Source organism: Heteronotia binoei, chromosome 9 (genome assembly GCF_032191835.1).
Source record: "Heteronotia binoei isolate CCM8104 ecotype False Entrance Well chromosome 9, APGP_CSIRO_Hbin_v1, whole genome shotgun sequence".
In the NCBI taxonomy this organism is placed as follows: domain Eukaryota; kingdom Metazoa; phylum Chordata; class Lepidosauria; order Squamata; family Gekkonidae; genus Heteronotia; species Heteronotia binoei.
Genome location: NC_083231.1, coordinates 122,934,768 through 123,005,430, shown reverse-complemented (window position 1 = coordinate 123,005,430; position 70,663 = coordinate 122,934,768). Strand labels below are relative to the sequence as shown.

Genomic DNA, 70,663 nt, shown 5'->3' with positions numbered 1-70,663 from the left:
AAGTTTGGGAAACCCTGTTCTACTGTATTTGCAGCCCTTCCCAATTTAGTATCATCGGCAAATTTAATAAGCGTTCCTTCTATTCCTTCATCCAAATCGTTTATAAAGATGTTGATCAAAACAGGTCCCAGGACAGATCCTTGAGGCACTCCGTTTGTCACTCCTCTCCAAGGAGATGAGGAACCATTCACAAGCACTCTTTGGGTGCAATCAGATGCACCTAACGGTAACAGGATCCAAAAGGCCACCAGGTGGCAGCAGAGGTTTCTTTGGGAGAAGTAGAGGTGTGGAAGTTAGCATCGTGGGAAGTCTGGGCTGCATCACAAAAGACTGCCAAAAAATTCCATACCCCTCCCCCCAAGAACGGATCTAGTACTTTGATCCAGGTGGGCAGCCGTGTTGGTCTGAAGAAACAGAACAAAGCAGGAGTCAAGTGGCACCTTTAAGACCAACAGAGTTTTATTCAGAATGGAAGCTTTTGTGTCCTAAAAGCACACTTCATCAGATGAGGGGATAAGGTACGCTCTGAATAAAACCTTGTTGGTCTTAAAGGTGCCACTTGACTCCTGCTTGGTTCAACCGCTTCAGACCAACACGGCTGCCCGCTTAGTCCTAAATACAGAGGAAATGGGCAGCGAGTTAGTATGCAAAATCATGGAAATATTTGTTAGCATATTAAAAGAATCACCATTTGGGGTCCGGAGATGGTTAGTTTGTGTTAACTGGGCTGCATCAATAAGGGGGCCGTATAATTAAAACGTTAAACCCAGAGCTAACATGACACTAGACTCTTATTTATGGCGCTTCACACCTAATGACATAGACATCAATCTGCTATTCTGACTTCCACCCACTCAATGCACAGCAGCCAAGAAGGTCAGAGCGCCTGCTCCGGCAGCAACGCCACTGAGGATGTTCTCCGCAGCTGAGAACGAAACGTCTGGAAGGAAAACTTTCTCCAGTAGAACACGGCACTTGAGCCCGAAAGATTCTACAAACCCTAACAACCCAGTTAGCATATACTAACAATCACCAGAACCCAAATGGTGATTCTTTTAATCTGCTAAAAAACCATTTCCATGATTTGGCATACTAATTCACTCCCCACTTTCTCTATATGAGAGCCAGTTTGGTGTAGCGGTTAAGTGTGCAGACTCTTATCTGGGAGAACCGGGTTCGATTCCTCACTCCTCCACTTGCACCTGCTGGGTTGGTCTTGGGTCAGCCGTAGCTCTCGCAGGAGTTGTCCTTGAAGGGCGGCTGCTGTGAGAGCTCCCTCAGCCCCACCCACCTCACAGGGTGTCTGCTGTGGGGGAGGAAGATAAAGGAGACTGTGAGCAGCTCTGAGACTCTGAGATTTGGAGTGGAGGGCAAGATATAAATCTAATATCTTCTTCTTCTTCTTCTTCTTCTATATTTAGGACTGCTTGCCATTCCATCCTGATGAAGCGTGCTTCTAGCACATGAAAGCATAATATTTCGAACAAAACTTTGTGGAGCTAGTACTTCGTTAGAACTGCACAACTGGCGGGGGGGGGGGAGGAATTCAGCGGTAGAGGAATGCGCCACTAAATATCCAGGAATTTTGGCACCAGAAGTTTGCAATCCTACATACCCCTCCACGCAACCTCTGATTGCCATTCTCAAACCGCAGGGGTGACATAACAGAGGCTTACCAATGGGAGAGGAAAAGTCGAGAAAGAAGTACTTTTCTCATGATTTCTTAAGAAGTTCCGTGATTGAAGCTGGGCAAAACCAGACGCTAACAGCCCTGTTGATCTGCTTTGGGCTTGCCAACTCCAGACTGGGAAACTCCAGGAGCTTTGGAAGTCAAGTAGGGTCTAATGGTGTTGAGTCCACCCTCCAAAACAGCCATTTTCCACTGGAGGAACTGAACTCTGTAGCCCGGAGCTGAGTTGTAATTCCAGGAGATCTCCAGGCCCCCCCTGGAGGCTGGCAACCCATGGCAACTCTGGGAGGGGGACTTGGGCAGCTCACATTTTGTTTCTGGGGAACTGAGGCCGTAGGGCTTTCTCAAAGACTCCTGTGTTAACGTGTGCTGGGCACAGAGAAAGCTATTACGTACCAAACCAGATGATAATGAGTCGAAAGAGAGAGTAGAGTCGAAAGAGAGAAAATCTGCTTATTTAATTCTTTTGTAACCCACCTTTCTCCCCAGTGGGGACAAAAAGCAGCTTACGTGATTCTCCTCCTCTCCCTTTTATCCTCACAACGACCCTGTGAGGTAGTTCGGGCTGAGAGGGTGTTGACTGGCCCGAGCTCACTCTTCCATGGCACAAGTAGGAATTCGAACCTGGGTCACACAGATCCTCTTCCCACACTTTAACCACCAACCATGCTGGATCGCCTACATCTTTCTCGTTTATAAAACCTGGCTCACTTTAAAAGCTCAGCCAAAAGCGCACCGTTTTTGTTGGTTATCTTACTCCCTTATCTTGCTTCTTCATTCCTGTCTGCCAGCCAGGAACTCGTGCTCCCCCCCACCCCCCGCTCCTCCCTCCCTCTTCCAGAAACATCCCAAAACGAAAATCTTCCATATCCATCCATTTCTCTGACAGATCGGTGTGTCTTAGAACTTAGATTAGTCTTCCCAGTAGATATTCCATCACTGGAGAATTTAGCTGGAAAAAATCTACTGTGGTATTTTAAAGGCCAACTCTTGTTAATGGAGGCTTATTGTTATAGAGAAGGGGTGGCCAAACTGTGGTTCTTTCACACATATTGTGTGGCTCTTGAAGCCCCCACCGCCCCATCAGCCAGCTTGGAGAAGGCATTTGTCTTTTTAAATCACTTCTCCAAGCCAAACCAGCCAGCAGCTTGCAGAACACTTTTAAAGCTGCTTTCTTTTCACCTCTCCCTTCCCCCCAAATCTATTTTCTCTCTTTCTTTCTTTCTTTCTTTCTTTCTTTCTTTCTTTCTTTCTTTCTTTCTTTCTTTCTTTCTTTCTTTCTTTCTTTCTTTCTTTCTTTCTTTCTTTCTTTCTTTCTTCCTTCCTTCCTTTCTCTCTTTCTTCCTTCCTTCCTGTCTCTCTTCCTTCCTTCCTTCCTTCCTTCCTTCCTTCCTTCCTTCCTTCCTTCCTTCCTTCCTTCCTTCCTTCCTTCCTTCCTTCCTTCCTTCCTTCCTTCCTTCCTCCCTCTCTCCTTCCCTCAAACATCTGAGACATTCCGGCTCTCAAATATCTCGTGGCTCTCAAACATCTGGCGTTTATTCTATGTGGCTCTTGCGTTAAGCAAGTTTGGCCACCCCTGTTATAAATATTTCCCACAGCGGCATAGTGGATACAGCAATGGACCAGCCGGGCACTGAGGGGTTCAGGCTGCCATTTAATGCGGCTCGGAGAGGCGGCCAATAAGAGGATTCCTGTTAGCCTTGCCAGCTTCCCAGGTGGGGCCTGAAGACCTCCCAGAATTATAACTGATCTCCAGACAACAGAGACCAGTTCCTGGGGGGGGGGGGGGATGGCTGCTTTGGAGGGTGGAGTCCGTGTAAGCTCCATTCCCCCCCCCCCCCACAATCCCTGGAATTTCCCAAGCTGGTGTTGACACCCTGCTCAAGTCTGGCAGACCTCCACATGGAACGGATGGGGCACCCACTGGAAAAGAGAATCCCGTTGAAAAAAGCCGAAGGTGGCAGGAAAAGAGAAAGACTCAACATGAGAGGGACTGGGAAGCCCCCCCTTTTGGTCTGAGCAAGGTCATTTGGGGAATTATTAATTCATAGGCTCACCATCAGTGTTCCCTCCGAGTCAGAGTGAGCTAGCTCACAGATTTTTAGCCTCCAGCTCACACATTTTGGTCTCCGCTCAGGAAGGAGGGCTCCAGAGAGCACTAATTTATGCAGCGGCTCAAAATTTTAGTACCATAGATCCCAGTGGGCAGCCATGTTGGTCTGAAGCAATAGAACAAAGCAGGAGTCAAGTGCGCCTTTAAGACCAACAAAAGTCTTCTTCAGAACGTAAGCTTTCGTGTGCTCCAAACACCCCTCACTGGTACCAGTAGCTCACAAAGTAGGATTTTTCCTCACAAGACTCTGCAGCTAAAGAAGGAATATTGGTCACCACATCTCCAAAGTGATTTGACCGCTAGACGCAGAGACACCCAAGTTTCCCAAAGCAAAGCTCCCTTTCTCAGCGACAGGCCCTGAAACTATCTGGTCAGAAGGAAGAGTTATCTGCATTTTTCCCACAGATAACCCAGATTCCGTAGGTGTTGGGAGATCCCACTTTTTAAAAAATAGATCCCCCTGATTAGATCCTCTTTGGGTTGCAATGGGTAGCCCCTGGAGGCGGGATCTGATTATCATGGCATTGGGGGAGATTACACACACCCCGCCCGCCAACAAACGCTCCCTGGGAATGGAGAACAATGCCCTTGAAACAGGCCTTCTATCAGAACCGCCAAGCCTCTTGATTAAACATAGAGGCGCCCAGAGAGTTCTCCCTCCCTCCTTCCCCTTCTCCCCTCAAAAATACCAGACTTGGAAGAGGGCGACACTCTGACAGCACCTTTCAGTATCTTTGGCTGCCTCTACCCTCTGCAGGGCCGGATCTAGGAGGAGGGGGGCAGAGGGGGGGCTTACCCCGGGGGCCGAAGCACGAGGGAGGGGGGGCGGGCACTAAATTGAGTATGGAGTCCATTGTATTCTATGGGACCATAAGACAGAATGGCCCATAAGGGGGTGCCATTTTTTAATTCCCCCCCCCTTCAAAAAACATGTCATAAGAACATAAGAGAAGCCATGTTGGATCAGGCCAGTGGCCCATCCAGTCCAACACTCTGTGTCACATAAAAACATAAGAGAAGCCCTGTTGGATCAGGCCAATAGCCCATCCAGTCCAGCACTCTGTGTCATATAAGAACATAAGAGAAGCCATGTAGGATCAGGCCAGCGGCCCATCCAGTCCAACACTCTGTGTCACATAAGAACAGAAGAGAAGCCCTGTTGGATCAGGCCAATGGCCCATCCAGTCCAACACTCTGTGTCACAGAAGGACATAAGAGAAGCCATGTTGGATCAGGCCAATGGCCCATCCAGTCCAACACTCTGTGTCACAGAAGGACATAAGAGAAGCCCTGTTGGATCAGGCCAGTAGCCCATCCAGTCCAACACTCTGTGTCACATAAGAACATCAGAGAAGCCATGTTGGATCAGGCCAGTGGCCCATCCAGTCCAACACTCTGTGTCACATAAGAACAGAAGAGAAGCCCTGTTGGATCATGCCAATGGCCCCTCCAGTCCAGCACTCTGTGCCACGTAAGAACATAAAGGAAGCCCTGTTGGATCAGGCCAATGGCCCATCCAGTCCAACACTCTGTGTCACATAAGAACAGAAGAGAAGCCCTATTGGATCATGCCAATGGCCCCTCCAGTCCAGCACTCTGTGTCACGTAAGAACATAAAAGAAGCCCTGTTGGATCAGGCCAATGGCCCATCCAGTCCAACACTCTGTGTCACATAAGAACAGAAGAGAAGCCTTGTTGGATCAGGCCAATGGCCCATCCAGTCCAACACTGTGTCACACAGTGGCCAATATATATGTGTGTGTATACATACATACATACATATATCACATAAACACACACACACATATCACATAAACACACACACACATATCACATAAACACACACACACATATATATCACATAAACACACACACACATTAACACACACACACATATATATATACTGTAGCTAATAGCCACTGATGGACCTCTTAAAGCTGGCTATGCTTGTAGCTGCCACCACCTCCTGTGGCAGTGAATTCCACATGTTAATCACCCTTTGGGTGAAGGACTTCCTTTTATCCATTCTAACCTGACTGCTCAGCAATTTCATCGAATGCCCACGAGCTCTTGTATTGTGAGAAAGGGAGAAAAGTACCGTACTTCTTTCTCTACTTTCTCCATCCCATGCATAATCTTGTCAACCTCTATCATGTCACCCTGCAGTCGACCTTCCTCCAAGCTAAGGATCCCCAAGCGTTTTAACCTTTCTTCATAGGGAAAGTGTTCCAGCCCTTTAATCATTCTAGTTGCCCTTTTCTGCACTTTTCCCAATGCTATAATATCCTTTTTGAGGTGCAGTGACCAGAATGTCGATCTGGTCCTGACCCTCTGCCAGGCAGAAACAGTGGCTTCAGGTCAAAGACAAAGGCATATTTAAACCCTCAAACTTCGCAAGGTTTTAAACATGGGATTTTCAAAATAAGCGGTTTAGGAGTTTAAATAAACACAGCACGGATTTTACATTTATTTTCACAACTCAGTGTTGCGAAAATATTGTCCTTCAGCTAGGGTTGCCAATCCCCAGGTGGGGGCAGGGGATCCCCCGGTTTGGAGGCCCTCCCCCCGCTTCGATGTCATCAGGAAGCGGGGGTGGGGGAGGGAAATGTCCGCTGGGCACTCCATTATTCCTTATGGAGACCAATTCCCATAGGATATAACGGAGAATTGATCCGTGGGTAACTGGGGTTCTGGGGGCCCCTTTTTTTGAGACAGAGGCATCAAATTTGCAGCATAGCATCTGTGCCTCTCCTCAAAACACCCTCCAAGTTTCAAAAAGTTTGGACCATGGGGTCCAATTAGGGTTGCCAATCTCCAGGTGGGGGCAGGGGATCTCCCGGTTTGGAGACCCTCCCTCCGCTTTGTAGTCATCAGAAAGCGGGGGGAGGGGAGGGAAATGTCTGCTGGGAACTCTATTATCCGCTATGGAGATTTATTTCCATAAAAATAATGGAGAATTGATCCGCGGGTATCTGGGGATGGGGGGGGGTCTGTTTTTTGAGGTAGAGGCACCAAATTTTCAGTATAGTATCCAGTGCCTCTCCCCAAAATACCTTCCAAGTTTCAAAAAAGATTGGACCGGGAGGTCCAATTCTATGAGCCCCTAAAGAAGGTGCCCCTAGCCTTCATTATTTCCAATGGAGGGAAGGCATTTAAAAGGTGTGCAGTCCCTTTAAATATGATGGCCAGAACTCCCTTTGGAGTTCAATGCTGCTTATCATGACCTTGCTCCTGGCTCCACCCCCAAAGTCCCCAGATATTTTCAAGGAGCTTCAATTGGCCATAAATGCTGCAAAAAAACTACAAAATGCAGCCTTAGCTCCCGTCCATTGAAATACATTGCAGCACAAAGGTGCATGGAAAGCACGGAATAGATTTTCCATTAAGTTCTGTGGCTGTATAGACCTCAAATGGGAAATCCATTCTGGGTTTTCCTTGCAGCTTTGCAAGCCCAGAAGCTGGAAGGAAGGAAGGAAGGAAGGAAGGAAGGAAGGAAGGAAGGAAGGAAGGAAGGAAGGAAGGAAGGAAGGAAGGAAAAATAGACAGGGGAGGGAGGAAGATGTGGAAGAAAGGAAGGCAAACAGATGGGGAGCGAGAGAGAGGTGGAAAGAAAGTAACTTTAAATGCATTCTCTAAGCCACTGGCTGGCTTGGAGAGGTGATTTAAAGAGACTAATGCCCTCTCCATGCCTGCCAATGGGATGGTAGGGTCTGAGAGCCACACAATATGTGTGAAAGAGCCACATGTGGCTCCCGTGCCACAGTTTGGCCACCCCTGTCTTAGACCAAGAGGTGTGATTTTTGTCCCTTCCCTCTGAGAATCGGAGCGGAACCCCTGTCTCTGGACTAGGATCCATTGGCATGCTTTGAATAGGCTGCAAAATGGAGCAGCTTGAAACCGGAGTGCTCCCCCACACCTTGCTCCAACCCACCTTTCTCTATCAAAGTCATCAGACTGGAATGTGTCCTCGGGGCATGCTTTGAATACAATTCCAGTCCAGTGGCACCTTAAAGACCCACCGAATTTTCCACGGAATAAAACTTCCTGAGTCAAAGCTGGTCAAACATAAGGAGGTCTGCCTGCCCTGACGTTTAGAGCAGAGGGTGGGAAAGGGTTACAAGTCGTAGTCAAGATGCGGAAGGACAAAGAAAGATTCATCTTGATTAGAGCGAAGAGTTAGGCACAGAGCTGAGAAGGCGTGCAGCAAATTAGCATCTGAAAAATCAGTATCTCTGAATCCTGCAATGGCGGGCCGTCTACATAATGAAGATCAATAACCATTTACTGATGCCTGCAATCAAGGCTATCAACTATTTTGCATGGTTTTAAAACAAGAAACACCTAGGCTGGTTTTCTTTTTTTTAAAATTGGAATCCATTCAATCACTTCCTAAAGTCACCCCAAGAGGTTTACTTGCTGGATTTGTTCAGAAAGGAATTCCAGAGGCTGCAATCCGCCCTCCCCGGCCCACCCGCCAATTGCGTGGAACACAAAACAAAACCCACCCAAAAAGAATCCCAAAGATCGTTCTAGGCCAGGGGTGGCCAAAGTTGCTTAACGTAAGAGCCATCCAGAATAGACGGCAGATGTTTGAGAGCCAGAAGACATGAACAAATATTAAACATATACATCTTTATCAAAACTCTTAATACTTTCTTTGCACAGGAAGATTAAATGCGGATGTGTGCATCTTACAACATAACCATGTTAAGAGACTTGCTAAAACACAAAAGCTGGGAATAACAGTTCCCATATGACCAGCATGGGGAAAGGTTAGGGAATTATTTTTTGGCACCAGTGCGGGAAGGAAACAGGCATGTTTTATTATTTTTGTTATTGAGCAGAGGTCCATCAGTGGCTATTAGCCACAGCATATTGATGGAACTCTCTGTCTGGGGCAGTGATGCTCTGTATTCTTGATGTTTGGGGGGGGGGGCAACAGTGGGAGGGCTTCCAGTGTCCTGGCCCCACCGCTGGACTTCCTGCTGGCACCTGGGTTTTTTTGGTCACTGTTTTGACACAGAGTGTTGGACTGGATGGAGCATTGGCCTGATCCAACAGGCCTTCTCTTATGTTCTTATGTCTGGGGCAGTGATACTCTGTATTCTTGGTGCTTGAGGGGGGGCAACAGTGGGAGGGCTTCTAGTGTCCTGGCCCTACTGGTGGACCTCCTGATGGCACCTGGTTTTTTGGCCACTGTGTGACACAGAGTGTTGGACTGGATGGGCCACTGGCCTCATCCAATATGGCCCCTCCAGTCCAACACTCTGTGTCACACAGTGGCCAAAAAACCCCAGGTGCCATCAGGAGGTCCATCAGTGGGGCCAGGACACTAGAAGCCCTCCCACTGTTGCCCCCCCCAGCACCAAGAAGACAGAGCATCACTGCCCCAGACGGAAAGTTCTACCAATACGCTGTGGCTAATAGCTCCTGATGGACTTCTGTTCCAGATGTTTATCCAATCCCATCTGGTGTTTTATTCAAAACATGTCTCTCCTTGCTTGTCATTCAGAGACTGCCGTCATAGCTCGCATCAGATTTTTAAACAGGAGTTTTAAAACCATTAAGATCTGGAATTCACTGGCATAGGACGTGGTGGCGACTACAAGCACAGAGGAGATTGGATATATATCTGGAGCAGAGCTCCATCGGTGGTTATTAGTCACAACATATAGCTCAGGCGTGTCAAACATGAGGCCCGAGGGAAAAATCAGGCCCTTGGAGGACTCCTATCAGGTCCCCAAGCAACTGGCTGTCGTCTGCTTCCTTCTCCCTCTCTCTTGCTTCCTTCTGCATCACAGCTTGCTTTTCCAGGCTTGCTCAATCACACAGGAACTACAGAGCAAAGCCTCTGTTTTCTCCATTGGCTGAGGCTCCTCCCTTGGGGAGGAAAGGGAGGGGGGCAGAGCTAGCTTTGCAAGGCTCTCTCAATCACACAAGGGAGCTACTGACCCAAGCATCCCTTCTTTCTATTGGCTGAGGCTCCTACCCCTCCTGGTCCTCTGGGGGAGGAAGGAAAGAGGTAGAGCTTCCTTTGCCTGGTTCCCTGGATTGCACAGGAGAGATACAAAGAAAGCACCTTTGAGACCAACAAAGTGCTAATAGATGAGGCAAATAGATGAGGAAGGGAGAGAGAGGTGGAAAGAAAGCAACTTTAACTTCAAGCCACCAGCATATGCCATCTCCAAGATGGGTGACAGGGCAGAGGGGGCTTTGAGAGGCACACAATATATGTGAAAGAGCCACATGTGGCTCCCAAACTGCAGTTTGGTCACCCCTGGTCTGGGGAAGCCTCTGAATCCCAGAGGAAGGCGGCAATCTCAGGGGAAGGCCTCAGCCTCTCTGCCAGCCATTGGCCAGGCTGGTTGGGGCTGATGGGAGTTGTAGGCAAAAAACATCTGGAGAGCTACCGTTGGCCGCCTCTGGTGTAGACTTGTTATCAGCCCAATTGGGCCTCGCCACCCCAGAGAAAGGGTGGCATGGGCTTCTCCAGGGGTTAACGAGGGCTGCTGGGGGTGTGGCAAAGCCCCTGGAGGCTGGCTGGCTGGCTGCCCGCTCTCCTAATCCAGGGATTGTTATGCAGCTGCACCTACTATTCAATGGACAAAGTAGGTGGGGAGCAAAGTTCCCTCTAAGCTGCAGAGTCTTGGGAGCAAAAAGTTCAACTTTGTGAGCTCCTGGCATTAAAGTCGAGAGCTCCTGCATCAATTAGTGTGCTCTGGGGCCCGTTTTTTCCTGAGCTAAGAGAAAAATGCGTGAGTTGGAGGCTAAACATCTGTGAGCTAGCTCACACAAACTCAGCTTCGAGGGAAGCCCGGTGGGGAGGAAGAGGGGGAACCCTCAGAAAGGTTCAGGAGGTGCCTTCCTGTGAGCTCCTGCTGAATCCGAGGCCTGTGACTGGATTTTTAAACAAAAAGAATAAGTTGGAAGCCCTTGAAAGTAAATTCAGGTCATAACTGGGGATACCAACTCCGGGTTGCGAAATTCCTGGAGATCTGGGGGTTGAGCTTGGGAGTGACAGAGTTTGGGAAGCAGAGGGACCCCAGCAAGGGTGCAGAGACCACCCTCCACATTTATCTATTCACTCCTGTCATTTATGGTCCACCTTTCTCACTGGGACTCATGGCAGATTTCTGCATTTATAGTCTGTCTTTCCAGCAGGGACTCGAGGTGGGTGGCACGGAGCCAGCAAATCCAGTTGTCAGGAATAAGACCCTGACGATGCTCCATTTCACAGTCGCTGTTCTTTGACTAATGTTTGTATTTCTGTTGCCACTTCCAGGTATTATTATCCTTGCCTATGAATAAATTCATAGAATCACAGAGTTGGAAGGGACCTCCAGGGTCATCTAATCCAACCCCCTGCACAATTCACAGGATCCGCATTGCTGTCAGATGGCCATATAGCCTCTGTTTAAAAACCTCCAAGGAAGGAGAGCCCACCACCTCCAAGGAAGGAGAGCCCACCACCTCCCGAGGAGGAAGCCTGTTCCACTGAGGAATCGCTCTAACGGTCAGGAAGCTCTTCCTAATGTTGAGCCGGAAACTCTTTTGATTTAATTTCAACGCATTGGTTCTGGTCCTACCTTCCAAGGCCACAGAAAACAATTCATAGAATCATAGAACTGGAAGGGACTTCTAGGGACATTGAGTCCAACCCCCTGCACAATGCAGGAAACTCACAAACACCTCCCCCTAAACTCACAGGATCTTCATTGCTGTCAGATGGCCATCCAGCCTCTTTAAAAAACCTCCAAGGAAGGAGAGCCCACCACCTCCCGAGGAGGAAGCCTGTTCCACTGAGGAATCGCTCTAACGGTCAGGAAGCTCTTCCTAATGTTGAGCCAGAAACTGTTTTGATTTAATTTCAACCCATTAGTTCTGGTCCTACCTTCCGGGGCCACAGAAAACAATTCATAGAATCATAGAGTTGGAAGGGACTTCTAGGGACATCGAGTCCAACCCCCTGCACAATGCAGGAAACTCACAAACACCTCCCTCTAAATTCACAGGATCTTCATTGCTGTCAGATGGCCATCTAGCCTCTGTTTCAAAACCTCCAAGGAAGGAGAGCCCACCACCTTCCAAGGAGGAAGCCTGTTCCACTGAGGAACCGCTCTAACGGTCAGGAAGTTTTTCCTAATGTTGAGCCGGAAACTCTCTTGATTTAATTTCAACCCATTGTTTCTTGTCCTACCTTCCAGGGCCACAGAAAACAATTCCACCCCATCCTCCATACGACAGCCCTTCAAGTACTTGAAGATGGTGATCCTATCACCTCTCAGCTGCCTCCTCTCCAGGCTAAACATGCCCAGCTCCTTCAACCTTTCCTCATAGGACTTGGTCTCCAGACCCCTCACCATCTTTGTCGCCCTCCTCTGGACCCCTTCCAGCTTTATATCCTTCTTAAAATGTGGTGCCTAAAACTGAACACAAGACTCCAGGTGAGGTCTTCCCAGAACTAAGTAAATGTAGTATATTCTGGATTCCACACAATACTAACCTCATAGCGTAGACTTTTCAATTAACCATCACTAGGTTACTTTTGGAGTATTCTGAATTTTGTGTGGTGTGGGATGCTCCAGGCTAGCAGGTGGAAAGAGATAAAGGGGAGGCAGCTCTAATCTGATCTCCCTGGACAACGCTGATAGGCTCCAACGGAAGAGAAGGCTTGACCTTGACTACTAAGGACTGGGAAAGAACGGTACATTATTTCAAAAGACTTTCAAAAAACTTTTGGCGGGCCTGGGAAAGTGAATAGCCGTTGGCCCCCTCTTCTATGATAGTTGATTACTTTTGATTGTACTCTAGTCTGGACTAAAGATCACGTGACATGTCACATTTTCTTTAAGCGTCACCATCATTGACATTTCTTTTAATCCCACTCAAGAAATCTTGTGATTGAACCTGGGCAAAACATTACACCCACTACAAAAAGGGGGGCCCTCCTTAACCCGTGCATTAAAACAGGGGTGGCCAAACTTGCTTAACATAAGAATAAACACAGAATAAACGTCAGATGTCTGAGAGCCGCAAAATGGAAGGAAGGAAAAAAGATTGAGGGAGGGGTAGAAAGAAAGCAACTTTAACTTCAAATGTATTCTCCAAGCTGGCTGACAGGGCGGTAGAGAGGGAGGGAGGGAGGGAGGGAGGAAGGGGGAGAGAGAGGGGAAATAAAGTAACTTTAACTTTATAAGGGGTGGCCAACGGTAGCTCTCCAGATGTTTCTTGCCTACAACTCCCATCAGCCCCAGCCACCCCTAGATGTATTCTCCAAGTTGCCAGCTGGTTTGGAGAAGTGATTTAAAAAGATAAATGCCTTCTCCAAGCCGGCCAGTGGGGTGGGAGGTGGAGCTTCAAGAGTTTGGCCACCTCTGCATTAGAGTGAGTCAATGCAATCCACAGGGTGGGAGGTGCAACTAACAATGCAGCAAGCTTATGTGTGCAGAACCAACCAGAAATCCAAACTGCAGAACTGAAGACAAGTCTAAATCTTAACATGACTCACAAAAAGATGCAAAGATCCTATAGAGCAAGGGGGGGGGGGCAAACTTGCTTAACATAGAATAAATGTCAGATGTTTGAGAGCTGCAAGACATGAACATCAGATGTCTGAGAGCCAGAAGGAAGAAAAAGCACTGGGAAGGAGAGGTAGAAAGAAAGCAACTTTAACTTTATATGCATTCTCCAAGATGCTGCTTAGCTAGGCCTGGAGAAGTGACTTAAAGAGACAAATGCCTTTTTCAAACCAACTGACAGGGTGGCGGGGGCTTCGAGAGTCACACAATTTGTGTGAAAGAGCCACAGTTTGCCCCCCCCCCAGCCCTAGAGGGATGCCGGTTTCCACAACCTCTTCCCCTTACTCTATATCAGATCACTCCCCCACCCTGTCATCCACTTTGCGAACCATTTAGTACTCCAAAGAAACCCTTTTCTCCAGAGGATGGAGAAGGTAGAGAAAGAAGTCCTTTTCTCCCTTTCTCACAATACAAGAACTCGTGGGCATTCAATGAAATTGCTGAGCAGTCGGATTAGAAGGGATAAAACGAGGTACTTCTTCGCCCAAAGGGTGATGAACATGTGGAATTCACTGCCACAGGAGGTGGTGGCGGCTACAGGGATAGCCAGCTTCAAGAGGGAGTTAGATAAAAATATGGAGCAGAGGTCCATCAGTGGCTATTAGCCACAGTGTGTGTATATATATATATTTATATATATATATATAAATTTTTGGCCACTGTGTGATACAGAGTGTTGGACTGGATGGGCCGTTGGCATGATCCAACATGGCTTCTCTTATGTTCTTAGAGTCTGATCTGCGATGCTTTGGAGGGGCAGTTGTAATTCCGGGAGATCTCCAGGGCCCCCCTGGAGAGCGACCCAGCGGCGGCTGATAATGCCAGTCCTGCGCCGAGCTCTGCACTCATGCGTCTCAGCTGCAAGCAATGCCTTTTTTTGGGGGGGGGGGCTGCCTGACTCCCTCCCGCCTCCCCCCCTCGCTGGATCTCTTGCACCAGCCCTCTTCCCCCCCCCTTGCATCTCCCCCCTCCCTTTGCAAACCTCTCTCTGCATCCCCCCCCCGCCCCGTTTCCTGCCCCCTTTTTGCAACTCGGCCCCCCATTGGCTGGCGCCGCGCCTCTTGACTCTGTTATTTTTCGAATATATAAAAGGGCCGGGCTGGAAGAGGGAAGCGTCGCGCAGGGGCGGAGCCGGGTCGTCTTTCCCACCAGCAGCTGCAACCCGCACCGCGCGCCAGCAGCAGCCTCTTTCCCCAGGAGCAAAAGAAAAAAGGGATTATTCTTTTTTCTTCTTCTTTCGTTGCCTCCTTTGCTCTGCGCTTCCCCGGGCAGGGCTGTAGCCGTTCTCTCCCCCCCCCTTCCCCCCACAAGCTCTTTTTTTTTGCATTCGCCCCCTTCCTGCTCTTTCCCCCCCAAAAAGCTCGCGAGGCAGTGGTTGCATCCGGATCCCTCCACATTGCTTGTGGGACGAGTTGCATGCTTTTTTGTTGAGCTGCTTCCCCGGGCAGGGCTGCAGCCGTTCTCTTCCACCCCCCCCCTTTAAAAAAAAACACCCTTTTTTTTGCATTCGCCCCCTTCCTGCTCTTTTTGTCAAAAGCTCGCGAGGCAGTGGTTGCATCCGGATCCCCCCCCCCCATTGCTTTTGGGGCGAGTTGCATGCTTTTTTGTTTTAGCTGCTTCCCCGGGTAGGGTTGCAGCCGTCCTCTCCCCCCCCCCCCCAAAAAAGCTCTTTTTTGCATTCGCCCCCTCCCTGCTCTCTTTCTCAAAAAAAAAGCTCGCGAGGCAGTGGTTGCATCCGGACCCCCCCCCCCCTCCTTTCCCCATTGCTTTCGGGGCGAGTTGCATGCTCGGTTCCTTTCCGACTGTTCCCTTTTGCTACCGGCGATGGAGCTCGCGGGCCCCCCCGCCGCCTCCCCCCAGCCCTGCGCCGAAGCCCGGCGGCCCCGGAGGGCGCCCCGCCACCTGCCCCGCACCGGCGCCAGGTCGCTTTTCCAGGCGGAGGCCGCCGACGGGCTGATGTCGCCCGTGACCCACTTGGCGCTGAATATGGACCAGCTGGCCGGGCTGGGGAGGTGAGTGGGGGGGGGGGGAGGGCGCCGCAAAGGTTCCCACGTGCAGAAAGGGGTCTTATTTGCAGGGGAGGGGGGGGTCACCTCACCTTCCACCTGTAATTGCGCCCTTTGCAAAGGAAGGGGGGGGGTCACTAAAAGACCGCGAGCGAGCAGGATTCGGCCTCTGAGCTTCCTTCTGTAATCGCGCAATTTGCAAAGGAGGGAGGGGGGGGTCACTAAAAGACTGCGAGCGAGAAGGATTCGGCCTCTGAGCTTCCATCTGTAATTGCGCCCTTTGCAAAGGAGGGAGGGGGGTCACTAAAAGACTGCGAGCGAGCAGGATTCGGCCTCTGAGCTTCCTTCTGTAATTGCGCCCTTTGCAAAGGAGGAGGGGGTCACTAAAAGATTGTGACCGAGCAGGATTCGGCCTCTGAGCTTCCATCTGTAATTCCGTCCTTTGCAAAGGAGGGGGGGTAGGGAGAATTGTGTGGGGGGGGCGTCACTAAAAGATTGGGACCGAGCAGGATTCGGCCTCTGAGCTTCCATCTGTAATTCCGTCCTTTGCAAAGGAGGGGGGGTAGGGAGAATTGTGTGTGTGGGGGGCGTCACTAAAAGATTGGGACCGAGCAGGATTCGGCCTCTGAGCTTCCTTTTACCGATTTGCGCCCTACTTTGCAAAGGGGCATCAGCGGCCCCGTGGCCCACAGTGTTAAAGCGGCAGCACTGCGGTCCGCACTCTCTGCTCAGGGCCTGAGTTCGATTCCGGCGGAAGCTGGGTTCAGGGAGCCGGCTCCAGGTCGACTCAAGCCTTCCGTCCTTCCGAGGTCGGTCAAAGCAGTCCCCAGCTGGCCGGGGGGGGGGGAAGCGTCGAGGACTGGGGAAGGCAGCGGCAAAGCACCCCGTAAAAAGTCTGCCGTGGAAACGTTGCGAAACGACTGGTGCTTGCACAGGCGACCGTCTCTTTTTTTTTGCAAAGGGGGGGGGGGGTTAAGGATAATTGTGGGGGGGGTCACTAAAAGGTTGCACGAAAGCAGGATTGGGTCTCTCTGACCTTCCATCTGCAAATGCGCTTTCTTTGCCCGGGGGGGGGGAGAAATCGTCTAGTCTGCGCCCCCCCCCCGCCCTTCCCGGTTGCGCGTCGTTCTTTTGCACCGAAGCGCTGCGGCCGCCGGCCACATCTGGCGCCATAGGCACCACATCTGGCCGCCGCGTGGAGCCTGCACAAAGATGGGGGGGGGGCTGTCAGGCGAGGGGGCAGGCCATGTGCGGAGGGGGGGCCGTCGGGGATTCCACTGTCTTGGGCGGCCTTGGGGCGCTGAATTTGCATGCTGCGCTGCAGGCCGACTGGGGCATTTGCTTCTCCCTGCTTCTGCGTGAACGTGTGAATGCTTCCCAACACGCGTCTCGTTGGGCCCTGGCCCAAAGCGGGTGGGGAGAAGAGGAATGCACCCTAGAAATGAACTGGAGGCATTGCTATTTTCCCCTCACCCCCTTGAAGCAAACGAGAGGCCTTCCTTTCTCTCGAGTAGGCCTTGGAAGGGTGCTGGGGGGGGGGGGCGGACATATGAACATATGAAGCTGCCTTATACTGAGTCAGACCCTTGGTCCATCAAAGTCAGTATTGTCTCCTCAGACTGGCAGCGGCTCTCCAGGGTCTCCGGCTGAGGTTTTCCACGCCTATTTGCCTGGACCCGCTTTTGGAGATGCCGGGGATTGAACCTGGGACCTTCTGCTTCCCAAGGAGATGCTCTACCACTGAGCCACCGTCCCTCCCCAAATCCTGGTGCCATTTCGACTCCTATCCTAGGGGTCAGGACAAGGGTGTGTGTATACAGGGGTGGGAATGGAGATGCAATTTTCTGGGTGCACCTTAGTGGGGTTTACTTCTGAGTAAGCATCCTCACTTCCCAATGGTGGGGAGATGAACTGGCTCCTTAATTCTGGAATGAGGAGCCAAACGGGAAACAGTTTAAAGGCAGAGAGATCCAGGTGCGCAGCCCTGTTGGTTCGAAGCAGTCGAACAAAGCAGGAGTCCAGTTTCACCTTGAAGACCGTCCGAGTTTTATTCAGAACCTCAGTTTTCGTGTGCTCTCTAAGCACGCTTCATCAGACGAGGGGATGAATACCTGATTCCCCTCGTCTGAGGGAGTGTGCTTAGAGAGCACATGAAAGCTTTACGTTCTAAATGAAACTTGGTTGGTCTTAAAGGTGCCACTGGGCTCCTGTTTAGTTTAAATGCAAAGCAAACCCCACCCCCCTCCCTAAACATTTGTGCATCTTTTTTGCCCTCCTTCGGGGTTCCTGTTTTATGGGTGGGTATTCTTGCATCTCCCCCCCCCCCCTTTTCCTGTTAGAATCTCTTTCTCTTTTTTTGGTTGCACAACCTTGAAACTAAACTAACAATCACCAGGCCCCAAAATTGTGATTCTTTTAATTTGCTAGCAAACGCTTTCCAGAGCCAGTTCGGTGTAGTGGTTAAGTGTGCGGACTCTTATCTGGGAGAACCGGATTTGATTCCCCACTCCTCCACTTGCAGCTGTTGGAATGGCCTTGGGTCAGCCAGAGCTCTTATCTGGGAGAACCGGATTTGATTCCCCACTCCTCCACTTGCAGCTGTTGGAATGGCCTTGGGTCAGCCAGAGCTCTTATCTGGGAGAACCGGATTTGATTCCCCACTCCTCCACTTGCAGCTGTTGGAATGGGTCAGCCAGAGCTCTCTTATCTGGGAGAACCGGGTTGGATTCCCCACTCCTCCACTTGCAGCTGCTGTAATGGTCTTGGGTCAGCCAGAGCTCTTATCTGGGAGAAGCGGATTTGATTCCCCACTCCTCCACTTGCAGCTGTTGGAATGGCCTTGGGTCAGCCAGAGCTCTCTTATCTGGGAGAACCGGGTTGGATTCCCCACTCCTCCACTTGCAGCTGCTGGAATGGTCTTGGGTCAGCCATAGCCCTGGCAGAGGTTGTCCTTGAAAGGGCAGCTGCTGTGAGAGCCCTCTCCAGCCCCACCCACCTCACAGGGTGTCTGTTGTGAGGGGAGAAGATATAGGATATTGTAAGCCACTCTGAGTCTCTGATTCAGGGAGAAGGGCGGGATATAAATCTGCAATTCTTCTTCTTCCTCCTCCTCCTCCATGGTTTTACATACTAAATCACTCCCCACTTTCTCTTGTCTTTAGGCCTGCTTGCCGTCCCATCCTATTGTCTGATGAAGCGTGCTTCCATTCTGAATAAAACTTGGTTGGGCTTAAAGTTGCGACTTGACTCTTACTTTGTTCCATTGCTTCAGACTAACAGCTGCCCACTTGAATCTCGTCTGAGTCCAGTAGCAACTTTAAGACCAAAAAAAGTTTAATTCTGAGTAAGTTTTTTTGTGCAAGCACCCTTCATTGCTCTCAAAGTGGCCACTGTCCCAAATCTTAGTGACTCCAGATGATTTTAAGGTTCTTTTTTTCCTGCTTGGTAATTCTGATTCAGAAATAACTGAAATAGTAGCAAAATTTCTTTATAGAGCTATGGTTACTGGTTCTGCTAAGTAGTGCTATGTATCGGGTTTTAATGTGTCGCTACCTTGTTTTTATCTTGTAATCCTAATTTTATTCTGTACGCACTCTGTACTCTCCTAATCTGTACCCTGCCTGACCCTCAACTTTAGATTTTTATATATGGTAGTAAAGGCACGTCTTGTGTGTGTGTTTGTGAAGCTGCCTCCAGTTTTGGTCTGTTGCTTCAGACCAGGGGTGGCCAAACTTTGGTAACATAAGAGCCACATAGAGTAAACGTCAGATGTTTGAGAGCCTGAAGACATGAATGGTAGATGTTTGAGAGTCACGGGGAAGGAAGGAAGCAAGGCAAATAGATGGGGGAGGGAGAGAAAGGTGAAAAGAAAGCAATTTTAACGTTAAGCGCATCCTCCAAGCCACCTCCTTGCTTGGCTTGGAGAAGTGATTTAAATGAAATTTTAATCTAACTTAATTTTTTTCAATTTGTACCCCGTCCTGTCCCGCAAGCGGACTCTGGGTGGCTTACAACATTAAAAACCTTACAGAAACATTAAGCAAAGAGACAAGCACCTTCCCCAAGCTGGCTGTTGGGGCGGTGGGGGCTTTGAGAGCCACACGGTATGTGTGGAACGGCCACGTGTGACTCTTGAGCTGCAGTCTGGCCACCCCTGCTTCAGACCAAGCTGTGGCTCTTTCACATATATTGTGTTGCTCTCAAGGCCCCCACCGTCCCATCAGCCAGTTTGGAGAAGGCATTTTAAATCACTTCGCAAGCCAGCCAGCAGCTTGGAGAATGCATTTAAAGTTAAAGTTGCTTTCCTTAAGAACATAAGAGAAGCCCTGTTGGATCAGGCTAGTGGCCCATCCAGTCCAACACTCTGTGTCACATAAGAACATCAGAGAAGCCCTGTTGGATCAGGCCTGTGGCCCCTCCAGTCCAACACTCTGTGTCACATAAGAACATAAGAGAAGCCATGTTGGATCAGGCCAATGGCCCCTCCAGTCCAACACTCTGTGTCACATAAGAACATAAGAGAAGCCATGTTGGATCAGGCCAATGGCCCATCCAGTCCAACACTCTGTGTCACACAAGAACATCAGAGAAGACCTGTTGGATCAGGCCTGTGGCCCCTCCAGTCCAACACTCTGTGTCACATAAGAACATAAGAGAAGCCCTGTTGGATCAGGCCTGTGGCCCCTCCAGTCCAACACTCTGTGTCACATAAGAACATCAGAGAAGCCCTGTTGGATCAGGCCAGTGGCCCCTCCAGTCCAACACTCTGTGTCACATAAGAACATCAGAGAAGACCTGTTGGATCAGGCCTGTGGCCCCTCTAGTCCAACACTCTGTGTCACATAAGAACATCAGAGAAGACCTGTTGGATCAGGCCAATGACCCATCCAGTCCAACACTCTATGCCACATAAGAACATCAGAGAAGCCCTGTTGGATCAGGCCTGTGGCCCCTCCAGTCCAACACTCTGTGTCACATAAGAACATAAGAGAAGCCATGTTGGATCAGGCCAATGGCCCCTCCAGTCCAACACTCTGTGTCACATAAGAACATCAGAGAAGCCATGTTGGATCAGGCCAATGGCCCATCCAGTCCAACACTCTGTGTCACACAAGAACATCAGAGAAGACCTGTTGGATCAGGCCTGTGGCCCCTCCAGTCCAACACTCTGTGTCACATAAGAACATAAGAGAAGCCCTGTTGGATCAGGCCTGTGGCCCCTCCAGTCCAACACTCTGTGTCACATAAGAACATCAGAGAAGCCCTGTTGGATCAGGCCAGTGGCCCCTCCAGTCCAACACTCTGTGTCACATAAGAACATCAGAGAAGACCTGTTGGATCAGGCCTGTGGCCCCTCTAGTCCAACACTCTGTGTCACATAAGAACATCAGAGAAGACCTGTTGGATCAGGCCAATGACCCATCCAGTCCAACACTCTATGCCACATAAGAACATCAGAGAAGCCCTGTTGGATCAGGCCTGTGGCCCCTCCAGTCCAACACTCTGTGTCACATAAGAACATAAGAGAAGCCCTGTTGGATCAGGCCAGTGGCCCATCCAGTCCAACACTCTGTGTCACATAAGAACATCAGAGAAGCCCTGTTGGATCAGGCCAGTGGCCCCTCCAGTCCAACACTCTGTGTCACATAAGAACATAAGAGAAGCCATGTTGGATCAGGCCAATGGCCCATCCAGTCCAACACTGTGTCACATAAGAACATAAGAGAAGCCATGTTGGATCAGGCCAATGGTCCATCTAGTCCAACACTCTGTGTCACACAGTGGCCAAAATTTTTTTATACATATATATACACACACACACACACATATGTATATATGTACACACTGTGGCTAATAGCCACTGATTGACCTCTGCTCCATATTCTTTGGGGACATAAGAGAAGCCATGTTGGATCAGGCCAATGGCCCATCCAGTCCAACACTGTCACACAGTGGCCAAAAAAACCTCCCAAGTGCCATGAGGAGGTTCACTAGTGGGGCTAGAAGCCCTTCCACTTGGCAACCCCCCCCAGCACCAAGAATACAGAGCATCACTGCCCCAGACAGTTCCAATAATATGCTGTGGCTAGTAAGCACTGATGGACCTCTGCTCCATATTTTTATCCAATCCCCTCTTGAAGCTGCCTGTGCTTGTAGCCGCCACCACCTCCTGTGGCAGTGAATTCCACACGTTAATCACCCTTTGGGTGAAGTACTTCCTTTTATCCTTTTTAACCCGACTGCTCAGCAATGTCATTGAATGCCCACGAGTTCTTGTAGTGTGAGAAAGGGAGAAAAGGACTTCTTTCGCTACTTTCTCCATCCCACGCATAATCTTGTAAACCTCTACATCCACATTTCCATCCCCCTTCTCCCCATTTATTTCTCTTCTTGCCTGCCTGCTCTCAAACATCTGCCATTCATGTTTTGCAGCTCTCAGTCATCTGACATTTATTCTATGTGGCTCATCTGTTAAGTAAGTTTGCTCCCCACCCCGCTTCAGACCAACGCGGCTGCCTGCCTAGATCTATCTTGAATCTCACCAGTGAGACCAGCCTTTAGGGCCTCATGCCTGCATTCTTTTCCTGTGCAAGAAGAAACCATTGCCTTGGGTGTGCATTCTTAACACGGCATGGTGCAATAAATGCAACTGTGTTTATTGCATGCGTTGGTGTCCCCAGGCGTGGCTTTTTCTCAGCGCAGGCCAGCTCGGCAAAGGAAACGGCCGCTTGCCAGCCTGGGATCACCAACGGCTTTGCTCTTTTATTTTTGGTTGCGGCTTGGAAACGTTTGTTCCACTGCTCTTGGAGCTGCTTTGAACCACAGAGAAAGTGAATGAACGTTTTAATGAATTAAAAGAGTGCCGGGAATCTCCTAGCCGGGTCTGGGCCTACACAGAAAAGCAAGTTGTGGCTTTTAGCGTTGGCTAGCTATCAAAACTGGTGGGAATGTGGCTGTGACCAATTGTTCCCTCTAAGCTGAGCTAGCTCACAGCTTTTTAGCCTCCAGCTCACCGATTTTCATTTTAGCGCAGGAAGGATGACCCCAGAGCACGATAATTTATGCAATAGCTCACCACTTGAATGCCGGTAGCTCACAAAGTAGAATTTTTGCTCACGAGACTCTGCAGCTTAGAGGGAACATCGGCTGTGCCTTTGTGCTTCCTCTAAGGTCTTGAGGAACCCTTTTAGGCTGCGTCGTGTCCAAATGTGCAACATTCTGCTGTCCCCTTTGATTTCGAGGAGAGAGTTTTGCAATCTTGCCGCTTAGAAGTCAGTGGGGTGTTGGAAGATTTGCACTCAGATCTTTGTGTTTGGGAGGGCGGGGCTGATCTGTTTCCTTCCTTTAAGGCCCAAGCTGGAGTTGGTTCTCTCCCCCCCCCCCATTGGAAGGAATGCCGTGGGGTGTTTTGGTTGCACACCTTCCCTCCTTTAAGCCCACAAGGCGCATTACAGTAACTGGGATGGTTGTTTTCTGGACTGTGCCCGTCTTGGCCTGAGGAAAGTACCCAGGCGATGCTCCCCTTCCGTGGCTCTGCCAGGGGGCAGCCGGGTGGATTGGTCAGAACCCAGATGTGGGTGAGGAGGGGGCACTGCCAAGTCGGCTGCGTTGGGTGGGACATCCTGGGCCCTGATCCATATTCTTCCCCTTCTTGTGTGACCTTCCTCAGCCGTATCCTTCCTGAGCATTTGTGAAGTGTGGACATTCGCTGGGAAGGGACGAATGCGTTGGGTGGAGACGGGCGTGCCAGTAATGTTATATCTTGGGCTGGCACTGAAGCCATGGGGCTGCCCAGCCTATCGAGTTCCCAGTCAAGGGGAAGTTGTCAGTCTGTAAGCCGCACAGGCTGGTATTTCTGAGATGTGATTAGATAAGGAGGGCAAGACCTGTTTGTCTGTTTTTTTTAAACACACACTTTAAAGGCCGTTCCCTGAAATGGCACAGATTTCATCGGAAGTGTACGGTTTCTGTTATTGTGCGGTGTCTCTCCGACCCCTTGATCTTAAACAGGAAGGGGTCTACGCTTCCCCATCTTAGACGGCAGTTCTGCAGAATGTTGAAACAGGAACTGCATCAAATATCTTTCCGGCCAATCCAGACTTGCCGAACACCCGATTTAAATTTCAGAGATTGCAGAAGTCTTCCTTGGCTTGCATGTTAAAAAACAACAACCGTGTGGGGAGGGAGATGTTTTTTGTTAACAACCAGCTGTATCTTTTAACATTTATTTCAAAAGTTTTAACACTGCATTCCGCCCCTTCTGTCCTGTGGGGGCCCCATAGTGGTTTGCATTATTGCCTTCTCCCTCTTCAGCTCACATCCACCCTGCAAGGTTGTTTTCAGATGGGTGACCTCGTTGGTCTTCGACAACACCAAGTGGAAAACGTCAGAGAAATGCCGTCTGTTATCTCCAAACCAGGGTAACGTTTATTGCCAACGTCTAAAAAAGTGTTAGAAGTTTCAACAACATTCATTGTGGGAATGTTGTTGAAAGACTCTTTTTGAATGTTGTTGAAACTTGTAATACTCTTGTAGGTGTTCACAATAAATGTTATTCTTGTTTGGCTATAGCAGAGGGCATTTCCCCGACGTTTCCCACTGTTTGCACTTTTACATGAAGGATCCCTCTTCTTTTTGTCTGTAATGTTGGTCTTGAGTTTGGGTCCGGGGGCACCTTTAAGACCAACAAAGTTTAATTTTGGGTGTGAGCTTTCTCATGCGTGCGCACTTCCTCTGTCGAAGTGTGCATGCGCATGAGAACTTTGACCCAGAATAAAGCTTTGTTGGTCTTAAAGGCACCCCTGCACTCAAACTTTGTCCTGTCAGGTAGATTAGGCCGAGACTGTGACAGGCCCAAGCTGTCATGGCAGAGTGGAGAATTCTAGCATGGGTTCCCCAGGATCCTAGTTTGAGACCAACCACTTCCAGGTCTTGCAGCCTAAAGATTTGGGAGAGACGGTGGCTCAGTGGTAGAGCATCTGCTTGGGAAGCAGGAGGTCCCAGGTTCAGTCCCCGGCATCTCCAACTAAAAAGGGTCTAGGCAAATAGGCGTGAAAAACCTCAGCTTGAGACCCTGGAGAGCCACTGCCAGTCTGAGAAGACAAGACTGACTTTGATGGACCAAGGGTCTGATTCAGTAGAAGGCAGCTTCATATGTTCATAGTGCTTGGCCTCACCAAATTCTTGCACATAACCTGCTGTTTGCTTAGTTGGAAACCTAGGGAACTTACATTATCCTCTTTCATTTCGTAAAAGCTAAGAAGGGCTTAAAGTTGTTCAGGCTTGCTCTGTTGGGGCAATACTCCTTCTAAGCTGTGGAGTCTTGTGAGCAAAGATTCTACTTTGTGAGCGACTGGCATGAAAGCTGTGAGCTGCTACATAAGTTTGCTCTGGGGCCATTTTTCCTGATCTAAGGCAAGAATGTGTAAGCTGGAGGCTGAAAAAATGGTGAGCTAGCTCACGCTCACTCAGCTTATTTTTATTTGCATTATATTTATATCCCGCCCATTCTGTGCAGACTCAAGGCGGCTAACAACATAAAATGCACAATAACAATAAGCGATATTAAAACTATCAGACAATCATATAAAATTACAATGGTGCTAGTTCACCTATTCAGGTGGAGCGTATAATATTTTCCTTAACGTGTTCAGATCCCAAGCAGTTAGTGCTGAAACGGGATGGATCCAGATGCGGTGGCAGCCCTCTCCCATTAGATGTCGTATGCCATCCGAAACAGTTCGGTCTTGCAGGCCCCGCGGAACTGCAATAAGTCCCGCGAGGCCCTGATGGCTTCTGGGAGGGTGTTCCAGAGTTTTGGGGCCACAACCAAGAAGGCTCTTGCTCTGGTAGAATTAAGCCTAGCCTCTTTTAGCCCAGGGACAGCCAAAAGATTTTGAGAGCTTGATCGCAGTGCTCTCTGGGGAACTTGTGGGGCAAGAAAACATGTGGAACTTAGAGAAAACACTGGTTAGGGGTAGACTTGGAATGCTGTTCTAGGCTTGTAACCGGAGCCCTTTGGTGCCGATGGGCTCATCTTCAGGAGAGAGCGTGTACAGGATCCGGCCCAGAGTTCCTCTTTTCTTCCATAACTGCGTGGTGCCCTCCTTGTGTTCTGAGGCCTTTCCAAGTTATTAATTTGTTTTTTTTTGTTTCCAGCGATTGTGAAACCCCCAAAAGGAAAAAGAAACTCGGCCTGGCGTTCAAGCAGGAGTGGTCATCGTTAGATTCGGTCTCGTCGGAGTCTTCGCAGGACTCCGTCTCTTCTGAGTCTGCAGATTCAGGTCAGTTCCCCCCGGCCCCCCAGCCTTGTGCAGCTGGTCTCTTCACTGTGCAGTTTGAGGACAGCCCTTGTTGGATTGCTCTTCCCCTAAAAAGGTAAAGGTAGTCCCCTGTGCAAGCACCAGCTGTTTCCGACTCAGGGGTGACATTGCATCATGTTTTCACGGCAGACTTTTTATGGGGTGGTTTGCCCTTGCCTTCCCCGCTCACCTACACTTTGCCTCCAGCAAGCTGGGTACTCCTTTGACCAGCCTCGGAAGGATGGAAGGCTGAGTCAACCTACAGCTGGCTACCTGAGCCCAGCTTCCGCCGGGATCGAACTTGGGTCGTGAGCAGAGCTTGGACTGCAGTACTGCAGCTTTACCATTCTGCGCCACGGGGCCATGCTCTCCCCCTGCCTGATAGCAGTTCATTAAACAGCAGGCCTCTTCACTCAAAGGGCGATTAACGCATGGAATTCACTGCCACAGGAGGTGGTGGCAGCTAGAAGCATAGACGGCTTCAAGAGGGGATTGGATAAACATGTGGAGCAGAGGTCCATCATTGGCTATTAGCCACAGGATATAGATGGAACTCTGTGTGGGGGGCCGTGATGCTCTCTCTTCTTTGTGCTTGGGGGGCAACAGTGGGAGGGCTTCTAGTGTCCTGGTCCCACTAGTGGATCTCCTTATGGCACCTGGGTTTGTTTGTTTTTTGCCGCTGTGTGACACAGAGTGGTGGACTGGATGGCTCATTGGCCTGATTCAACATGACTTCAATGTTCTTAGTGTTTTTTTCCCCCTTTGCTTCCTTCCGGATGTTTTCCTTCACTATTTTTCTTGCTCTTCTTGTGAGTCTTTTGCAAGCCTCCAGCTCACCTTGGTTTTCCCTGGTGATGTGTCTTCACAGATCTCTAAGGGGTTTGAAACTGTGGGGTCTTTACTTAGAATTGCCATTTTCTTTCATTGTTTCTTGACCCCGTGGCATTTCTGTGTGTCAAAACAGGTGTTTGCCCGGATTCCCCCCTCGTAGCAGACGCGGAGGTCTTCGAAGATGTGTAAGTTGGAACTTTATTGATTGCCAAGTCTCAAGAATTTGATTTAAGCCCCAGGTCAAGAGTAGGCCTCTTTTACCAGCTGTGGGATTTGCTGGCTAGTCGAGGAATCCTGGGAACATGAGGTTTGTAACAAAAAAGGCTAGAGATCTTCATTGAGAAATCCTTAACTTGTAAGCAGTCAGGTTTTTAAAAAACCCAATAGAATTGGGCGAGGGGAATGTTTTTTGACAGACCAGGAAGTAGCCTACAGCTCAGCATATAGAAGTATTTGGAACCAAATATTTGAGAAGGCAGAATATAGTAATGTATGTATTAAGATTTGGGTGTTGTGACTTTCTCTGTTGGATCTCAGGATGGATATATTTGAGAGCTTTGTTTCGGTTTGTCCAGTACGATTTAAGGGTTAGTGTGTATATTGTCAAAAATTGATAGAATGCTCTGTGGGTTTTTTCTGTGTGTTCCTTTGGAATTGCAAAAATAAGATTTTTTTTTTTAAAGTCCTTGACCACTGAATAGAAGATTAGGATTATCTGCATGTAGACATAGAATTCTATTGCTATGGGTATATCTGGTTTATCGGTGACCACTAGCCATGGTGTACCTCTGAATCTCAGAGCCGGGAGGTAACATCAGGGGAAGACCTCGGCCTCTGCCCTGTTGTTGGCCCTCCAGAGGCACTGACTGGCCACTGTGTGAGACAGGAGGTGGACTAGGTGAACCCTCACTGGTCTGATCCAGTAGAGCTCTTCTCATGTTCTTATGAAGGTTTTGGCCTCTCTGCCCTGTTGTTGACCCTTTCAGAAGAACCAGTTGGCTCATGTGTGAGACCGGAGGCTGGACTAGATGGACCCTCCCTGGTCTGATCCAGCAGGACTCTTCTGATGCTTTTCTCAGGGGAAGGCCTCAGCCTCTCTGCCTTGTTGTTGGCCCTCCAGAGGAATTGACTGGCCTCTGTGTGAGACAGCAGGCTGGACTAGGTGAACCCTCACTGGTCTGATCCAGTCGAGCCTTTCTCATGTTCTTATGAAGGCCTCGGCCTCTCTGCCCTGTTGTTGGCCCTCCAGAGGAACTGGCTGGCCACTGTGTGAGACAGGATGCTGGATTAGTTGGACCCTCACTGGTCTGATCTAGCAGGGCTCTTCTGATGTTCTTATGAAGGCCTTGGCCTCTCTGCCCTGTTGTTGGCCCTCCAAAAGAAGCAGTTGGCCGCTGTGTGAGAGAGGAGGCTGGAATAGATGGACCACTGGCCTCATCCAGCCAGGGTTCTTATGAAGGTCTTGGCCTCTCTGCCCTTGTTGTTGGCCCTGCAGAGCGACTGGCTGGCCGCTGCATGAGGCAGCATGTTGGACTAGATAGAATTTTGCTAGCATGCTAGAGCGGAGGTAGACTATTTGCTGGGCAAATTCCTCTTGCAGGTTTATTGCTGAAATTTTTACCTGGCCGCTGTTTTCGAAAGCTGCTTAGGATGTGTTCTCTAGAGCCCTTAATCCATTTATTGGGTGATCCTTACCACTGCCTTTGTTCTCTTATCTAATGTCCTTAAGAGTGCCGGGTTTTGGTTACTTTGAAGTGCGGGTATTTCTGAGCACTTCCGAATGACTGGAGCATCACTTTATAAGCTGTCCTCTTTGCTCACTTGTGCTGGTTTCCTCTCCTTTCCCATTCCCTCATATAAATGGTGTTATTCAGGGGTGGGCTGGAATCTTGCATGCTTAGCAATGTACACCAGCCACTGATGTCAGGAACAGCTGCGTGTGTTGCCAATGGTAGTGGAAGAAACTGAACATTTCTACAGTGCTTTCGCCTTCATGCTCTTGTAATCCTTACACCAGGAGTAGCCAAACTGGGGCTCAGTAGCCATACGTGGCTTTTCGGTGTCTATTGTGTGGCTCTCAAAGTCCCTGCCATCCAGTCTGTCAGCTTGGAGAAAGCATTTGTCTATTTAAAGCACTTCGCGAAGCTAGCCAGCAGCTTGGAGAATGCTTTTAAAGTTGCTTTCCTTCCTTCCTTCCCTCAAATATCTGATGTTCATGTCTTGCAGCTCTCAAACATCTGGCATTTTTTTCCGTGTGACTCTTATATTACACTGCTTACACTCTTGTAAGGTAGCCCTGGGAGGTGCAGCCATGTTAAGTTTGCAACAGCTGGATTAGAGTCCAGCTGCATCTTAGAGACCAATAAGATTTTGGAGAATATGAGCTTTTCAAGATTCAACATTTCTTTTGTCAACTATCTGAGCTTTGGCTCTCGGGAGTCTTATACCCTGGGAAGTCTAGTCCAAACTCTTCCGAGTGTTTTGTCTCTCTGAAATAGAATTTGTCAATTGCACCCTGAAAATTCAGGCTTAATGCGGTGTGTTGTGTAAACTGGCAGTAGTGTCTGAGATCTTTGTGCGTGTAGCAAACTTCACGGTGGCTTTGCAGCTACAAGGAAGTAAAACATTAAACTTTGAAACAATAAAGATTCACTTAATGTTTGTGTGCTGCTGTGGATGCTTTCCAGAGGCTTTGAAAAACCGGCACAGGATTTCCTGTGTGTTCCAGGGGCCTCTGTGCCCACAGAAGGTGTATTTTGTAGAACCGGCTTCGCTGTCCCTAGTCCATGCACAAGAGGGCTGTGCCGGAGTGTGTGAACATATTAAAGTTATGCAGGTTTATGTGAGCTTGGTTAATGTTTAAATGAGGACTCCTGTGGAAGCAATCCTTGAAAACAAAAAACGTTCAGAAGTGGTCTGCCGTTGCCAGCCTCTGTGTAGCAACCCCAGACTTCCTTGGTGGTCTCCATTAGAGCTGTCAATCCCCAGGTGGGGCAGGAGAAGAAGATATTGGATTTATATCCCGCCCTCCGCTCCAAAGAGTCTCAGAGCAGCTCACAATCTCCTTTCCCTTCCTCCCCCACAACAGACACCCTGTGAGGTAGATGAAGATATTGGATTTCTATCCCGCCCTCCACTCCGAAGAGTCTCAGAGCGGCTCACAATCTCCTTTACCTTCCTCCCCCACAACAGACACCCTGTGAGGTAGATGAAGATATTGGATTTATATCCCGCCCTCCACTCCAAAGAGTCTCAGAGCGGCTCACAATCTCCTTTACCTTCCTCCCCCACAACAGACATCCTGTGAGGTAGATGAAGATATTGGATTTCTATCCTGCCCTCCACTCTGAAGAGTCTCAGAGCGGCTCACAATCTCCTTTACCTTCCTCACCCATAACAGACACCCTGTGAGGTAGATGAAGATATTGGATTTATATCCCGCCCTCCACTCCAAAGAGTCTCAGAGCGGCTCACAATCTCCTTTACCTTCCTCCCCCACAACAGACGCCCTGTGAGGTAGATGAAGATATTGGATTTATATCCCGCCCTCCACTCCGAAGAGTCTCAGAGCAGCTCACAATCTTATTTACCTTCCTCCCCCACAACAGACGTCCTGTGAGGTGGGTGGGGCTGGAGAGGGCTCTCACAGCAGCTGCCCTTTCAAGGACAGCCTCTGCCAGAGCTATGGCTGACCCAAGACCATGCTAGCAGGTGCAAGTGGAGGAGTGGGGAGTCAAACCCGGTTCTCCCAGATAAGAGTCTGCACACTTCACCACTACACCAAACTGGCCCTCAAGAAAGCCATGCAGGCATTCACGTTAAATCAACCTCAAATACTTAGAAATTCAATTATTTATATAGCAAGTCTTTCATAGAAAATACAGTGTATCACGAAGCGCAAAGAAAAACTACTCCCGAGACAACCATTCCTATATTGATATCCGACAGTCTGTTCCTTGAAATTGGAGTCGGGAAATGGTGTGCAATACCGTGGAAACGAGTCCAGTGCTCCAATTCTTCTGTTAGCCAATATCTGGATGGAATGCAGCAAGGCAATAAGACGCAACAAAGATGCGCTAAATCCTCTGTTTCACGCAAGGCCGTCATTTGTCGAATGCAGGAGCGTTGGTCTCCAATAGGAATTGTTCTAGTCATTTCCGAAGCTCGTTGAAGCCTTGCGTGAAACGGGATTTAGGGCATCCCTGTTGCGTCTTATTGCCTTGCTGCATTCCATCCAGATATTAGCTAACAGAGAAGAATTGGAGCACTGGACTCTTGTTTCCACGGCATTGCACACTACTTCCCGACTCCAATTTTAAGGAACAGACTGTGGGATATCAACATAGGAATGGTTGTTTCGGGAGTAGTTTTCCTTTGCGCTTCGTGATGCGCTGTATTTTCCATGAATGACTTGCTATATAAACAATTGAGTTTCTAAGTATTTGAGGTTGATTTAACGTGAATGCCTATGTGGCTTTCTCCTGCTGCTCTAGCTTTTCACGTTACTCTGTTTGGTTGCTATGATCCCCAGGCGAGGGCAGGAGATCCACTGGTTTGGAGGCCCTCCCCCCTGCTTTAAGGTCGTCATCAGAAAGCAGCAAGGGGGGTGTGTGTGGAAATGTGTGCTGGGCACTCTGTTATTCCCTGTGGAGACCAATTCCCTTAGGGCAGTGGTCCTCGATATTCTGGGCACCAAGGACTGGTTTTGTAGAAAACAGTTTTTCCACGTACCCCGGAGGGGGCGACGCTGGGGGTTTTGCCACCTGGGGCTGCCCCCCATGCCCTCGCCACATTCCAGCCTTCCATGGGGGTCTTTAAATGAGGGGAGGACTGGGGTTGTTTCTGCCTCTCCCTCCCATTTAAAGACCCCCCACGGATCGGTGGAGGGCTATAAATGAGGGGTAGGCTAAGGTCAAAGCAGCGCTACCTCTTCTGCCGGCCCGGGACCCTGCAAGGAGCGAGGCTATGCCGCCTCTTTAGTTTGGGGCTGCTCTGCCTCCCTCTGCGGCCCAGTTGCTAGCAGGCCACAGACCGGTACTGTCCACGGCCTGGTGGTTGGGACCCCCTGCCTTAGGATATAATGGAGAATTGATCTGTGGGTATCTGGGGGTCTTGGAGGGTGGCTTTTTTTTTGAGGTAGAGGCACCAAATTTTCAACATCGCATCCGATGCCTCTCATCAAAACACCCTTCAAGTTGCAAAAGGATTGGACCTGGGGGTCCAATTCTATGAGTCCTTGAAGCAAGTTCCCCTTTCCTTCATTATTTCCAATGGAGGGAAGGCATTTAAAAAGGTGTGGTCCCTTTAAATGTGATGAGCAGAACTCCCTTTGGAGTTCAGTTGTGCTTGCCACACCCTTGCTCCTGGCTCAAACCCCCCAGAGTCCCCAGATATTTCTTGAGTTGGATCTGGTAACCCCAGCTCCCATCCAGGGATTACACCCATGGCTGAGCCTGTTTATACATCCAAGCGGGCAGCCGTGTTGGTCTGAAGCAGTTGAACAAAGCAGGAGTCAAGTTTCACCTTTAAAGACCAACCCATTTTTATTTAGAACGTAAGCTTTCATGTGCTCTTAAGCACGCTTCATCAGACGAGGAATCCAGCGCAGTGAGCAAAGCCATACGGAGCTGAGCAGAGCCATACAGAGCTGGTAGGCAGTGGCCCAGAACGCAACACGGTACAGATTTAAGAACCAATGACAGTGAAGTCAAATTATCTGGTAGGCAGGGGTTGAGAATGTAAAATGGTACAAGGACAGAATAGTCAAATTAACAAATTGAGTATACTTTTGATCTGAGTAGCATGAGCATGTGAAAGCAACAAAACAGCAGTATGCAGTAAAATTAACAAACTGAGCAAACCTTTGATCTGAGTAGCATGAGCTCAATTAACAAATTAAGCTCAAGCTACTCAGATCAAAGGTTTGCTCAATTTGTTAATTTGACTATTCTGTCCTTGTACCATTTTACCTTCTCAACCACTGCCTACCAGATAATTTGACTTCACTGTCATTGGTTCTTAAATCTGTACCATGTTGCCTTCTGGGCCACTGCCTACCAGCTCTGTATGGCTCTGCATGGCTTTGCTCACTGTGCCGGATTCCTCGTCTGATGAAGTGTGCTTAAAAGCACACGAAAGCGTCCATTCAAAGTAAAAATGGGTTGGTCTTAAAGGTTCCACTTAACTCCTGCTTTGTTGTTCTGGCCAGCCGGGGTTAAGAACATAAGAGAAGCCATGTTGGATCAGGCCAATGGCCCATCCAGTCCAACATTCTGTGTCACACAGCTCATCCAGTCCAACATTCTGTGTCACACAGCGGCCAAATATATATACACACACACACACATACACACTGTGGCTAATAGCCACTGATGGACCTCTATTGAGCTCAGATCCGTATTTAACATACTGAAATCTCCCACAGTAATGAAGGTGCTTGAATGTTTTTAAAAAATTGGTACTTTCCCCCCTCCCAGATTTCAGCAGTCTTGTTAACATAATGTGACGGTATCTTCTGGTTGTCGCACTACATGTTCTCTCCGGCTTTTCAGCCTGCAAGTATAGTCACATTTGTGTTTTGCAATAGACGCACTGCTTCTGTTAAATTCCAGATAAATGGGAGGTGGTTGGTTTCTGGTTCTGCCTTTTTTGTGAAATACTAGATTTCTTGCCTTCAAGGGGGATGGGGGGGCAGGGGGCTTGCTTGCAAGCAGCTGCCGGGCTGCTGAATGTATTCCGTGGACAGATGGTTGCTGGAGAGAACTAGAACTCTTTTCTTCTTGGAAAGGAACATCTGTCTGAATTCCTCTGCTCCCCTTTTTGGCCTCAGCATCACAAAGTGATCCTGGGAAGCCGATACTCTTGAGCGAGTCCCTGATGGGGTAAAACAAACGTGAGCCTCTTTAACTCTTCTCTTTCCCCATTCCCCCCCCCCATTAACTGCCCCCTCCCCGTCTGTCCCTTTTCAGTGGAGGTAAATGGACTCTCCTCTTGAAGAGTGGGCCTCTTCTAATTGTAGTGATCAGGGCTGGAATTCTAGCAGGAGCTCCTTTGCACATTAAGCCACACACCCCTGATGTAGCCAATCCTCCAAGAGCTTACAATAGGTCCTGTACTAACAGCCCTGTAAGCTCTTGGAGGATTGGCTACAGGGGTGGAATTCTAGCAGGAGCTCCTTTGCATATTAGGCCACACACCCCTGATGTAGCCAATCCTCCAAGATTTCAGGTTTTCACGGCTGGTAACATCATTAGGGTTTGTAGAAACTTTTGGGCTCAAGTGCTGTGTTCTTCTGGAGAATGTTTTCCTTCCAGACGTTTAGTTCTCAGCTGTGGAGAACATCCTCAGTGGCGTTGCAGCCGGAGCAGGCGCTCTGACCTTCTTGGCTGTTGTGCATTGAAAGCCCAAAAGTTTCTACAAACTCTAATCCTCCAAGAGCTTACAAAAAAAGAGCCTTGTAAGCTCTTGGAGGATTGACGACATCAGGGGGTGCGTGGCCTAATATGCAAAGGAGCTCCTGCTAGAATTTCACCCCCTGGTAGTGACTCTCCTCTGGCTTTGATTATATTAGCTGCTTTTACCAAATTTATTTTGTACTTTGGTTGACAGTTCGGAGCACGCAGAGAGAGGATGGGGTACAGAGCAATGGTCCCTCTAAGCTGAGTTAGTGTGAGCTAGCACACAGGGGTTTTTTTTAGCCTTCGGCTCACACGTTTTTGTCTTGGCGAAGGAAAAATGGCCCCGGAGCACATTAATTTATGCAGAAGCTCACAGCTTTAACACCAGTTGGCCACAAAGTAGAATTTTTGCTTACGAGACTCCGCAGCTTAGAGGAAGTATTGGTACAGAGTGCGAGCAGGTTTGAAATACGTGAAGAATGAGGCCTTAGTAATATATTCAGATTTAACTGCTTTCTCTTTCTAGAGTGCATTTGGGTGGTTGGCATGCAATGGGTTAAGTATCTACTTGTGGTCCACCCAGGGCTTTTTTTTGTAGCAGGGACTCCTTTGCATATTAGGCCACGCCCCCCTGATGTAGCCAGTCCTCTTGGAGCTTACAGTAGGTTCTGTACTAAGAGCCCTGTAAGCTCTTGGAGGATTGGCTACATCAGGGAGATGTGGCCTAAAATGCAAATGAGTTCCTGCTACCAAAAAAAGCCCTCTGTTCTCCCAAGAATTATGTTCTTGGGATATCTGCATTTTGGTTTTTAGTTTTATTTTGTACGCCATCTTTCTTTCCCCAGTGGAGGCCCCCAAAGTTGCTTAAATCTTTTTTCCTCTCCTCCTTCTGCCTTTTCAGTTGTGGTTAGCCTGGGAGATGCAAAGGTTCAATGTAAGAGACACATAGAATAAAGGCATGAACGTCAGATATGGGAGGGAGGGAAGGCAAGTAAGTGGGGAGGGAGAGGTAGAAAGAAAGCAACTTGAACTTTATAAATGCGTTCTCTGAGCTGGGCAGTGGGGGCTTTGAGAGCGGCACAATATGTGTTGAAAGAGCCATATGTGGCTCCAAAGCTGAAGTTTGCTCATCGCTGCTCTAGTTACATTCTGTGCTGCCTTCTACCATTATATTCACGGTGTCTTGCAGTTAAAGTCACTTACTAAATTTGCTTCATGTAGACCCTGAATTCCTCTCTAAAGGGAACCCAGAGGGGCTGACATCCTTCTCTCCTCTCCTCCATTTTTACCCCACAAGAACCCTGGGGTAGGCTAGGCTGAGAGCGTGGCTGGCCAGCAAGCTTTCTTCGCTTGAGTCAGATTCAAACCCCGGCCTCCTGGGTTCTAAGCAGACACTAACTGCCACCCTGCTGCCTGTTGAGAATGTATCTCTGCTGCCTCTGAGGAGTCCAGCTTGAGGCTACTTAGAATCCAAATAGCATATCAGTATAAAAAACAATAAACCATTGGCAACAGCAGTGTGAAAATTATCCATGAAATGGAAGCAGACAATTTGAGGAAGCAGACAATTTGAGAAAGTTGGTAAGAAGAAGATATTGGATTTATATCCTGCCTTCCACTCCGAAGAGTCTCAGAGCGGCTCACAATCTCCTTTACCTTCCTCCCCCCCACAACAGACACCCTGTGAGGTGGGTGGGGCTGAGAGGGCTCTCACAGCAGGTGCCCTTTCAAGGACAACCTCTGCCAGAGCTATGCCTGACCCAAGGCCATGCTAGCAGGTGCAAGTGGAGGAGTGGGGAATCAAACCCGGTTCTCCCAGATAAGAGAGCTCTGGCTGACCCAAGACCATTCCAGCAGCTGCAAGTGGAAGAGTGGGGAATCAAACCCTGTGAGGTGGGTGGGGCTGAGAGGGCTCTCACAGCAGCTGCCCTTTCAAGGACAGCCTCTGCCAGAGCTCTGGCTGACCCAAGGCCATGGTAGCAGGTGCAAGTGGAGGAGTGGGGAATCAAACCCAGTTCTCCCAGGTAAGAGTCCGCACCCTAGCTCCCAGTTGCTACTATTCTAAGATGATTCTAAGCCGGGTTCCTTCTGTGGCTCTTAGCTCCTTGTGCCAAGGGAAGGGGTGTGTGTGTGGGTTGTCTGCAGGGCCAGATCTGGGGTCAAGCCGCCCTAGTATCTCTTCAAGTGGGCCAGAGGTCTGGGGGCCATTATGGCCCCACTGGGCCTCTGTTTTGCCATGGGCTGCTCCGACTGCTTCCTGGATAGGGTGGCTGATGCTGGGAAATTCCTGAAGATTTAGGGGTGAGGCCTACAGAGGAGAGAGACCACCATGGGTTATAACGCCATAGAGCAGTTGTAGCCAACGGTAGCTCTCCAGATGTTTTTTTGCCTACAACTCCCATCAACCCCAGCCATTGGCCGTACTGGCTGGAGCTGATGGGAGTTGTAGGCAAAAAAACATCTGGAGAGCTACCGTTGGCCACCCCTGCTATAGAGTCCACCCTCTGAAATAGCTGTTTGCTCCAGAGGAACTGATCTTGCTTGCACACATACTAAGTAATGGCGTTTCCCTCTCCTTCACCAGGGGCGTCAAACATGCAGTTCAGGTGCCGAATCAGGCCCCCAAGCAACTGGCTGTCATCTGCTTCCTTCTCCCTCTCTCTTGCATCCTTTTGCATCACAGCTTGCTTTGCAAGGCTTGCTCAATCGCACAAGAGCTATAGAGCAATACCTCTATTTTCTCCATTGGCTAAGGCTCCTCCCCTGGGGAGGAAGGGGGAGGTATAGCTTGCTTTGCCATACTCTCTCAATTGCACAGCAGAGCTACTGAGCCAAGCCTCTTTTCCTTCTATTGGCTGAGGCTTCTTCCTCCCCCGCCCCCCGGGGTCTCCTGGGGAAGGAAAGAGCCAGAGCTTCCCTTTGCCCAGTTCCCTGGATCTCATAGGAGAAATACAAAAGAGAGCATCTTTAAGACAAATGAGTGCTATATCTCTGCTGTATCTCAAGCATAGGCAGCTTCAAGACGGGATTGGATAAGCATATGGAGCAGAGGTCCATCAGTGGCTCTTAGCCACAGCGTATTGTTGGAACGCTCTGACTGGGGCAAGTGATGCTCTGTATATGTAATTGCTTGAGAGGGCACCAGTGGAAGGGGCACCCACTAGTGTCCTGGTCCCACTGATGGACCTCCTGATGGCACCTGGTTTTTTTGGCCACTGTGTGACACAAAGTGTTGGACTGGATGGGCCATTGGCCTGATCCAACATGGCTTCTCTGATGTTCTTATGTGACGCAGAGTGTTGGACTAGATGGGCCACAGGCCTGATCCAACAGGGCTTCTCTGATGTTCTTATGTGACGCAGAGTGTTGGACTGGAGGGGCCACTGGCCTGATCCAGCATGGCTTCTCTTATGTTCTTATGTGACACAGAGTGTTGGACTGGATGGGCCATTGGCCTGATCCAACAGGGCTTCTCTGATGTTCTTATGTGACACAGAGTGTTGGACTGGAGGGGCCACTGGCCTGATCCAACAGGGCTTCTCTGATGTTCTTATGTGACACAGAGTGTTGGACTGGATGGGCCACTGGCCTGATCCAACATGGCTTCTCCTATGTTCTTATGTGACACAGAGTGTTGGACTGGAGGGGCCACAGGCCTGATCCAACAGGGCTTCTCTGATGTTCTTATGTGACACAGAGTGTTGGACTGGATGGGCCATTGGCCTGATCCAACATGGCTTCTCCTATGTTCTTATGTGACACAGAGTGTTGGACTGGATGGGCCATTGGCCTGATCCAACAGGGCTTCTCTTATGTTCTTACTTAATGTTAAATAGGTACACACATGGCCGAGCCAAAACCGACATGGCCTGGCCCGACAAGGTCTCATTTATGTCAGATTCGGCCCTCATAACAAATGAACTCGACACCCCAAATGACTGTATGCAAGTGGATTTTGCCATTTCACACAATGAAATTGTTCAACATGTGTGAAGCAGAAGGGCAGTTGTCATTCCGGAAGTTGGGCACTCTGTTCGCGGACCAGACTGTGTTTAGGGCAGACCCTGGAGGCTTTGCAGCGGCCTTGAGGCTTCCTTTGATGACTGTCTCTCCTGGGGCTAGGAAAAGGGCACCCCAGAACGCGATGCTGGCCTCTCCGGAGTTCTTTCTGTCATGCCTGAGACACAAACCGAAGGACCACATTTTTGCACTCTGCCTGTTGGGCATAGCGGCCCCGTGGCGCAAAGTGGTAAAGCAGCAGTACTGTGGTCTGAACTCTCTGCTCACGACCTGAGTTCGATCCCAGCGAAAGCTGGATTCAGGTAGCCAACCCAAGGTTAACTCAGCCTTCCATCCTTCCGAGGTCGGTAAAACGAGTACCCAGCTTGCTGGGGGGGGGGGGGAGTGTAAAAGACTGGGGAAGGCAATGGCAAACCACCCCATAAAAGTCTGCCGTGAAAACGTTGTGAAAGCAACATCACCCCAGAGTCGGAATCCACTCTGGAGAAACGTTGACTGCGGGGTGGCATGATAGAGGTTTACTAGATTATGCATGATAGAGGTTTACTAGATTATGCATGGAATGGAGAAAGTAGAGACAGAAGTCCTTTTCTCCCTTTCTCACAATACAACAACTCGTGGGCATTCAATGAAATTGCTGGGCAGTCAGGTTAGAACGGATAAAAGGAAGTACTTCACCCAAAGGGTGATTAACATGTGGAACTCACTGCCACAGGAGGTGGTGGCAGCTACAAGCATAGCCAGTTTCAAGAGGGGATTGGATAAAAATATGGAGCAGAGGTCCATCAGTGGCTATTAGCCACAGTATATATGTATGTGTGTGTGTGTGTACACACACACACACACACACACACATATATTGGCCACTGTGACACAGAGTGTTGGACTGGATGGACCATTGGCCTGATCCAACATGGCTTCTCTTATGTTTTTATGTCCTTATGACTGGTGCTTGCACAGGGGACCTTTCCTTTCTTGTTGGGCATCGGTTAAATCGCTGGCCTCCTGGTTGTTTGTGGGGGGCCGGCTTGGATGCCCGTGGGCACCTGCCATATGGCATCCCAGTGGGGCCCCCCACAGTGGATTTGCATGCAGGTGGGAAGCGGCAAACAGCAACCGTTGCCATGGCAATGCCCTCGTTAGCCCGGGCCTGTGCTCAAAGGGCCCCTTTGATCCTCTTCCTTGGAAATCCTTTATTCTCCTCCCAATTCCACGCCAGGGCTGCCCCCAGCCAAGCGCTCTGGGCGAGGGAATTCCTCCTTGGCGGGCAACCTGGTGGGTGGGCAGCTGTACCAGCAACAGACACGCTGCAGCTGGTGCTGCTCCAAAGACTCCCCCCACCGCAATGCTTCTAGCCTCACGGATGTTCTTGAGTGGGACCCAGACTGGGTGGGGGGGGGGTTGCCTGTTGTCTGCCTGAAGGCCTTTTTGTGTGGTTTTTGCGCTCTTAGCAAAGCGGTATGTGGGCCCTGGGCTTTTTTTGCACCAGGAACTCCTTTGCATATTAGCCCGCACACCCCTGATGCAGTCAGTCCTCTCAGAGCTTACAGTGAGCCCTGTAAGCTTTTTGGAGGATTGGCTACCTAAGAGGGGTGTGGCCTAATATGCAAAGCAGTTACTGCCACAGTAAAAGCCCTTGGTGCGGCTGGTCCAGGGTAGCAAACGAGGCCTTCCCCGCAGGTGGTAGACCTTACGCTGTGCATGCAGAAGGGACACCACCACCCCAGGTCAATCCCCGCCTGGAAAAGTCTCCGGTGGCAGAGCTGGAGAACCTCTGACAGAGTTGGTAGTGCCAGACCAGGGGTGGTCAAAGTGGCTTAATGTAAGAGCCGCACAGAATAAATCTCAAGATATTGGAGTGCCAGAAGGAAGGAATGAAAATAGATGGGGGTAGGGAGAGATGTGGAAAGAAAGCAACTTTAAATGCTTTCTCCAAGCTGACAGCTGGCATGGCTTAAAGGTAAAGGTCGTCCCCTGGGCAAGCACCAGTCGTTTTCGACTCTGGGGTGTGAAGTTGTTTTCACGGCAGACTTTTTACGGGGTGGTTTGCCATGGCCTTCCCCAGTCGTCTACACTTTCCCCCCAGCAAGCTGGGGACTCATTTGACCGACCTCGGAAGGATGGAAGGCTGAGTCAACCTGGAGCCGGCTACCTGAAAACCCAGCTTCCGCTGAGGATCGGACTCGGGTCATGAACAGAGAGTTCAGACTGCAGTACTGCAGCTTTACCACTCTGCGCCAAGGGGCTCTTGACATGGTTTGGAGACGTGATTTAAAGAGACAAATGCCTTCTCCAAGCCAGGCAGTGGGGGCTTCAGAAGCCACACGATGTGTCTGAAAGAGGCCCATGTGACTCCCAAGCTACAGCTATAGACAAGCTGGAACTGGTCCAGAGGAGGGTGACAAAGATGGTGAGGGGTCTGGAGACCAAGTCCCATGAGGAAAGGTTGAAGGAGCTGGGGATGTTTAGCCTGGAGAGGAGGCGGCTGAGAGGTGAGAGGATCACCACCTTCAAGTACTTGAAGGGCTGTCATAGAGAGGATGGTGTGGAATTGTAACTGGAGTACTGGCCTGGTCCGGTAAAGCAGTATGTTGTGGGGCAAAGAGTTGCCATGTTAGCAGTCAGAAGATACCAGGAGAATAGGAGTTGGGTGCTTGGACCTGGGTGGCCAAGCCCAGCCCAACCTCTTCAGATCCTGAAAGTTGAGCAGGGCCAGCCCTGGTGAGTGTGTGGGTGGGAAAGCACGCAGGAAGTCTGGGGTCCCTCTTCAGAGGCCTGCGATGTTTGTCTCTTGCCTTGTCGGCTGCATCTTGACCTCACGCAGTTATTAGGCCCTTTCTGTGCTCCGCGGTGCCTGAAACGTGCTTACTGGTTGGGGGCTCACTGCTTGTGATCTTTCTCCGGCAGGTTCGAGAAGGCAATACTGGAGTCCAAGAGAGGCCTCAACAGGTACGTGTAGCAGAACGTTAACTCGGGTTTTGGTTCATGATTAAAATGACGTCAGGGATGTACCGGTGTCAGTGGGTGTGGGACGAGAAGGGTAGAGGCTGTGGCTCAGTGGAAGAGTATGTGCTTCACACGTGGAAGGTCCCAGGTTCAATCCCCGACGTCTCCAGTTAAACAGACCAGGTAGCAGGTAAAGGGAGGGACGGTGGCTCAGTTGGTACAGCCTCTGCTCGGCATGCGGAAGGTCCCCTGTTCAATCCATGGCAGCATCTCCAGTTAAAAATGACCAGGCAGGAGGTGATGGGAAAGACCTCTCTGCCTGAGACCCCTGGAGAGCCACTGCCAACCCTAGTAGACAATCCTAGCCTTAATGGAACAGGGGGCTGATTCAGTGAGTAGAAGGCAGCTCTGTGTTCATGTCGGGGAGGCACTGTGGCTCAATGGAAGAGCCTCTGCCTGGCGTGCAGAAGGTCCCCGGTTCAATCCCCGGCAACTCCAGTTAAAAGGACCAGACAGGAGGTGATGGGAAAGACCTCAGCCTGAGACCCTGGAGGCTAATGGAGAAGGGCTGTGGCTCAATGGTAGAGCCTCTGCTTGGCGTGCAGAAGGTCCCCGGTTCAGTCCCCAGCATCTCCAGTTAAAAGGACCAGGCAGGAGGTGATTGGAAAGACCTCAGCCTGAGACCCTGGAGACTAATGGAGAAGGGCTGTGGCTCAGTGGAAGAGCCTCTGCTTGGCGTGCAGAAGATCCCAGTTTCAATCCCTGGCATCTCCAGTTAAAAGGACCAGCCAGTAAGGGATGGGAAAGACCTCTGCCTGGGACCCTGGAGACTAGTGGCTCAGTGGAAGAGCCTCTGCTTGGCGTGCAGAAGGTCCCAGGTTCAATCCCTGGCATCTCCAGTTAAGCATACCAGGGAGCAGGTGAGGTGAAGGACTTTGGTCATTGTTAGTTTGAGCGGAGGGCTCTTTTTCTAGCAGGAGCTCCTCTGCATATTAGGCCACACACCCCTGATGTAGCCAATCCTCCAAGAGCTCACGGGGCTCTTAGCACAGGGGCTTATGGAAACTCCAGGAGGATTGGCTACATGAGGGGGGGGCGTGGCCTAATATGCAGAGGAGCTCCTGCTAGAAAAAGAGCCCTCTGGCCTTGACTCTGGATCAAGCACCATCCTTTCAGGGAGGATCAGGGTTGCAGGTTGTATTTGCTTTGAAACTTCCTTTAAGGAAAAGCTGCAGCTATGTAGAGAAAACGTCATTTGGGGAAGATACAACTGCAAGAAGGTGGGTTTTTTTCTTGGGCGGGGTGTCTTAACCAGAAGTGGTTCACCTGGGGAAGAGCTTTACTGCCACTGTCTGTCTCCATCTCAGTCAGCGGTTTCTTTCTCTGCTTCTTTGTAGCGGATCCTTTCCCTTCCGAAGAATCAACTCATTGCCTGTAAGTCTGCCAGCAGCGTTCTTAAACCGGCTACTCGGTTAGTTTGTGCAGAGATGCCAGCCGTGAGAGACACCCTGGAGGGTTGGTCTGACCATCTGGAGGTTCCCCCTAGAGGAGAAGGGAGGCTCGTGTTACGTTGCAGCCCCGAAGCGTGGGAGGGGCCGTGGCTCAGTGGCAGAGCCTCTGCTTGGCATGCAAAAGGTCCCAGGTTCAATCCCCAGCAGCATCTCCCAAGGAAAAGGACCGGGCAGGGGGTGATGGGAAAGACCTTCTGCCTGAGACTCTGGAGATTAATGGAGAAGGGCTCTGGCTCAGGGGTAGAGCAGCTGCTCAGTATGCAAAAGGTCCCAGGTTGAATCCCCGGCAGCATCTCCCAAGGAAAAGGACCAGGCAGGAGGTGATGGGAAAGACCTCGGCCTGCAACCCTGGAGAACCACTCGCGGTCTGAGTGGACAAGACTGACTTCGATGGACGCGTGGCTGGATTCAGTATAAGATAGCTTCATGCAGGGCTTCTTTTGTAACCGGAACTTCTTTGCATATTAGGCCACACACCCCTGATGTAGCCAGTCCTCCTGGAGCTTACAGTAGGCCCTGTACGAAGAGCCCTGTAAGGAATTCTAGCAGGACCTCCTTTGCATATTAGGCCACACCCCCTGATGTAGCCAATCCTCCTGGAGCTTACAGTAGGCCCTGTACGAAGAGCCTGTAAGGAATTCTAGCAGGACCTCCTTTGCATATTAGGCCACACACCCCTGATGTAGCCAGTCCTCCTGGAGCTTACAGCAGGCCCTGTATGAAGAGCCCTGTAAGGAATTCTAGCAGGACCTCCTTTGCATATTAGGCCACACACCCCTGATGTAGCCAATCCTCCTGGAGCTTACAGTAGGCCCTGTACGAAGAGCCCTGTAAGGAATTCTAGCAGGACCTCCTTTGCCTATTAGGCCACACACCCCTGATGCAGCCAATCCTCCTGGAGCTTACAGTAGGCCCTGTACGAAGAGCCCTGTAAGGAATTCTAGCAGGACCTCCTTTGCCTATTAGGCCACACCCCCTGATGTAGCCAATCCTCCTGGAGCTTACAGTAGGCCCTGTACGAAGAGCCCTGTAAGGAATTCTAGCAGGACCTCCTTTGCCTATTAGGCCACACACCCCTGATGTAGCCAGTCCTCCTGGAGCTTATGGTAGGCCCTGTACGAAGAGCCCTGTAAGGAATTCTAGCAGGACCTCCTTTGCCTATTAGGCCACACACCCCTGATGTAGCCAGTCCTCCTGGAGCTTACGGTAGGCCCTGTACGAAGAGCCCTGTAAGCTCTTGGAGGATTGGCTACATCGGGTGCATGGCCAAATATGCAAAGGAGTTCCTCATACAAAAAAAGTCCTAAGACGTGTTTTGGAGCTGATGTTCTGCGGGGGGGGGGCGGGGGGGGCGGTCCCTGGCTCAGTGGCAGAGCCTCTGCTTGGCATGCAGAAGGTCCCAGGTTCAGTTCCCACCATCTCTGCTTAAAAGGGACCAAGCAGGAGGTGATGGGAAAGCTCACTGCCTGCGACCCTGGAGAGCTGTTGCCATTCTGAGTAGACAAGACTGACCTTTAGGCCTGATTCAGCGTAAGGCAGCTTCACGTGTCTGGGGATGTTTTCTTTGGCTGGCCGGATTGTCCGTAAAAACGCAACTGCTCAGTTCCTTGAATAAATTTCGGTTTGGCCCAAGCATATTGGCATCTGAATAAGAGATGGTTCTGGCTTTGCTAGCCTGAAAGTCTCTTTCTCTTGGGTTGCGACTCTGCAGGTGAGGCTGCTGGGCACCAGTCCGTTGCTGCGGAACATCTCGAATTCCAAGGAGTTTAACCGCTCTCCCAAGGACCCCCAAAGCTTGCGGCTCAAAGGCAGCGACACGGAGGACGTAAGTGAGGAGGAGAGGGGTCGGTCGGTCCAAGATTCCCAGTTGTTGTCCCTGCGGGGGCTGTTTTAAGCATCCCTTTCTTGAAGCTGTGGGGTGCTTCTGTTTCCTGTTTCCCACAGGAAGGCGTCTTCTTCAAGAAACCCCTGCGGCCGTTGAGCAGGCTGTGCTCCGCCGGTGAGAAGGAGCCGTTTGCTCAGAGACCGAGCTCTGCTCCAGACCTCATGGTGAGTACCGTGGCGGCAGCCGCGTGGGTGCACAAGAATGCAAATAGATGCATGCTGTTAAGTAGTGCGTGCTAATGTTCAGCTTACGCACACCAAGGCAAAGGTTCTAATTTGGGGGTATCAAAAATACAGCCTGGGGACTGGATCAGGCCCCCAAGCAGCTGTCTGTTATCTGCTTGCTTCTCCCTCTCGCTCTCTCTAGGGATTGGACTAGATGACCTTGGGGGGGGTGTCCCAATTTTATGTTTTTTGCTTCCCATTTTGTTGCTGTGCCAGAATTCTGAAGGTGCCTGCAAGCTCGAAAAGTTGGAGGCCTGCTGGTTTAGGATTCATAACTAGTCTTAAGATGATGTGTTATTAAAAAGCGACTTTGTTAGATATCTGACAAAGAAAACTTGATTCTCGAAAGCGCTTGCCCTTGTTGGTCTTTAAGGTGCCACAGGACTGGAATCTTGCCTCACGCGTTACTGTTTTTTAAAGCTTCAAATTTGCAACAGCAAATATAGCCAGCCTCATGTATGGAGAGAGAAGGGATCAATTTCCACTAGGTGCAAGTGGAGGAGTGGGGAATCCAACCCGGTTCTCCCAGAGAAAAGAGCTCTGGCTGACCCAAGGCCATTCCAGCAGCTGCAAGTGGAGGAGTGGGGAATCCAACCCGGTTCTCCCAGATAAGAGAGCTGTGGCTTACCCAAGGGCATTCCAGCAGCTGCAAGTGGAGGAGTGGGGAATCCAACCCGGTTCTCCCAGATAAGAGATCTCTGGCTGACCCAAGGCCATTCCAGCAGCTGCAAGTGGAGGAGTGGGGAATCAAACCCGGTTCTCCCAGATAAGAGAGCTCTGGCTGACCCAAGGCCATTCCAGCAGCTGCAAGTGGAGGAGTGTGGAATCCAACCTGGTTCTCCCAGATAAGAGAGCTATGGCTGACCCAAGGCCATTCCAGCAGCTGCAAGTGGAGGAGTGTGGAATCCAACCTGGTTCTCCCAGATAAGAGAGCTCTGGCTGATCCAAGGCCATTCCAGCAGCTGCAAGTGGAGGAGTGGGGAATCCAACCCGGTTCTCCCAGATAAGAGAGATATACAAGAACTCATGGGCATTCAATGAAATTGCTGAGCAGTCAGGTTAAAACGGATAAAAGGAAGTACTTCTTCACCCAAAGGGTGATTAACATGTGGAATTCACTGCCACTGGAGGTGGTGGTGGCTGCAAGCATAGCCAGCTTCAAGATGGGATTGGATAAAAATATGGAGCAGAGGTCCATCAGTGGCTATTAGCCACTGTGTGTGTGTGTTGTGTTTTGGCCACTGTGTGATACAGTGTTGGACTGGATGGGCCCTTGGCCTGATCCAGCATGGCTTCTCTTATGTTCTTATGAAGGCTTTTATGATCAAATATACTTCTTGGAATATTTTTTGGTGGTTCTAATAAGGATGTATTATGGTTAATGATCTGTAGTCTGTGAATAACGGTCTCTGTAAATAAATTCATTCATTCACTCTAAATGAACCTCTTCTGTTCTCTCTCTCTCCCCCCCCCCCCCCTCAGTATTTCAGCCCCCAGAAGGAAAACATGAGCCCCGGATCCGAAAGTCCCGTCTGCCTGCGCCGTTCCTCCTTGACCTCTTTCATGACCGATGAAGAAGACGATGGGTTTATGGAAATCATGGACGAAGACGAGGCGAAGGTAAGCGGCGCCTTGATATCTGGGATTCCGCTTTGCGGCCGACTGTACTCTGCGTTTTTACTCTTTGATATTCTCTGTTGCCCACTGAGGGAAGCCATTTTCTGCCATTCTCTGGGTGCCGTCTGTTTGGGAACAGGCCTCCGTGCGCTTGTAGCCTCCTGGGAGTGTGACTAATATCGGACATTTGCCTGATGAATTCGGCAGACTTCCTAGTTCGGCCTGTCTGGATTCTGGAGCTCTCAGTGGGGGCGGTGTTTCCTTTCAATTCTCTCATGGTCTTGGAAGCGCAGTGAGAGTTTCCTGCTTCTAGAGAAAATTGTGGTGACCCTATAGAACCATAGAGTTGGAAGGGACCATACAGGCCATCTAGTCCAACCCCCTGCACAATGCAGGATTGGCCTAGAGCATCTTCAAGTACTTGGAAGGGCTGTCATCTAGAGCAGGGGTCCCCAACCCCTGGTCCATGGACCGGTACCGGTCTGTGGCCTGTTAGCAACCAGGCTGTGAGTTGTATAATTATTTCATTATATATTACAATGTAGTAGTAGTAATAATAAGGTGATATTGGATTTATATCCTGCCCTCCACTCCGAATCTTAGAGTGACTTATAATCTCCTTTATCTTCCTCCCCCACAACAGACACCCTGTGGGGTGGGTGGGGCTGAGAGGCCTCTCCCAGAAGCTGCCCTTTCAAGGACAACTCCTGAGAGAGCTATGGCTGACCCAAGGCCATTCCAGCAGCTGCAAGTGGAGGAGTGAGAAATCAAACCCAGTTCTCCCAGATAAGAGTCTGCACACTTAACCACTACACCAAAATAAAGTGCACAATTGTATCATCCCGAAACCATGCCCCCCCCACCTGTTCCGTAGAAAAAATGTCTTCTACAAAACCGGTCCCTGGTGCCAAAAAGGTTGGGGACTGCTGATCTAGAGGATGGGGTGGAATTGTTTTCTGTGGTCCCAAAAAGTAGAACCAGAACCAGTGGGTTGAAATTAAATCAGAAGAGTTTCCGGCTCAACATTAGGAAAAACTTCCTGTCCGTTAGAGCGGTTCCTCAGTGGAACAGGCTTCCTCCTTGGGAGGTGGTGGGCTCTCCTTCCTTGGAGGTTTTTAAGCAGAGGCTAGATGGCCCTCTGACAGCAATGAAGAGCCTGTGAATTTAGGGGGAGGGGTTTGTGGGTTTCCTGCATTGTGCAGAGGGTTGGACTAGATGACCCTGGAGATCCCTTCCAACTCTAGGATTCTATCTCTGACAAGTGTTTGTTCAGCAGCTTCTTCAAGACTGCTAGTGGGAGGCGACAGTTATTGCTAATTCATCATACTTGGGGGCCTTCAGGCACTGGATGAAGATTGAGCCTTTTCAGATAACTTCTGGGACAAAAAACCCCCCAAACAAAGCATTAAATTGTGGTGTTGGGTAGGCTTTTAAAAAGTCGTTTCATTTTATTTGCATATTTGAAACGAATCCAGTTGGTTTGGTTTTTGCTTTACTGCAACTTCAGTTTGGTGTAGTGGTTAGGTTAAGTGTGCGGACTCTTACCTGGGAGAACCGGATTTGATTCCCCACTCCTCCACTTGCAGCTGCTGGAATGGCCTTGGGTCAGCCGTACATCTTGCAGGAGTTGTCCTGGAAAGGGCATCTGCTGTAAGAGCTCTTTCGGCCCCACCTACCTCACAGGGTGTCTGTTGTTGGGTGTGGGGTGGGGGAGGTAAAAGGAGATGGTGGCTGCTCTGAGATTCAGAGTATGGGGCGGGATATAAATCCAGTATCTTCTTCATCTTCTTGTAGGACAGAAAAGCAGGTAAGTTTATTTTGTTAATCTTCAGAATGCACATGGTCTTTTAGACTTTCCGAGGGGTTTATCTTGGTCTCTGCCCTCTCCTGTGTTTACTGCTAGCAAAATCTGAGGCGTAGGGTCCTAGGCTGATCTCGTCCTCTTTGGAGTCTTGATCTGGTATTGCTCCTCATACTACTTCAGCCCATATGGCTGTAGATGCCGGAAAGCTCAAGTCTCCAAATCCTCCATGTTTCATGGGGTCATGAGTTCTACGGGAGGAATTCCCTTTCCAACATACTGGCCAGCCAGTTCCTCTGTCCATTTCCAGCATACTGCTCCTTCACACCAGCCCTCCTGGTACCATGGAATTGTCAATGGATTTTGCTTAAAATCCTGGCCTGGTTGTTAGTTAGCTACTAACAAGTCCAGAGAAGGTCATGGATTCTTCAGAGCTGCTGACGTGTTTGATGTCTCACGGTCACCAGTGGGATTGTTTTGGGTGGTCTTTCTTTGGCAGAACTTGTTGTTCGTTGTGAGAACTGTTGGCCAGCCCTGCTGTGAACACCAGCTAAATTTCCTGGTGCATCACAGCCAAGTTAAGAACAACAGAAGAGCCCTGCTGGGTCAGACCAGGGAGGGTCCAACTAGTCCAGCCTCCTGTCTCACTCAGTGGCCAGCCAGTTCCTCTGAAGGGCCAACAACAGGGCAGAGAGGCCGAGGCCTTCATAAGAACATCAGAAGAGCCCTGCTGGATCAGACCAGTGAGGGTCCATCTAGTCCAGCTTCCTGTCTCACACAGGGGCCAACTAGTTCCTCTGGAGGCCAATAACAGGGCAAAGAGGGTGAGGCCTTTCCCTGAGAAGAACATCAGAAGAGCCCTGCTGGATCGGACCAGTGAGGGTCCATCTAGTCCAGCCTCCTGGCTCACACAGAGGCCTACCACTTCCTCTGGAGGGCCAACAACAGGGCAGTGAGGCCAAGGCCTTCATAAGAACATCAGAGGATCCCTGCTGGATCAGACCAGTGAGAGTCCATCTAGTCCAGCATCCCATCTCACACAGAGGCCAACCAGTTCCTCTGAAGGGCCAACAACAGGGCAGAGAGGCTGAGGCCTTCCCCTGAGAAGAACCTCAGAAGAGCCCTGCTGGATCAGACCAGAGGCAATTGTCTCTTTAAATCTATTCTCCGAGCCAAGCCAGCCAGCGACTTGGAGAAGGTATTTAAAGTTAAGTTGCTTTCTTTCCCTCCCCTCAAACATCTGACATTTATTCTTAAAGTTAACAGATAAGACAGGCTGTTACAAAGCTTTTTTAATACATGCATGTTCTCTCTTTTTTGTGTGAAATGAGACTCAGGTGGGGATTCCATTGTGCCATGGAAGTCTGCGCAGAGACCTTGCACTAATTACATCTTCCTCCATCTCTAAGCTACCACACAGGGGTGTTGTGAGGAGAAAATGGGGAGAGAAGGATGATATAAATAGCTTTGTGTCCCCTTTGGGGAGAAAAAGAGTGTGTTTGTGTGTATATACGTATGAATGAAGTAGATAACACATATAAATGAGGTAAATAATAATGGAGATGTATAAATGAAGTAAATAATAAAAAAAGGGGTAAAGGCAGTCCCCTGCGCAAGCACCAGTCGTTTCCGACTCTGGGGTGACGCTGCTTTCACAACGTTTTCACAGCAGACTTTTGACGGGGTGGTTTGCCATTGCCTTCCCCAGGCCTCTACACCAGGGGTGGCCAATGGTAACTCTCCAGATGTTTTTTTGCCTACAACTCTCATCAGCCCCAGCTAGCATGGCTAATGGCTGGGGCGAGTTGTAGGCAAAAAACATCTGGAGAGCTACAGTTGGCCACCTGTGCTCTGTACTCCCCCCCCCCCCCCCCCAGCAAGCTGGGGACTCATTTTGCCGACCTCGGAAGGATGGAAGGCTGACTCAACCTGGAGTTGGCTACCTGAACCCAGCTTCCGCCGGGATCGAACTCAGGTCGTGAGCAGAGAGCTCTGACTGCAGTACTGCAGCTTTAACACTCTGCGCCACGGGGCTCTTACAATAATAAAGGAGATGTATAAATGAAGTAAATAATTGAAGTAAACAATAAAGGATGTGAAATGTGTATTGCAGACCCCAACATTTTGAATGTGGAACCTCTGAATCCCAGAGCCAGGCGGTAACATCAGGGGAAGGCCTCGATGCCGTGTTTTTGGCCCTGCAAAGGGACTGGTCGCCCGCTGTATGAGACAGGAGGCTGGACTAGGTGGACCCTCACTGGTCTGACCCAGCAGGGCTCTTCTGAGGTTCTTCTCAGAGGAAGGTCTCAGCCTATCTGCTCTCTTGTTGGCCCTCCAGAGGAACTGGTTGACTAATGTGGGAGACGGGAGGCTGGACTAGATGGACCCTCACTGGTCTGACCCAGCAGGGCTCTCCTGATGCTCTTAAGCACTCATTGAACAGCTGTCCTTACTGCTGAAACCTCTGTAGACAGTAGCCAAGGACATGAGCTCTGCTGGATCAGAATAGTAGTCCCAGCTAATCCAGCATCCCTTCTTGTACAGCAGTCGGCCAATTGCCCTGAAGAGCATAGAGGCGAGACCTTCCCTCGATGTTGCTTCTTGGCACTGGGATTCAGAGGCTAGTGGCCTCTGAGGAAGAGGAAGATCTTTTAGATTCCTGCCTCCCTGATTGGATGGTGGGAAACACCCAAGATGTCCTCCGCCTCTTAGGGAGAAGTGGAGGTTCCCTTTAGTCGCCACGGCTAGTAGCCGCTAATAGATTCATTCTCCATGCATTTCTCCAATCCCCTTTTAAAGCTGTTTAGTCTTGTGGCCATCACTGCATCGTCTGGCAGCAGTTTCCACATCTGGATCGCGCTCTGCGTAAAGCAGCATTTCCTTTTTGTCTGTGCTGAACCCACTGCCCATGGGCTTCATGGGAGATACCCTCAATTCCTAGAATTTTGAGAGCCTTTGTCAACTCTCTCCATCCCGTGAATAATTTTATGAACTACTTTTATGTCCTCTCCTTAGTTGTCTTTTTTCTAAACTGAGAAGTCCCAGACTCTTCAGCCTTTGCTGATAGAGTTGGTGTCCCAGCTCCTGAATCATTTGGGTTGCCTTCCTCTGCAGTGTCCTTTTGCAGATTCAGGGACCAGAACTCTGAATTTGCAGGATTCCAAATGAGGCCACACCATAGATCTCGACAGGGGCATGACAATATCAGCCGTTTCATTCTCAGTCCCTAACGCAGAGTTGCCTTTTTTCTTGCCACAAGGACAACTTGCAAATATAGCTCAGTTCTTCTGTGAGCCCCCTCCAAATGAACCTTCCCCAGCCAACCTTGATCAACCCAATAACCGACACAGTAGGGCTGAAAGATGACATCACGGCATCTCAGCTGGGAGGTGGGAGAGATCTCGGGTTTTTGAGATTGGGGAGACCCAAGTTTTCGAATCCCCACTCTGCCACAAAAGCCGCTTGGGTGACCTTGGGCCGGTTGTATACTCTCAGCCAAACCTACCTAGCAAGGTTGTTGTGAGGATAAAATGGAGGAGAAGAGCATTATATAAATTGCTTTCAGCCCCCACTTGGGGAGAAAGGCAGCGTATATATGAAAAAATTTTGAAACCTTTTGTTTAAAAAATCGATCCCTTTCCTAATTCTCCTGAGCGTGGAGTTTGACTCTTCCACTACTGCGGCAGATTTGGTTTCACATCTATTTGGTGGTCTTGTGATCTGTGTCTCGGAATGGTGAGCTCTGTGTGACTCTGGGACATAGAGGGGAGGGCGCCCTCCCAGTGGGTCTAAAACTTCATGGGCAACCATCTCCCCCCAAAATAGGTGACCACCTCCTACTTATGCCTTCTTTAGAATGGTGCAGCTGTTCCATTGGGCATGGAGAACCTCCTGAAAGGCCCGCTGGTGAGAGAGAAAGATGAATCTGCCCTGGTATGTGAGACACCCCCCTTCAAAATTCTCTCTTCCCCTGGCCTCAGTGCATGTAGCATAGACAGAATTTCTAGCTGTACGGATCACAGATTCTTTTCCTACCGTATGTAGTTGCAGTAGCCAGTAGAGTTGTAAGAATTCCAGAAATGTTTGAAAGGAGGAAAGTTGGAAAACAGGCAATAAACCTTGCTGTCAGACATTAAGCTTTTAATTTTATTATTTTAACAACATAGTTTAGGATAGGACTGTATTAGTTGGCATATTTCTGGAACTTAAAAGACAGTGTCTTATGCCGCTACTTTAGCATGTGTCTTAGTTTTTGCTAGCTGAGATGCAAGGGGACAAACAGCGATTGAAAGTAGAAAATTATGTAGTTTACAATAAAATGTAAAATTTGAGCTGAAACAGAGCAGTCACAGTATATAGGGGTTTGCAAGCAAGTTAAGCTTCAAAGCACTGGGAAAAAACCTAACTTATTTAATGTATTTTCATTGTTGTTGTTAAATGTCATTAATTAAATGAAAGTAATACCATTGTCAAAACGATTCGGAATTGAACGTCTCCTTTGAAGTACGTTTTGTCTGTGGCAGGCACAGGAATTAACATTGACGTTGTAGATTGTCTTAAGTTAAAAAAAAAATTGTACAAAAATTGTTCATGCTAGATGAGATGTTTAGGATGAAACTTTGTCCTGAAACTAGCTTGTTCCAAAAAAGGGACGAGGGGTACAGGACACCACAAAAAATAGGTTCTCCCCCCACCCCCACCCCTAGTATGTTTCCAAATTTCCCAATTTTAACTTTAGAAAAATGGAAAACAAAGTGGGGGAATTGTGTATTTCTGGCATGGCAGGATGCCCAGCTGGTTCCCTTCTGCCTCCTTTGCGTATTAGCCCACACACCCCTGATGTAGCCAATCTCCTGGAGCTTAGAGTAGACCCTGTACGAAGAGCCCTGTAAGCTCTTGGTGGATTGGCTACATCGGGGGTGGGTGTGTGTGTGGCCTAATATGCAAAGGAGTTCCTGCTACAAAAATAGCCCTGGTCGTTGTAACCCAGGTTGCCAGAAAGTAGGGGAAAGGGGGGTCCTTTGGGAATGGGTAGGGTACAGTGAGGAGTAAGTAGGAGGGAAAGACTGATGCAGGTGGGAGGGGGGGTTTTGTTGTAGAGCAAGAAGAGGGGAAGCGGAGTGGGGGGGGTGCCAAAGACCGAGGTGCATACTCAGTTCTTTCTTACTGAAGGGGCTGTACTGTTGCAGATGACCTTCAGGGCTTCCTCGATAGGGCTTCCTTGTCAAACTTTCTGCATCTAGAAAACTAGCATGCCAAGGGGAATTCACCCTGACAGGCTAGCTTTCTGCACATAAGGGGTTGTCGGAATAAAACAAAATAGGAGTCAAGTTGCGCCTTTAAGACCAACTTGATTTTATTCAGCACGTCAAGCTTTCGTGCGCTCTCTAAGCACGATTCATCAGACGAGGAATCCGGTACAGTGAGCAAAGCCACGCGGAGCTGGTAGTCAGTGGCTCGCAATGCAAAATGGTACAAATTTAAGATCCAATCGCAGTACAGTAAAATTACCTGGTTGGGAGTGGTTTAGAATGCAAATGTAAGATTCAGTGACAGAATAGTAAAGTTAACAAATTGAGCAAACCTTTGATCTGAGTAGCATGAGCATGCAAAAGCAATGAAAAAGTAAGTTTGAGTTTATTTCAGTTTATATCCCACCCTTCCCACCGAAGCGGCTCAGGGCGGCTCACAACATAAGATCTAACATTTTGGTTTTAAAAATACGTCGATTTACAACTAAAACAGTAAAATAATAAAACAAATAAAACAGCGATCTGTCAGAATACTACACTGCAACCTTCTATAATATGTCAAATTGTGGGAATGTCTGTTAATGACTATATTATATATTGTATACTATAGTGTATTAATATATATTAATAATATATATATATATATTCTGAGATATAAATACCTTCCTTTTGACCTAGGCTTAATACAATAATTAATTAACAGACATTCTCACATTTTGACATATTACTGTTTTCTTGCTTAAATCTTAAATTTGCATTCTACACCACTCCCTACCAGGTAATTTTACTATACTGTCATTGGATCTTAAATTTGTACCAGTTTGCATTCTGAGCCACTGCCTACCAGCTATGTGTGGCTTTGCTCACTGTACCGGATTCCCCGTCTGATGAAGTGTGCTTAGAGAGCACACGAAAGCTGATGTGCTGAATAAAACCAAGTTGGTCTTAAAGGTCCAAATCGACTTCTGTTTTGTCCTACTACTTCAGCCCAACACGGCTGACTTTATTCTGTCTGAATAAAGGAGCACTTGGTCACGTGAGCACTTGAGTGCAGTTTTATTGGCCATACTGGGCTCATCAGGTTCTAGTTTGGCCTCTAACCCACGGAACTGGCCTTTACGAATGCCAGCTCTGGCCTTGGGCACAGGATTCAAATCTCACGTTAATAATTCTGCAAGCAGGGCGGGGGGGGGGCGACTTTACTGAGCGCCAGGTTGCTCCTCCTTCAGTCTGATGCTGCTGGTATTCCCAGAAGGTGCGAGCCAGTGTCCTGATCAGGGTTCCCTCTAAGCTGAGTTGGCGTGAGCCGGCTCCCAGATTTTGAGCCTCCAGCTTGCACATTTCGTCTTAGCTCAGGAAGGATGAGCCCAGAGCGCGCTAATAGATGCAGTCGCTCGCGACTTGAACGCCAGGAGCTCCCGAAGTAGAATTTTTGTTCACGAGACTCCGCAGCGTGGAGGGAGCGTTGGTCTTGATGTGTCGCCCCGCCTCCCCCGCAGGCCCTGACGGGCACCAGCAAATGCCGCCGTCTCTTCCGCTCCCCGTCCATGCCCAGTAGCGTCATCCGGCCCATCCTGAAGCGCTTGGACCGACCTCAGGACCGAGAGACGCCGGTGAAAACGAAGAGGCGGAAGAGCATTGCCAGCAGCACCATTCCGGAGCAGGCAGAAGAGCCGGTAGGGACAGAGGAGGTGTGTGCGTGTGACAGTGCTTGGACTGCAGCTTTTGCTTCATGGCATTCTTGTTTGAGTGCGCCCATCTTCCGCTGGGCCTTCCTCTATTCCTGCTGTTGCCGTGGCAACTTTTCCGAACGTTATTGTCTCTTCTTCCAGTGACTCTTGTCTTCTCATAACGTGGCCAAAGTGCAATAGTAATCCGTTCAGTTGTTTTAACTTCTAGGTGGAGTTCAGGCTTAGTTTGATCTAAAGGTAAAAGTCGTCCCCTGTGCGAACGCCAGTCGTTTCCGACTCTGGGGTGATGTCGCATCGCCCACGTTTTCACGGCAGACTTTTGACGGGGTGGTTTGTCCCTGCCTTCCCCAGTCATCTCCACTTCACCCCCGAGCAAGCTGGGGACTCCTTTGACCGATCCTCGCAAGGATGGAAGGCTGAGTCAACCTTGAACCAGCTACCTGAACCCAGCTTCCGCCGGGATCGAACTCAGGTCGTGAGCAGAGAGCTCTGACTGCAGTACTGCAGCTGACCACTCTGCGCCACGGGGCTCTATTTGGGTTGACCTACAGCCCATTTATTTCTCTTTTGGAGGTCCACGGTACCCATAAGACTCTTAACGCAAAATTTAAAGGAATCAACTTTCTTCCTTCTCGCCCGTAATGATAAACTACCTCATAAGAACATAAGAAGAAGCCATGATGGATCAGGCCAATGGTCCATCCAGTCCAACACTCTGTGTCGCACAGTGGCCAAAAAAACCAGGTGCCGTCAGGAGGTCCATCAGCAGAGCCAGGACACTAGAAGTCCTCCCACTGGTGCTTCCCCAGCATCACTGCCCCAGACATAAGAACAAGAGAAGTCCTGTTGGATCAGGCCAATGGCCCATCCAGTCCAACACTCTGTGTCACATAAGAACATAAGAGAAGCCCTGTTGGATCAGGCCAATGGCCCATCCAGTCCAACACTCTATGTCACATAAGAACATAAGAGAAGCCCTGTTGGATCAGGCCAGTGGCCCATCCAGTCCAACACTCTGTGTCACATAAGAACATAAGAGAAGCCCTGTTGGATCAGGCCAGTGGCCCATCCAGTCCAACACTCTGTGTCACATAAGAACATAAGAGAAGCCCTGTTGGATCAGGCCAGTGGCCCATCCAGTCCAACTCTGTGTCACATAAGAACATAAGAGAAGCCCTGTTGGATCAGGCCAGTGGCCCATCCAGTCCAACACTCTGTGTCACATAAGAACATAAGAGAAGCCCTGTTGGATCAGGCCAGTGGCCCATCCAGTCCAACACTGTGTCACATAAGAGAAGCCCTGTTGGGTCAGGCCAATGGCCCATCCAGTCCATCACTCTGTGTCACATAGTGGCCAAGAAAGCCAAGTGCCATCAGGAGGTCCATCAGTGGGGCCAGGACACTAGAAGCCCTCCCACTGTTGCCCCTCCCCCCAAGCACCAAGAATCATTTGGCTCTATCACTAGCCACTGATGGAGTTCTGCTCCATATTGAGCATCATTTGCCCCAGACAGAGTTCCATCAATACGCTGTGGCTAATAGCTACTGATGGACCTCTGCTCCATATGTCTGTCCCGTCCTGTCTTGAAGCTGGCTATGCTTGTAGCCGCCGCTATCTCCTGTAAGCCAAACCGAGATGCCAACTTTACTGTCACGTAGATCCTACCAGCAACATCCGCCATCTCAGGTGCAGACTCCTGCTCATCCTCCATGTGATTTTTTTTTTTGCCATCACATGTCAGCGGTGCCCCTTCCGCATTGGACACACAGGCCAGTCCCTTCGACAAAGAATTAATGTAAGTCTGACATTAGAAACCACAGCAGTCGAGTTGCTGAGAGCAGCAGGGCAGCTGCAAAGGAATTTCAAAGGGGAACTCGAAAGAGAGATTGCTCAGTGGCAACTGATAAGGAAGCACAAGACGATGCAGCCTCCTGGACTGAATCGAAACTTAGGTTTCCTGTCTCATTGCCAGTGCTGATTGATCCAGATCCGCCGCCCCTCTGTGTATCGCACCTAATCCAATCACACGTGTTGTCATGCAAATTAGAAACAACCCACAGGGTTATAGTGACCGCAATTACTAATATTTCCTGCACTTTACTTCCAAGTTTATAGGTAAAATACAACACACACATACATTAGATTATGGAACACTCTCAAAAAATGTCTCGGTGCACTAAAAGTTCACAATAAAAAGTAGAGTCCCATTGTCACAGGGGGTTGACTTCATACCCTGCTTCGAAGTTCCTTCCAGCAAGGTACACTCCACAGTCCTTTTTCCAAGGAACTGTAAGGTAAGTAAGTGTCCAAACAATGAGATTTACAATCACAAGATGATACAATTGAGATTTACATTAATACAAAATTGTCATACATTTATATTTACTTACACTACTCCAGTAATTTAAAGCACAATGGAGAGCCAATTTGGTGTAGTGGTTACGTGTGCGGACTCTTATCTGGGAGAACCGGTTTGATTCCCCACTCCTCCACTTGGCACCTGCTGGAATGGCCTTGGGTCAGGCAGAGCTCTCTTATCTGGAGGAACCGGGTTGGATTCCCCACCCCTCCACTTGCACCTGCTGGAATGGCCTCGGGTCAGCCATAGCTCTGGCAGAGGTTGTCCTTATAGGGCAGCTGCTGTGAGAGCCCTCTCCAGCCCCACCCACCTCACAGGGTGTCTGTTGTGGGGGAGGAAGGGAAAGGAGATTGTGAGCCGCTCTGAGTCACTGATTCAGAGAGAAGGGCGGGATATAAATCTGCAGTCTTCTCCTCCTCCTCTAGTTTGGTGTAGTGGTTAAGTGCGTGGAGTCTTAGCTGGGAGAACCGGGTTGGATTCCCCACTCCTCCACTTGCTGCTGCTACCATGGCCTTGGATCAGCCATAGCTCTGGCAGAGGTTGTCCTTGAAAGGGCAGCTACTGTGAGAGCCTCTCCAGCCCCACTCACCTCACAGGGTGTCTGTTGGGGGGGGGGGAGATAAAGGAGATTGTGAGCTGCTCTGAAACTCTTCAGAGTGGAGGGAGGGATATAAATCCAATATCGTCATCATCTTCACAATCCAAATGAAAGGCAACTTCAAATCCTTCCTCCAGTTTTTCTACTGAAGCATAATATAAACCATTACTATACATCTACTCACCCTACACCCCTTAACCATAACCACCACCTAACATACGTAAATCCTTCATGTGATACACTTGCAGCTGACATCAAAGTCTTATCTTTTTCCCAAATAGGCAACTGTTCAGAAACGGCTCAAGGCACTGCCACTCTCTTGGTGTTCTAACTTAAAAGCCTAATTGGTCTCACCTGTCCTAAAGCTTGTAGATAATATAATGTAGATAAGCAGCTGGTGGTGAAAAGTGCCATCAAGTCGCAGTGTAAGGCTGCCTTGTACGATACGGAGATATTAGGCCGTTTCCACGAGTTTATCTTCTCTGGGTTCCGTGTCGCTCAGCGTAGGGCCTCTGCTTGGCATGCAGAAGGTCCCAGGTTCAGTCCCCAGCATCTCCACTTAAAAGGACCAGGGAGTACAGGACCTCTTCCCGAGACCCTGGAGAGAGCTGCTACTAGGCCTGACCCATATGGGCGGAGAGTCTGATTCAGTAGAGCCAGTTTGGTGTGGTGGTTAAGTATGCAGACTCTTATCTGGGAGAACCAGGTTTGATTCCCTGAGCCTGCTTCGGTGGGGAGGGCGGGATATAAATTAAAAATTATTATTATTATTCCCCACTCCTCCACTGTTGGAATGGCCTTGGGTCAGCCATAGCTCTTGTAGGAGTTGTCCTTGAAAGGGCACCTTCTGGGAGTGCTCTCTCAGCCCCACCTCCCTCATAGGTTTATTGTGGGGGAGGAAGGAAAAGGAGATTGGGAGCCAGCCACTCTGAGATTCAAAATAAAGGGGAGGATACAAATCCAATGTCGTCGTCATCTTCTTTCCAGCTCTCGAGCATCTGATGTTCTTGTCTTGCAGCTCTCAAACATCTGACATTCGTTCTATTAACATTAAGGACGTTTGGTCCTCCCGGTCCAGTGATATGTAGTTCTGCCTCCAACAGCAGCCACTTAGATCCCACCAGGATGTCCGGGAACAGAGAACAATGGCCTTCCTCTAGAAATGGGCGTTCGGAGATGTTCAGTCCACCCACCGGCGCGTTGCCCGGATTCAGGGTTCTCAGTCGTCTTCCTTTGTGTCCCTCCTAGAAGCCGCGACTGGTGCGCTCCAAGTCTTGCTGCCCCAGCGAGATCGAGAACATCCTTGACAGCGATCACCGGGAACTGATCGGTGACTTCTCAAAGGTACAGGGCAGGCAGAGGGGAAAGTCTGGGAGCCGCATGACTGTTTAAGACACTTGCGACCTGGCTGCCTTCCTTATGGGGCTGTAGGGCGGGAGTGTCGAATTCATTTGTTAGGGGGGCCAGATCTGACATAAACGAGGCCTTGTCAGGCTGTGCCGTGTGCGTACCTCTTTAAGATCAGGTAGCAGAGATATAAAGTCCAGGGTATGTAAACTTTACAAAGTCCAGGATATAAACGTTATAAAGGACAGACAAACACAAAGTTGTTTTGTTTTTTTTAAACTTAAAACATGCTTAAAACATCAGCACTCATTGCTTTCTTTAAAAAGCTTTCTTTGTTTAAAAAAACAACAACCTTAAACCATGCTTAAAACATTAGCACTCTTAAAGGGGCTTTCTTTGTATCTCTCCCATGGGATCCAGGGAACTGGGCAAAGGAAGAGTCAGTCTGGTGTAGTGGTGAAGTGTGCGGATTCTTATCTGGGAGAACCGGGTTGGATTCCCCATTCCTCCACTTGCACCTGCTGGAATGGCCTTGCATCAGCCGTAGCTATTGTAGGAGTTGTCCTTGAAAGGGCAGCTGCTGTGAGAGCCCTCTCAGCCCCACCCACCTCACAGGGTGTCTGTTGTGGGAGAAGATATAGGAGATTGCGAGCCACTCTGATTTAGAAAGAAGTGCGGGGTATCAAGCTGTGATGCAGAAGGAAGCAAGAGAGGGAGAAGGAAGCAGATGACAGCTAGTTGCTTGAGGGGCTGATTGCAGCCCTCCAGGGGCGTGATTCGGCCCCCGGGCTGCATGTTTGACATCCCTGATCCTTGGGTGCTTTACAAATAGATAAAAAACAGAATGAAATATGCTAAAGGTGAAGGGGGCCCGGTGCACTTCCTTGGGGAGATCGTTTCAGAGTCATGGGGCCGCCACCAAAAAGGCCCTTTCTGCTTCTGACGACCTCCCAGAAGACTAGCTGGAGAGTCCCGCAGGAGCGGAAACCAAAGTCTCAGCTCTGCCTCGATCACTTGGAATGGGTCACTTTCCAGCAGCCAGTCTGCATTTCTGCCCCCTCCTGTCCCCAAATCCAGGCTTATCTCCTGCAGACGGTGGAAGGGAAGCATCAGGATCTCAAGTACATCTCTCCTGAAATGGTAAGGAGGATAGGGGTGGTAGCTCAGTGATAGAGCATCTGCTTGGTAAGCAGAAAGTCCCAGGTTCAATCCCCAGCATCTCCATCTAAAAAGGGTCCAGGCAAGTAGGCCTGAAAAACCTCAGCTGGAGACCCTGGAGAGCCGCTGCCAGTTTGAGTAGACAATACTGACTTTGATGGACCCGGGGGGGGGTCTGATTTAGTAGAAGGTAGCTTCATATGTACATATGAACAATGGATCTCCCAAAACCTTTAGGAGAGGGACGGTGACTCAGTGGTAGAGCATCTGTTTGGGAAGCAGAAGGTCCCAGCAATCCCCAGCATCTCCAACTAAAAAGGGTCCCGGCAAGTAGATGTGAAAAACCTCAGCTGGAGACCCTGGAGAGCCACTGCCAGTCTGAGTAGACAATACTGCCTTTGCTGGACCGAGGGGGGTCTGATTCAGTAGAAGGCAGCTTCAGATGTTCATAGGAAGTGCCACGTGCTCCCCCCGTGCCCCGTCCATCGCCCTTGGCAAAGAGGTGAGGAGAAGGAATCCTCACATTTGCCCGCTGTTAGCTCTGTGAAGGTGGACCAGTGGCTCTAAATTCCAGAGAAGCTTTCGCCTGCTCTGACGAGCGGCCCGGCTCTGTTCACACGCTCAGCGACGGGTCTCTGGAGCTCTCCGCTCAAACGCAAGAGAAGGGCTCCAGTCTGGAACTGTTTTGCCTCAGGCTTTCTCTGCCGCCTCCACAGATGGTGGCCGTGCTGAACGGGCAATTTAGCAACCTCATCGAGAGCTGCATGATCGTGGACTGCAGGTACCCCTACGAATACGAAGGCGGCCACATCAAGGTAAGGCTTCTGCCCGGTTTCGTGCCAAGACTGGTGTCTTCGGTGGCTTGAACCAAAACTCCACCTTTTCCTGTGATGTCACTTCCAGGGCACTGCCTCTTCTTCTGAAGTAACTTTGTTTTCAGAAAAAATCTCTCTGAAACTCATGCTGAGCCAAAATGGGGATGGAAAGTTGGTAGTCCTCTCTTTCCACTCCCACACCTGCATGCACCTATCTCTTTGAACGTTCTTCTCCAGCTTGCAAGCACTCCTAATGCGCGTGTTCAATTGCCTGCACCACCTGCACACCCCTTCCAAAACAGCACTGGCCAGTGTATGCAGTTGGGAGTGCTGTTGCCATTGCCGTCAGGAATGCCAGCACTGTGTACCACCCACACTGGGCCCTGGTAGCTGCTCTACTTCAAAATATGCTGACACATTTAGTAGGCCCTTCCTTCAGCTGCTACTACTGGAACCCTGACTCAAGCTATAACCAAGCTTGCTTGGTTTCAAGAAAATCTTAGCTATTTTTCATACTTTTCTTTGGCTGAAACACTGGGAAATTGCTGTGAAAGATAGGAAAGAATTGTACTGCAATTAATGAATTAATTTCCAGTTATATGAAGTTCATACAAGCTTTTCGGTAGTTATCCCAAAAAGGATATTTATGATTTGGTGGCTTGTGTGCCAAAATCCCCTATCTCCAGTCTTTATAGGAACGGGAAGGCACTATCCTATTGACCAGGGGTGGCCAAAGTTGCTTAATGTAAGAGTCATGTAGAATAAATGTCAGATGTTGGAGAGCCGCAAGACAAGAACATCAGATGTTTTGAGAACCAAAGGGAGGAAGGAAGGGAAGTAGATGGGAGGAGGGAGGGAGAAGCGGAAAGAAAGAAACTTTTAATGCATCCCCCAAGCCACCAGCTGGCTTAGTGAAGTAATTTAAAGAGAGCATTGCCTTTTCCAAGCTGGCTGACGGGGCAGTTGAGGCTTCAAGAGCCACACTATATGTGTGGAAGAGCCTTGTGTGGCTCCCAAGCCACAGTTTGCCCCCTCCCCTCTTCCCACACTATTGACTGAGCTGTTTGTGGGTAGAGAGGGCGTTCAAGGAATACGTCACTTGCCAAAAGCCATTGCTCTTTCATGCTCATAAGCAGTGTTCCCTCTAAGCTGAGTCTGTGAGCCGGCTCAGAGTTTTTTAGCCTCCTGCTCGTTTTTGTCTTCACTCAGGAGCAATGCCCCCAAAGCAAACTGATTTATGCAGAAGCTCACAACTGTAATGCCAGTAGCTTGGCGGGTGCCAGGGGCGTTGTTGGCAGGTGCTGTGGATCCCAGTGACACCACTACTTTGGGGATCCCTGGTTGGGTGCGGTGGTGAAATGTGCGGACTCTTATCCGGGAGAACCAGGTTGGATTCCCCACTCCTCCACTTGCACCTGCTGGAATGGCCTTGGATCAGCCCTAGCTCTCTTATCTGGGAGAACCGGGTTGGATTCCCCACTCCTCCACTTGCAGCTGCTGGAATGGCCTCGGGTCAACCAGAGCTTTCTTATCTGGGAGAACTGGGTTGGATTCTCCACTCCTCCACTTGCACCTGCTGGAATGGCCTTGGGTCAGCCAGAGCTCTCTTATCTGGGAGAACCGGGTTTGATTCCCCACTCCTCCACTTGCAGCTGCTGGAATGGCCTTGGGTCAGCCAGAGCTCTCTTATCTGGGAGAACCGGGTTTGATTCCCCACTCCTCCACTTGCACCTGCTGCAATGGCCTTGGGTCAGCCATAGCTCTCCAGGGGTTGTCCTTGAAAGGACAGCTGCTGTGAGCCCTCTCAGCCCCACCCACCTCACAGGGTGTCTGTTGGGGGGGGAGGAAGATAAAGGAGATTGTAACTTTGAGATTCAGAGTATAAGGCAGGGAATAAATCCAGTATCTTCTTCGGTGCTATTCCTGTCCTTACTGGTTCTGGGGCTTGTGTGTTTGGTTGGGGGGGCGGAGAAAGAGTGTTTTTGTACAGCTGACGCAGGTGGTCTTCTCTCACATTGCCTCTTCTCCCTCTCCAGGGCGCTGTCAACCTCCCCCTAGAGAGAGACGCGGAGGAGTTCCTGCTCAAAAACCCCATCGTGCCTTTCGATGCCGCCAAGCGGGTGATCATCGTGTTCCACTGCGAGTTCTCCTCCGAGAGGGGCCCCAGGATGTGAGTTGCTCCTGGCCCGCGACGGCCGGAACGAGGAGAAATGCTGCATAGTTTTATTCGCGTGCGGCTCTCGTTTACCTGCGCTCTTCTCCTTTTGCCTTCCAAGGTGCCGTTTCGTCAGGGAGAAAGACCGCACCTGCAACGAATACCCTTCTCTGCACTACCCCGAAATGTACATCCTGAAAGGAGGCTATAAAGAATTCTTCCCTCAGTACCAAGTGAGTGGGGCCAGGAATCGCCCTCTCTCTGAGCCTGTTGTGACGGCCGCAGAAACAGATTGGCTTTCAAAGGGGATTAGAGAGATTCGTGGAAGATAAGTCTGTCAAGGGCTAATAGCTGTGATAACTGAGGGGAACCTCCACTTTCAGAGGCACTAGACCTCTGAATCCTAAAGCCAGGAGGCAACGTCGGGGGAAGGCCTCGGCCTCTCTGGCCAGCTGTTGGCCCTCCAGAGGAACTGGTTGGCCCTTGTGTGAGACAGGAGGCTGGACTAGATGGACCCTCATTGGTCTGATCCAGCAGGGCTCTTCTGAGGTTCTTCTCAGAAGAAGGCCTCGGCCTCTCTGCCCTGTTGTTGGCCCTCCAGAGGAACTGGCTGGCCACTGTGTGAGACAGGAGGCTGGACCAGTGGCCCATCTAGTCCAACACTCTGTGTCACATAAGAACATAAGAGAAGCCATGTTGGATCAGGCCAGTGGCCCATCCAGTCCAACACTCTGTGTCACATAAGAACATAAGAGAAGCCATGTTGGATCAGGCCAGTGGCCCATCCAGTCCAACACGCTGTGGCTGCCCACTGTGCGAGAGAGGAGGCTAGACTAGATGGACCCTCCCTGGTCTGATCCAGCAGGGCTCTTTTGATGCTCTTCTCAGGGGAAGGCCTCGGCCTCTCTGCCCTGTTGTTGGCCCTCCAGAGGAACTGGTTGGCCACTGTGTGAGACAGGAGGCTGGACCAATGGCCCATCCAGTCCAACACTCTGTCTCATAAGAACATAAGAGAAGCCATGTTGGATCAGGCCAGTGGTCCAACACTCTGTGTCACATAGTGGCCCAAATATATACACACACACACACACACTGGCTAATAGCCACTGATGGACCTCTGCTCCATATTTTTATCCAATCCCCTCTTGAAGCTGGCTATGCTTGTAGCCACCACCACCTCCTGTGGCAGTGAATTCCACATGTTAATGACCCTTTGGGTGAAGAAGTACTTCCTTTTATTCTAACCTGACTGCTCAGCAATTTCATTGAATGCCCACAAGTTCTTGTCTCGTGAGAAAGGAGAAAAGTGCTTCTTTCTCTACTTTCTCCATCCCATGCATTATCTTGTAAACCTCTATCATGTCACCCCGCAGTCGACATTTCTCCAAGCTAAAGAGCCCCAAGCATTTTAACCTTTCTTCACAGGGAAAGTGTTCCAACCCTTTAATCATTCTAGTTGCCCTTTTCTGCACTTTTTCCAATGCTATGATATCCTTTTTGAGGTGCGGTTACCAGAATTGCACACAGTACTCCAAATGAGGCTGCACCATCGATTTATACCGGGGCATTATGATACTAAAATAATAAAATAAAATAAACAATCAAGGTGTGGGCCACTCCGTTTACAGTACGGTGCTTTTCACTGCTGAGATCTTGGGAGACAAGTGTTGAGCACTGGTGTTTTGAATGTTGCTGTTCTCAAGGAAGTAATTGCTGCGCTACCCCCAGCGTAATTATTAATCTGTGGTATAGTTAAAAGTGCTCCGCTAGGATTTGGGGGACCCAGATTCAAAATCCCCACTCTGCTTGCTGGGCGACCTTGGGCCAGTCACAATTTCTCAGCCGCACCCACCTCACAGGGTGGTTGTTGCGAGGGATAAAACGGAGGAGAGGGGAACGATAAAAGCCACTCTGGGTCCCTGTTTGGGGAGCAAGGCAGTAACTGCTGCAAATGGAAGGGAATCCAGTCTCCCCCAGTTGGTAACCCATGTCCTCCCCTCCCCAGGCGCACTGCGACCCCCAGAACTACCGTCCGATGCACCACAAAGACTTTAAAGAGGACTTGCGGAAATTCCGCCTGAAGAGCCGCACGTGGGCGGGGGAGAAGAGCAAGCGGGAGCTCTACAGCCGCCTCAAGAACTGCTAGGAGGAGAAAGGGACTTGTTGGGGGGGGGGCATGGGGCACGACTCAGATGCATGTCGTACAGAACACTTCTGCCTGTTTTTTTTTTTTTAAGGGGGAGGGGGGTCCTTCTCCAACGCTGGTGTCTACAGTGCAGAAAATCAAAGAGTTCCTTTTCAGCCATTCCGGTTACTTCCGTGGAGGAGGCTCCACCAGTCTTCCCGCAATTGCTGCCGTTCTGTTCATCAAGATACCTCTGGTTCCAGCTGGCTGGGGCCCCCCCTCGTGACGCTGTGAATCTTCCTCCGGGGCTTGTGGCTATCGGTCCGACCGGGCCCCTTTATGGACTCCGGGCGGCCTCCGAGCATCATCCCCTTCTCTGCATTTGAAGCTCTCCCCTAGAACGCTGCTTCCCCACGCGTGCGGGAACCAAATTGGGCGTATCGTTTTCCCCTGACTCGGTGTTCTTGCGAGGACAGTTGTCGAAGAAGGCCCACTCGCAGCGCCAGAAGATTTGGGCGCGGGAGAGCCCTGCAGTCGCTGTTGTCGTGAGTTGGGCGCGGATTAGTCATCTCGCCTCCGATCTCTCTCAGCTAGACAAGATGCAACCGGACTAGAGTTTTCAGCCTGCTTTCAGCGCTGCGATCTTTTGGAGGTAGCCACCTTCAGTGGAGGAATCACCCCCCCCCCCTTAAAATTCAACCCAGCCAGGAGAGAGGCAGAGTGGAAGAAAAGGGACTTTTGTTTCTGAACTTGCATGCAGAAGACAAATACCTTGGAGGTTTAGGACAGGGTAACCATGGGGGGGTGGGGTCACAGAGAGAGTTTTTCTTTTAAAAGGGATGCTGGAACCAAGGCCGTTCTGCGCTTTTGGCTCAAATGCCCTTTGCATTGGGCAAGGATCCGAATCGAGGAGGAATTTCAGTAACCGAGTATGTGTTGTAGGGGTCCACACCCTTCTGGTAAAAGGCTTCCGAGCGGCTGGAGGGAGGGTGCCCATTAAATATATCAGGCTGTTCAGGTGGCATTTGGATCGAGCCAGTCTTCAGTCTTGAGTCCCACAGATGGCCATCTGGGTTGGTTTCTCTCTGGAAAACATTCAAAGATCAGACGAATTGTGTGAGAAGGGACTGTGCCAAACAGATACTCCCCTATATAGTCCTCCTTCCGTTTTTGGTTTTGGTGAGCAGGTTCAGGGTTCAGAAGGTGGAAGACTGAGGTGGCCTAGAGGTGGTCAGAGCTTCTGTACTTGAGAAAGGAGGGGCTCGTGGGTTGAAAGGCATCTTACCGGAGAAATGCTCCTTTCTTAATAGAAAGCCAGCTCAAGGGAAAGCCCTTTTGACTTTCTCTCTGCGGAGCTGCTTTGTATATCAGGGTGTTCCTTCATGGGAGGCGACTTCCTTCCTTCACCAACTGAAGCAAGAGATTTCAAGTGATGCAGGTTGATCTACTCAGTGAGAACCCGTTCTGTCATCTCACACTTTGGGCCAAAAAGCTGAATAAGGAGCAAGGGCCTGTCCCGCATTCTCATTTTCCTTGCTTATGTGTTTTGCTTCCTCTGGGAGTCAGTTCAGCTTTGTTATACCTGGCTTAAAAACTGCAGGGTTTTATGGCGGGCGTAAAGCAGCGTAATATGGAATCGGCCACTAGAGGAAGCAAAATGTATGGGACAGAATGCCTTTCTCCCCAATCGGTGGGAACACACAAAGCAAGACAAACAAGAATGTGAAAAAAGCCCCAATACTTCGGGGGGGGGGAGAGGGACAAAGCCAGGCGCTCCCCCCCACATGCTTCAGTTCTGTATTTTCTTGCACCTGCGCCCTTTCTCAACTTTTGTGGGGGGTGGGGAGAGGCTGTATCTAGAGTTGCAGCAGTGTCAATACGGGCCTTCCACTGCTAGTCTAGTGCAAATTGCACAAGAGGCAATCATGTACACAAGGAGGCGCTCCAGTTGGCTTGGGCCTCTGGCCACAATCCAACCCTCTTCCAGTTGTGCTGCCCAAACAAAGGGAAAGCGCTTACATTACCGATTTGCACAGAAAGGAACCGATTCCCACGTTGCATTTTGTGCAAGGGGGTGTGTATTTTGCAGCGTGCCTCCTCAAAGCACAGAAGACGACGGGGGTGGGGTGGAGGAGGGGGATTCAGATGGGGCCTGCTCTCCTTCCCAGATTACAGAGTTAGGGACCTACATATCAAGGTTATAAAAGCACAGAGAGGCTGCGAGAACGGCTTTGCAAGAAGCCGTAGAGGCGTTGCATTCATTCCTACAGCCGTAGCTTTTTGGTCAGAACTCTCTCTCCAACCGTTAGCGCCTCTTCTTTTTAAAAGGAAATCCACCAACCGCTCTTGTTTGTATTCGTTTGACTAGAAAGTAACCCACAAAGCAGGGCGGTTTGTTTTTTTTTACATTGAGCGCTGTTCCGTAAGAAGGGATTGTTTTTAAAGATGAGTTTTTAAACACGATGCCTTACGAGGATCTCCCCTCAAGCGACCCAATATTGGCGGGCCTGCCTGTTCATCGGCCGGCTATCCAACCCCGTGAGGTGCAATTCTCCCAGAAGGGCCTTTGAACAACCTGTAGACGAGTTTGATTAGGGGAGCCCCGAACGCTGAGCAAAAATCAAGCGGCTGCAAGGGGAAAAAAGAATTTGAAATGCAGCATAGAGGGGAGAGAATATTGCTTTATTTCAAAACTTAAGAAGCCTTCTGTATTGGGGGGGGGGGATTGTAAGGGGAAGGGGTGCTACCGGGGAGGATTAAGATTGGGGTGATCCTATGGAAGGAGGTCAGGAGATGCCCTGAGCAAAAACGTTGAGAGAAGGGGTGGCTGCATCTAAGCCTTCTCTGATTCCTAGGCCTTAAGAGAGAACGGGCTGTCTGTTCAGTGTTAAATTGTACATCCAAGTGTCCAGACCTCGTGTTGCCGAAAATCAAGCGTCAGTGGCTGTTTGTGTGCCTTGTTGGGGCGATTTGTGCATAAAACCTTTTTTGATCCATGTGAAATCCTAACGCTGCTACTCTCAAGGACTGAGGCCGTAGCTTGAATGCAGCTTGGGGTGGGAGGGGGCGGGACTTGCTTCCCCACAGGGACAAACCATGTGTGGAAATGGGCGCTTGGGACAGAAGCCGGGAGACTAATGTGGATCCTGCAGTTTGGGACTTCTCCTAGTGTCTTCTATATATTGGAGCAGGCTGGCCTTCCCTTTTGCCGCCCTGTCCTTGTGTAATTTAGATATCAGACTCTCGCTCTTAACCCCACGAAAGCCACACTTGAGTTCCATCTGAATTTTTCTCTGAATGAAAGAGAGAATTCTTAGGAGCGCCAGCTTCTGGCTGCGACCCACGTTCAGTGCAGCGGGAAAAAGAGGGGAGGGGGTCTAGCTTTTAAAATCTGGTTGAATTCAGCGGCATTTCTGTGCGGTTGATACACCTGCCCTTGGGCTAATCATGCTCAGCCAAAGGTTTGGGAAGGAGTTAGGCAGTCACGTTATGCACGTATGTACATATTTTGTGCCGGTGACAATGTGCTTGTTCTTTTTTTAAAAAAAAATAATAATGTGGATGATGTTTTATTGTTTCAAACGTGGAGATGCCTCCTCCCACCCCCCAGCCCCGTTTTCCTAGACATTGATGTATAATCAGGGAACAAAATAAAAACTGCTAGGTTGTGGAGAACGTCTGGATTCTTGGGTCTTTTTGTGGTTTTCTGGAGATGGATAATTGGAGAGAGGGAGGGAAGATGAAGGGGAGGGACAATTGCTCAGTGGTAGAGCATCTGCTTGGGAAGCAGAAGGTCCCAGGTTCAATCCCCGGCATCTCCAACTAAGAAGGGTCCAGGCAAGTAGGCGTGAAAAACCTCAGCTTGAGACCCTGGAGAGCCGCTGCCAGTCTGAGTAGACAAGACTGACTTGGATGGACCAAAGAGGGTTTGATTCAGTAGAAGGCAGCTTCCTTTGTTCATATGGAGAGCCAATTTGCTTGGTGAAGCGTGCAGACTCTTATCTGGGAGAACCGGGTTGGATTCCCCACTCCTCCACTTGCACCTGCTGGAATGGCCTTGGGTAAGCCATAGCTCTGGCAGAGGTTGTCCTTGAAAGGGCAGCTTCTAGGAGAGCCCTCTCAGCCCCACCCACCTCACAGGGTGTCTGTTGTGGGGGAGGAAGGTAAAAGAGATTGTGAGCCGCTCTGAGACTCAAATTCAGAGTGGAGGGCAGGATATTCATCTAATTGTCTTATTACTACATTGTAATGTATAATAAAATAATTATACAACTCACGGCCCACTTGCTAACAGGCACGGACTGGTACCAGTCCACAGCCAGGGGGTTGGGGACCTGTTCGAGGGTACTCACACACCACAGCAAATCCTCCATGGTTAACATCTGGCTTTCCCCAGAGCAGGCAGTGCGTTAGATCAAGGGGAGAGAAGAGACCTTCCAGGATTGGATTTTGGACTTCGGTCAACCTCAACTTTTTTTTTTTGCCACTGAAGAACACCCCATAGTCAAGACAACTCTTCTTCCAAGGCAGATCAGAAGCAGAAAAGATAGGATGCCTGGTAAGCCTTCATATGAAGAAGATATTGGATTTATATCCCGCCCTCCACTCCGAAGAGTCTCAGAGCGGCTCACAATCTCCTTTCCCTTCCTCCCCCACAACAGACACCCTGTGAGGTAGATGAAGATATTGGATTTATATCCCGCCCTCCACTCCGAAGAGTCTCAGAGCGGCTCACAATCTCCTTTCCCTTCCTCCCCCACAACAGACACCCTGTGAGGTAGATGAAGATATTGGATTTATATCCCGCCCTCCACTCCGAAGATTCTCAGAGCGGCTCACAATCTCCTTTACCTTCCTCCCCCACAAGACACCCTGTGAGGTAGATAAGATATTGGATTTATATCCCGCCCTCCACTCCGAAGAGTCTTAGAGCGGCTCACAATCTCCTTTCCCTTCCTCCCCCACAACAGACACCCTGTGAGGTAGATGAAGATATTGGATTTATATCCCGCCCTCCACTCCGAAGAGTCTTAGAGCGGCTCACAATCTCCTTTCCCTTCCTCCCCCACAACAGACACCCTGTGAGGTAGATGAAGATATTGGATTTATATCCCGCCCTCCACTCCGAAGAGTCTCAGAGCGGCTCACAATCTCCTTTCCCTTCCTCCCCCACAACAGACACCCTGTGAGGTAGATGAAGATATTGGATTTATATCCCGCCCTCCACTCCAAAGATTCTCA

At 49.7% G+C, this 70,663-nt stretch overlaps 1 protein-coding gene across 1 annotated transcript; it reads left to right on the top strand.

Annotated features, from left to right (window-relative positions):
• The first annotated feature begins 15,206 nt into the window (after positions 1–15,206).
• Positions 15,207–69,097, top strand: CDC25B (cell division cycle 25B). The gene is made up of 16 exons (XM_060247211.1): positions 15,207–15,394; positions 25,547–25,671; positions 26,654–26,705; positions 40,845–40,886; positions 42,281–42,317; positions 44,106–44,219; positions 44,339–44,443; positions 45,986–46,123; positions 51,777–51,854; positions 54,673–54,864; positions 59,071–59,166; positions 60,247–60,309; positions 61,044–61,142; positions 63,179–63,312; positions 63,419–63,530; positions 65,303–69,097. Exons 1-16 carry the CDS (start codon positions 15,207–15,209, stop codon positions 65,441–65,443), a joined length of 1,716 nt encoding a protein of 571 aa, XP_060103194.1. The 3' UTR covers positions 65,444–69,097.
• Positions 69,098–70,663: the final 1,566 nt, after the last annotated feature.

Coding starts and splice junctions, on each gene's coding strand:
- CDC25B (XM_060247211.1), top strand. CDS start 15,207: ATGGAGCTCGCGGGCCCCCCCGCCGCCTCCCCCCAGCCCTGCGCCGAA. Junction 26,706..40,844: donor GCGGAGGTCTTCGAAGATGT/GTAAGTTGGAAC, acceptor TTTCTCCGGCAG/GTTCGAGAAGGCAATACTGG. Junction 46,124..51,776: donor TGGACGAAGACGAGGCGAAG/GTAAGCGGCGCC, acceptor TGCCTTCTTTAG/AATGGTGCAGCTGTTCCATT.